Source organism: Martes martes, assembly GCF_963455335.1.
Source record: "Martes martes genome assembly, chromosome: 1".
NCBI lineage: Eukaryota > Metazoa > Chordata > Mammalia > Carnivora > Mustelidae > Martes > Martes martes.
The window spans coordinates 81226268-81298356 of NC_137888.1; the positions used below are offsets into that span (position 1 = coordinate 81226268).

General features: G+C 40.8%; 2 long non-coding RNA genes across 2 annotated transcripts; one reads left to right on the forward strand and one right to left on the reverse strand.

The window, feature by feature from the left end:
- Window positions 1–24481: 24481 nt before the first annotated feature.
- On the reverse strand, window positions 24482–57214 carry LOC308347813. Its single transcript, XR_013967281.1, has 7 exons — window positions 57076–57214; window positions 56807–56896; window positions 54943–55079; window positions 47044–47133; window positions 39020–39094; window positions 35917–35974; window positions 24482–25048 (listed from the first exon to the last, which is right to left on the reverse strand). It is a non-coding gene; the product is annotated as an uncharacterized lncRNA (long non-coding RNA).
- Window positions 34133–37105, forward strand: LOC308347807. The gene is made up of 3 exons (XR_013967280.1): window positions 34133–34456; window positions 35566–35673; window positions 36423–37105. It is a non-coding gene; the product is annotated as an uncharacterized lncRNA (long non-coding RNA).
- Window positions 57215–72089: the final 14875 nt, after the last annotated feature.

A 72089-nucleotide genomic window follows, 5' to 3' on the forward strand; every position in this document is an offset into this window, starting at 1 on the left:
CTGTTAGCTCTAACAGATTCATGGGAGACCAAAGCAAGCCTCCCCCGTCCTAGCCTAGATGGGCATTTCTAGGGTTCATACATTAATCTCCAAGAGTCTTGGAACACATAACCTCAAAGGAGGTCATCGAGCAGACTTGAACAAGATGGAGGGCCAAAGATGGGGTCAGTATTGTCAACACCCCTCACATATCAACTAATCCTAATTAAGGAAATATCTCCCTTTTTATAAGGAGAGGAAACAAGTCTTTTGAAAAATTCCAGAGATCCTCTGGAAATTAGTCTTTTTGACCTAAATGTAACTTTGATATTTAGAATTTGATTTTAGGGAGTTTGTTAAAAAAAAAATCTCAGAAGGTTTTGGACCCCTGACCAAATAGGACCACAGATCATTATGAAACAATAGTTAATTGTCTACTTGAGCAAAGTGTAAATAAAAAATGTCAAAGGCAAAACAAAGGGTCGCATGGTTGTAAGCAAAACTTAGCTCTCTTAATAACCCAGAAGACTCTGTTTATGTGAGTCAGCAAAGACCTCTTGATAAAAATAACATGAAGTACAGGAAATTATTTTGATAAAGCACAGAACCTTTGCTTTCCATGTAGATTATTTTAAAAGGTAAAGAAAAGCATTCACAATATCTTTTCAACAGCAGACCAATAGTCCAAGAAAACTTTGTCCTTTTAACACATTAGAGGTAAGTGTTATTACATTTTTGGTCCTAAGGCTTAATTTTAAAACCCTTATAAGAACAATTCAGTATTTTGCCAACTTGACCATATATAAAATTTCTTTCTCGAGATTCCTTTTCCATAAGCCTTCAACAATTTTCTGTATCTATTTAGGTTTCATCCTGTATTTCTCTTATTCTAGAATAATCATTTTACTTGAGGACAAAATCATCCCCCCCAACACCCAATGTCTTTTATATCTTTTCTTATCAAAACAAAACAAACCCACACTCTTTTTTCCTTACTTATTTTTCATATAGTCATTTTCTTTCATTCTTACAGAATTTTTGTGGGGGAAAAACCCTTTTGCTGACAATTTTATCTTTATTAGTTTAAATGTTATTTTCTCAATTTTGAAAACTTCTAAAGCTTTTCTAAAAAGAATTGTAAGGCAGTTGTCACAAAATAATTCCAGATTCACTCTTAGAAGATAGTTCAATTGCTTATGCAGTACATTTAATAAATAAAAACTCCTCTGCAATATCGCTAAACCAAACCAGACTTTTTGGACGTGACAGTACAAGGTTTACTCAGGTCTGTGGGCTCATCCTGACCTATCTCTGCTACACTGGGGCAGACAGAATAGGCAGGGGCAACAGTATCCCCTCATTATTGAAGAAGAGGGTTACGCTAAGTAAGGAGAATAAAGATTTGAAAAACAACTTCTAAACTGAAGGCAGAATTATCAATACCTGGGAAGCCCCCACCAGAATTAACAGCTTTGTAAGTAGTTATAAGAAATGGAGGAAGTTCTTTCAAATAGATTGCTGCCTGGCAATGAACAGTGATCACAGCTTGATCTTAAGGAGTTCTCACTGTGTATGTACTAAACAGAAAAAGTGGTTGTTCTTCTCCTGGCCTTTTCAGTTGGCTGCACAGAGCTTTTTGGTGCACAATTTACTGTGATATAAGAGCTGTGGCTTTCAAACATGCTGGGTCATTCTACGGTAAGAAGATATTTTATGGGCCAGAATGTACCTCTCTATTTAACCATATAAACAGTTGAAATAAAACTTTACTAGAAATGGGAAAGACATGTCAGTTTATTATATGCCATGCATTACTCTCATGCATTTTATGAAATTATTTGTTTCATTTATATATAAATAATCTGTAATAAATCCATTTGTAAGTCATAGATAAAATTGAAGATCTGTATATTCCATTTATATAGATAAAGATAATACACATATTTTCTACTTAAATGTTAATCACAATTCATCTGTGGTTTGTGACCATAGTTTGGGGGAAGAAAAAAAGTAAATCCTCCCATAGTAGGAGTTTCCATAGGAATTTCAGTATTTCTCATCTTCCAAAGAATGGCCTACGTAATTGCCTCTATCCTTTCAGCATTAATGCACACAGTTTGCGCAGAATTAATTTACACTTATCACTCGAACTGTTCTGTCATTTTTGGGGGGTTTCATACCATATTCTTAGCTCTTCTTTCATTTAAAAAAAATTTTGTAATCTTTGCTGTGAAATCTAGGATACAGGCAATTGTGAACTATCTGTATTAGCATCCTGTAGTAAGTAGTTTAACAAACTTACAAATACATTTGAAATTATTTTTCATTGTGGCATAAAACATGTTTATTAATAGAGCCAAATATTTTCTATTTCTCTGTAAAAACCTAAAAGTCAAAGTAGATAATCTTCTGTTTAGCATTTAATGTTTATCTTATTTGGAAATGATTTAGATATTTAACTAATACCCATTTTTCAATTTAATTTAACATAAATTTTGATCTTAATTATATCTATAAATATAAATAAATATTTGCTTTGAACACTTATTCTTTTCTTTCTTTTTTTTTTAAAGACTTTATTTATTTGAGAGAGAGCAGAAGGTCAGAGGGAGAAGAAGGCTCCCCACAGAGCTGGGATCCAGATGTGGGACTTGATCCTGGAACTCCCTTTGGGACCATGACCAGAGTCAAAAGCAGTGGCCTAAACAACTGAGCCATCCAGGTTCCCATTAACACTTATTCTTGCATTAGACCTTAAACAGCTATCCATAATCACTTCTCAGCCTTTTGGCTAAGATCAAGTGTAAACAGCTTACCATAATCATAGGTTATTTCTCTTGTTGATAAGATGAGATGAGCTATTTGATTGGTAAACCCACGTAGAACATTATATTTTACGCTATGACTCTGAAGATATGCCTTATCATCAAACCAAAAAACTTAAACTAGCATTTAGCATTCTCACATCATATGAACTTGAAAAATATGTTTCCAAATTTCTGAGAGCTTATTTGACCTCTATAAACGCTTAATTTTCCTTAAGCCAATTAAATAGAGCTCTTTTCAAATTATTCTTAAAAATACCTTCTGGAGGTAGAAAGATATCACATATCTATAACACATGTTACATAGACATACATTCCACTTAGATATACAGAGATTTTATAGCATTTGTTTAGAAATTTTAGCCACACTTCAGGGAAAAAACTCAAGAGAAAATATAGTTGCCCTTGAACAATGCAGGTTGGAACTACAAGTTCACGTATATGCACTTTTTCTTTTTATGGATAAATATATATAGTACAGCACTGCAAATGTTTTTTTTTTTTTTTAAGGAATTGATTGACATTTTTTGTTTAGTTTTTTTTTTTGTAAGAATACAATACTTAGTACACATAACATACAAAATATGTGTCAACTACTTAGTGTTATCGGTAAGGTCAACAGTAGGGTATTAGCTTTTGGGGAAGTCAAAGTTTATATCTGGATTTTTGACTGCATGGCAGGGAGTGGCATCCCTAACCCCTGCCCAGTTCAAGGCTCAACTGTAATGGCATCCAAACTGTGCAGATGTTTACTAAAGACAGTTTTTAGTTGTCAGTTCTAAGGATCCTTTCAGAACTGTTTTTCAAGTCCTTTTGTCTTTAGAAGATTCTGCATATCAATCAACAAATGCATGCCTTCATCTCGCAGAGATTTGTAATCCTCTCTTTTAAGGGTGCCCTTAAGGTGGACTTATCTAAAACAACGTTTTGCCAGAATGGCCATTACAATTCAAATTGTATAAAAGCTCACCTATGTTTCTTTTCTTTTCTTTTTTTTTTCTTAACATTTATTTACTTATTTGAGAGAGTGTGAACCCATGAGTGGGGGAGTTGCAGAGGGAGAGGGAGAGAAGCAGACTCTCCCTTGAGCTTGGAGCCTGGTGGGGCTGGATCTCAGGACTCTGAGATTATGACCTGAGCCCAAATCAAGAGTCCGATGCTTAACCAACTGAGCTACCCAGGTACCCTTCGCCTGTTTTTCAAGAAACACACAAGGTGTTGGTTCAAAGGGACCAGGTAGAGCCTATCTTGCCTTGGGATTCCTTAAGATGTCCTTATGGGGCCCTGTTTTCCAACAGCTATTCTAAAATACCAGGAATCATGTGTTTTCCAACCTTTTGAACAGGATGGGTGACTTACCAGGAAGCTTCAAAGACCAAAAACAAAACGAGTACTCACTGGGAAGGGTGATGCCTTCATAAAAACAAAAAGAGATCCTAAATAAGCCCAGAGAGCTCACAATAAAAAGTGGATTTCAATATCCAGGAAAGATACACCCTCAAACTCCAGGGTCAGCAAGAAAGCAATTAGCTCAATGGGTTTTGTGGGTACTGGCACCTGTTTGTCACCAACCTCTGAGTTGTGGGGGGTCTTCTCTGGAGACTTCTTCTTTGACACCATTTAATGTCAACCTTAAAATAGCCAGTTGTTTTACCAACAAAATGAGTTTCTCCAGGAATAGCAAAGGAATTGCAATTTGGGACAAGCAAACTATGGCAAACCAATGGTGAGTCCAAAGAGATAAAAGGAAGGTCAGCTTTTATTAAGTTTTGGGAGAAATGTGGGGAGGGTTGTTTTGAACAAAAGTTCATTTAAGAAGAATAACTTGAGGTTGTGACAATTTCTCACTGGCTGCAAGCAATGGTTAGTTCTTGTTGCTGGGGCTGAATGGGATCTTCTTTTTCTTAAAAGCAGGTGATGAAATTACTGTGAAGATGTCTTACATTGTCTTGTCAAGGTAAGAATACTCTTCCTTCTGCTGGTTATGCAGGCTGCAAGGAGTGGTGAGTGTGTGAGCGCTCCCCCTTCCAGGGCTTGCTTCCTTGCTTCCTTCCTTCCTTCCTTCAGAGAGAGGGAGAGAGAGCGAGTGCATGAGTGAGAGAACATATAGGAGGAGCAGGGGAGGACTGGGGGAGAATGAGAAACAGACTCTCCACTGAGCAGGGAGCCTGATGTAGGACTTGATCCCAGGACTCTGGGATCACAATCTGGGCCAAAGACAGACGCTTAACAGACTGAGCCATCCAGACACTCCCTGACTCCATTTTAAATGAGGTTTCCTTTATTCATTTTCACAGGGAAAAGGTATATGAGGACCCACAAGCCCTAGCCTACCCAATGGACAGTAACCCCTTTGAAGGCAGAGATAGATGACTGGACAGCCTTGGCAAGGCAGGGCTGGGAGGGCTGGCCAGGGTATCCTCTAATAAGAGACTCCTGGGAGACCCGTTTTCTGGGAAAGCTCTGGACTCCACAGGCAGCAAGTTCAAATGGCAAGGGACTGTCTCCACTTTGCAGTTACTGCCCCAGGGTGATGTTTGCGGGTGGTAACTTCCACACTGAACCTATGCAGGTATTTGGGGTCAAGATGCAGCTACCCTGGCCTGCTGGGCCCTGGCTTCTGGAGGCTGGCTGAAGGGCTTCTAACTCCAGGTGCCTTGACAGCACAGTTCAGGGGAGCTGGGAATCTGGAACTTGGCGAGAGTCAGGAAAGGCTGGGTTAGAAGAATGGGCTACTGGAGGTTCAAGGCATCTGCCTAAATCCAAGTCCTAACGTCCACAAATGCACATGTGGGGTCAAGGCCAGGCTACCACGAAACACGCCGCCTCAGCATATTGAGAATTTTGAGTTAAAGTTAAATTGAGTTAAAAATACCTAGTGCAAGTATAATACCCAGACTTCACTTTGTCTCTACAAAGTAAAAAATAAGTCTCCTGTGTAAAATGTACCTTCCTTTTACCTCGTGTTAAAGAGACATCAGTATCACCAGAGATCTGGAATTCAGAGTTAAGAAGTCTGGGTAAACTCCTTGTTACTTTTACCAATTTTACTACCCCAGCTCAAATTCTGTTATATTTGCAAGCTTCAGTTTTAAAGAAATTCTAAGTTTTCTTTGTACTATCAACTCATCACTGATGTGTTATTTCTATGTCTAAGAAAAGTCTCGTAGCTGCCCACCTTGGTGGTTTCCTTGGATCTCAATGTTAATATCAGGCCTCTCTGTGCACAGAATTAAACTTTGTTTTTCTCCTGTTAATCTGTGTCTTGTCAATTTAAATCTTAGATCACCCAGAAGAATCTTCAAGGGTAGGGTAGAGCATACTTTTCCTCCTCAACAGCTGGCAGAGTTGGCAGGATACACACTAACTGGCAGGACACTGCTGCAGCTGAGAGATGATGGGACAGCTGACAAAAGCTGGCAGAAGGTAAGAATTCTCACCACCACCTTACCTCCTGGATCTCTGCCTGCACAGGCTAAATTTAGATGAGCAGGAGAAAATATTTGTGGAAATAGTTCCTTGGCTTTAAGGACTCTGGTGACGTTGGTAGAGTTCATTTGGCTTGAGAGATCCATTTCCAGTGAGAGATGGCCACGGTTTCTCATTGTCCTTGTCTTTTGTCATTTGTCATAAAAAGAATTACCACAGAAAATAACACAGGCAAAAGTCCAATCAGCCTGCTGTTTGAATTGGCCTCACAGACTGGTGAGTCCACAAGTATCATCGTACCTGTGTCTGTTTAGACAAACTTTGCCATGGTGCTCTGTGTAAAAGCTGGAGGAGGTCTTCCTTTTGTCTTGTTTTATGTCCTAAGAGCTTTGGTTTGTGACTAGTGAGAATATTACCTCTGGTCTCCACCATCCAAAAGATGTAAATACCAGAGTGCATTTTTGTGGTCTGTGAAGTTATGCAGGGTTCTGAGACTCAGTTACAAGCAATACTCATTGTCTGGCCATGACAGCAATCAGGGGAGTGTGTTCTAAGAAGTCCCAACCCATAAAGGACACTGGTCAACATAACCTCCATTAGTGCTGGAAAAATCTCATTACAGTAGTGTCTGCCCTATGTTGCAGATTAGTGGGTGCATGACTAGAGATGTCTCACATTTTCGTAGGAGACTGAACACACTGTTTTCTCCGCACCATCTTTACTGCCTGTGCAATGAAGGCCTTTGCTGTGTTAGACTATTTTGGGGAGTAAAATTCTGGGTTATGGGGGATGCATCATTTATTCCCTCTGTAGGGATGTGTCAATGGTCTGAGCCTGGAAAGTTGCCTCCGTGTCTTCCCATAAAAGTGCTTACTGGTTTGAGTTACTGTCGAGATTAATAAGATCCTATTCATTGCCAGATGATGGATGCTTTATATTGGCTATATTTGGAAGAAAAAAAATTCTGTAGAGGAAACTTCCAGTTGTCTTATTCATATAATGGTTAGCATTTGGGACTCTGTTGAAGATATGAATTAAAAAAAATAGACTGGTGACAAAAATTAATGTTTAGGGGCACCTGGGTGGCTCAGTGGGTTAAGCCGCTGCCTTCAGCTCAGGTCATGATCCCAGAGTCCTGGGATCGAGCCCCGCATCGGGCTTTCTGCTCAGCGGGGAGCCTGCTTTCCTTCCGCTCTCTGCCTGCCTCTCTGCCTACTTGTGATCTCTGTCTGTCAGATAAATAAATAAAAAAAACAATTAATGTTTATATTAATATAAATTCCCCTTCTCAGACTCTGGCCCCATTTGCCTATTCTAATTTCCCTTTCCTAACAAGTTGTACAGAGAGCACTCTGACCTAATCTCTAAGTTCAAAGTATATAGGTTATTCATGTAAATGCTGGAAAGCATGGAATAAATTTAACAAAAGCAACCATGACTGGCTTTGCTCCTACTTTAAAGGGCTCTGTAATTTAAAAAAAAAAAATTTTTTTTTTTTTTTTTTTTTTTTTGCTTATGTAGAGCCACATGTAAGTGAAATCATATGGTGTTAGTCTTTCACTGTGAGATTTACTTCACTTGGCAGAAGAGCCTCTTGACCAATCACGTCATCATTAGTGTTAAGATCTTATTCTCTTTTGTGGCAGAGTAATATGCCATTGTAAATATATACCACATCTTCCTATCTATTCCTCTATCGATGGATTCTTAAATTGCTTCCATATCTTGGATATTGCAAAAGAAAATGAAGTGGCAATAAACTTAGGAGTGTGTATATCTTCTTGAAGTTGTCTTTTCCATCCCTATGAGTAAATACCCAAGAGTGGAATCCCTAGATGCTGGGGTATGTATTTTCTCACTGTGCAGAGTCACCATAGTCTTTTCCACTGCCCTTGCACCAATTTACATATCTGCCAGGAGAGAACAGGGGTTCCCTTGTGGATATCATTGCAAACACTTTCTATTTGTTGTATGTTTGATCCTATCCTGTGTGCTTGGTGTGAGGTGGTTTTTCATGGGGTTTCCTAGCGGGTCCTCTTAATGATCTCTAATGTTGAACATCTCTTCCTAGGTCTGTTGGCTAGCTGAATCTCTCCCTTGGGGAGGAAAAAAAAAGAACACTAGGTCCAATTATTCACAAAGTATTTGGGGGTTTTTTGGTGTTGGGTTGTATTAGCATGTCCTACAGTTTGGATATTAATCTCCTATGGTGTGTATCAGTTGCAAAGCACTTCTGCCATTCAGCAGGGTACCTTTCATTTCATTGATGTTTCCCTTTGTTGGGCAAAAGCTTTTCATGCCAGTGTGCTCTGCACCCGTTTATGTTTGTTTTGTTTTTCTCTTGCTTGGGGAAACCTATCTAGAAAACTGCTCTGGCCATGTGTAAGAGATTACTGCCTACCTCTACTTGAGCAAGTTTGATGGTTTCGGGGGTCACCTTGGGGTCTCCTTTCCACTTTAGGTTTGTTCTTGCACATGGTGTAAGAATATTGTCCACTGTCCTTTTGCACGCAGCTGTCCAGCTGCAACATAATGAACATGCTGTCTTTTCTCCCTTGTCTATTCTTGTCAATTTTGTCCTAGACTAATGGACAATATAATGGTGGGTTTATTTCTGGGTTCCCTAGGTGGTTCCATATATCCATCTGTCCCCTTGTTTGTGCCAGGACCATACTCTTCTGGTTATATACAGATTTTGAGCATATCAGGAAATCAGGGATGTGATAGCTCCCACTCTGTTTGTCTTCCTCAAGATTGCTTTGGCTCTTTGGGGTCTTTGGTGATTTTATACTCATTTTAGAATTACTTATTGTAGTTCTGTGGAAAACATGATTGCTCTTTTAATAGGGATCACATTAAGTCTGTCGATTGCTTTGGGTGGAGCAGACATTTTGACACTATTGATTCTTCCACCATGGGTGTTCTCTCTCTGTTGATTTGTGCTATCTTCAATTCCTTTCATCTGTGTTTTATGGTTTTCAGAGTAGAGTTCTTTCCCTTTCGTGGTTACATTTCTGCCTTTTTTGATGTTTTTGGTTTTTTGGGTTCTAATGTAAATGGGATTGTTTTCTTTCTCTCTTTCTTACTTCCTTATCCTTAGGTAGAAACTCAGTGAATTTGTGGGTATTAATTTTATATTCTGCATTTTTACTGAATTCATGTATCAGTTTAAAGAGTTCTTTGGTAAAGTCTTTAGATTTTCTGTATTTGATATCATGTCTTTTTAAGTATGACTCTACTCACTTTTACTTCCTATGGCTTTTCTTTTTCTTGTCTGATTGCCATTGCCAGAACTTCCAGCAATCTGCTGAGAAGAAAATAGATCAGTGTGAACATCATTGTCCATTTCTGATTATTTTAGATCTTTTCTGCTGAGGGCAATATCAGGTGTGGTTTTGCATATGTTTCCTTCAGAATGGTGAAGTATGTTTCTTCTAAACTTACTCTGTTTAGAGTTTTTATCACAAACAAGTATTGAATTTTGTTAAATGTTTTTTTTTTTTTTGCATCAGTTGTAGTGATCCTGTATATTTTATCCTTACCCTTTTATGTTTTGTATCACATTGAATGCTTTGCAATATTGTACTCTCTTTGCATCTCTTTAATAAATCCCCTTTGTTCTTTTTAATGGTTCTTTCAGTGTATTGTCGAGTTTGTTCTGGTGTGGATTTTTCCATCTCTGTTCATCAGGGATATTGGTCTGAAGTTTTCTGTTTCTGTATAGAAATAGAAATAGAAAACTCTGTGTGTGTGTGTGTGTGTGTGTGTGTGTGTGTGTATGTTTTGTTTTTTGGGGGGGGGGTTGGTCTTTGTAGACAAAATCTTGGTCAAATTTTGGTCAAGGTGATTTTGATCTCTAGAGTGATTCCAGAATTTGTCCTTGGGCTTCTATGTTATATACTGATTTAAAAGTTAGGTATTGTGCTTCTGGGTGGCTCAGTCAGTTAAGTGACTCCCTTCAGCTCAGGTCATGATGCTGGTGTCCCAGGACTGTAGTCCCACATTGGGCTCCTTGCTCAGTGGGGAGTCCTCTTCTCTCTTTGACCCTCCCCCCACCTACACTCTCTCTCTCACTCTCTACCAAATAAATAAAATCTTAAATGAAGTTAGGTATTAAAATTCAGGTATTTTAAATTTTAATTTAATGTTTTGTTTGCCTTATAGTAATTTTACTTAAAAAAATTTTTTTACATCATTAGTTTTTGACATAATGTTCAATGATTCATTAGTTGCGTATAACACCCAGTGTTTTTATTCGCATTTGGTTAGCATTAATGTTAAATTAGCTTCAAGTGAGGAACATACTGATGTAACAGCTCTTGACATTACACAGTGTTCACAAGTGCATCTCTCATCTGTTATCACAGAATGCTATTTCAGTACCATTGACTATATTGCCTATGCTATACTTTAGTTTTCATGACTTTTTATATCATAATGAAAGTTTTAACCTCACATTTTCTTCACCCATTTTTCCCTTCTCACTATCCTCATCTCAGTCCATCATCAGTTTTTTCTTTGTGTTTATGGATTTCCTTCTGTTTGTTTGCTTTCTTGTTCATTTTTTTGATGTTGAGTTTCCATGTATAAGTAAAACCACATGGTATTAGTCTTTGATTTATTTCACTTAACATAATACCCTATAGTTCCATCTGTGTCACAAATGGGACATTCTCATTCTCTTTTATGGCTGAGTTACATTCCTGTGTGTGTGTATGTGTGTGTATTTATGTACGTGTGTGTATATATATATATATATATATATATATATATATATACACACACATATACACATAAAACATCTTCCTTATCCATTTATTTATGGATGGACACTTACATCACTTCCATATGTTATCTATTGTAAATAATGTGGCAATAAACATAGACATGCCTAAATCTTTTGGAATGTGTATTTTTGTTTTCTTTGTGTAAATACCTAGGAGTGGAGTTGCTAAAATATGCTATTTCTCTTTTTAATGTTTTGGGGGAACCACCATACATTTTTCACAGGGTTTTATAATGTACACTCCTATCAAGTGTGCATGAGGCTTCCCTTTTTACACATCCTGGCTAGCACTTGTTATTGCTTCTTGATCCTAGCTAGTGTGACTGGTATGGGATTATACCTGATTCTGGTTTCACTTTGCATTCCCTTGATGATTAGTGATGTTGAACATCTTTGCATTTGCATGTTTCTGTTGGCCAGTTGGATGAGTTCTTTGGAATAATGCCTACTCAGGTCTTCAGCCCATTTTTTAATCGAAGTGTTTGGTTTTTTGTGTTGAGTTGTATACTTTCTTTACAGATTTTGAATATTAAGCTTCTCTGAGAAATCATCTGCAAATATATTTTGCCATTCAGTAGGTTGCCTTTTGGATTGTTGATGGTATCATTTGCTGTGTAAAGGGATTTTTGTTTTGTTTTTTTGGAGCATACTCCCAGTAGTGTTTGTTTGTTTTTCTCTTATTTCTTCTGCCTAAAGAGGCATATGTAGAAAAATGCAGCTAAGGCTAATGGCCATGGATTACTATCCATGTTTTCTTTTAGGAGTTTAATGACTCCAGGTCTCATCTTTAGGCCTTTAATCCATTTTGTGCTTATATTTGTTTATGATATTAAAAAATGTTTCCATTTGATTCATTTGCATATAGCTGTCTAGTCTTCCTTGTGCAGTTTATTGAGGAGACTGTCTTTCCCATTGACTATTCATGCCTCCTTTGTTGTAGGTTAATTGATCTTAGAGTTGTGGGTTTATTTCTGCGCTTCCTCTCCTGTTCCATTGCTTCATGTGTCTGTGTTCCTATACCGCACTCTTCTGATGGCTATACATTTGTCATAGATTTTGGAAAACAGTGATTGTGTTACTTCCAGCTTTGTTTTGGCTCTTTAGAGTGTTTGGCAATTTCCATACACATTTGTAATTCATTTATTCCAGTTCTTTGAAAAATACTATTATAATTTTAATGGAGATTACATTGAATCCATAGTTTGCTTTTTGTAGTGCAGAATTTTAAAATTATTAGTACTTGTCAACTAGGGGTATGTTATATCTATTTCCATTATTTGTGCTCTCTTTAATTTCTTTCATCAGTGTTTTTATAGTTTTCAGAGTAGAAACCTTTGTGGTTAAGTTCATTTCTAGGTATTTTTGTCTTTTTGGAGCAGCTGTTAATTTTTGTGTGTGTGCAATTTCTGTCTCTCCTACTTTGTTCTCAGTGTATTTTGAAACACAACGGACTTATGCATATTAATTTTGTATCCTACAACTTTACTTATGCATCTGTTCATTCTCATAGTTTTTTGGTGGAGTCTTTAGTGTTATTTTTATATAATATTTTTATATAAAATTTTAATATAATTTTTATATAAATTATATATAATTTTATATAAAATTTTAATATAATTTATATATGTATATATACATAAATATATATGTATATACATATACACATAAATATATAAATAAATATATATAAATTGTGTATATATATAAAAATTATATACAAATTATATAAAAAATTATATAAAAATTATGATATTATGCTTAGTTGTGTGCTTTTCTTATATGGCCTTTATTATGTTATGTTTCTCTATACCCACTATTTTGAGAATTTTTATCTTGAACAAATGTTGAATTTTGTCAAATATTTTTGTGCATCTTGTGAGATGATCATATGGTTTTTATCCTTGCTTTTGTGTTAATGTGTTGTATTAGATTGATTAATTTGGAATATTGAATCTTTTTTATGTCCTGGTAATAAATGCCATTTGATCATTGTGAATCATTTCCTTAATATGATTTGGAATTCAGTTTGGTAATAATAATTATTTGGTAATATATTTGCATCTGTGGTCATTAAGGGCATTAACCTGATGTTCTCTTTCTACTGTGCATTTGTCTTGTTTAGGTATTAGAGCGATGCTCACCTTGCAGAATGAATTCAAAACTTTGCTTCCTCTTTTTTTATTTTTTTAATTTTTTAAATTTTTTTACTAACTTGATGAAAGTATGCATTAACTCTTCTTCACATGTTGGGAAAATTCACCGGTGAAATCATCTCTCCTGGACTTTTGCTTCTGGGAGGTTTTTTGTTTTTGTTTTTTCTCTACTGATTGTATTTCCTTCTTTGTAATTTGTTAAATTTTCTATTTCTTCCCAGTTTAGTTTTGGAAGATTTGTGTGTTTCTAGATATTTATCTATTTATTCTAAGTTGTCAATATTGCTGAGATTTAATTTTTCATATTTTCTTACAAATCCTTTCCTTCCCTCCATCCCTTCCCTCTGTCCTTCCTTCTTTCCTTGTGATTCCTGTTAAAGATTTATCAATTTTATCTTTTCAAACAGCTCCCCTTTTTATCAAACTTTTGTTTTTTTAAGTGTCTTTTTGTTTCTGCTCTAGTTTTTATTGTTTTCTTCTGTTAGGTGCATGGTTCAATTCTTTTGAGATTTTTCTGTTTCTTGAAGAAGGCTTGAATTGCTATTAACTTTCCCCTTAGAACTACTTTTGAGGATGCCTGGGTGGCTCAGTTGGTTGGGTGTCTGCCTTCAGCTCAGGTCATGATCCCGGGGTCCTGGGATCAAGTCCTGCATTGGGCTCCTTGATCAGCATGAAGCCTGCTTCTCCCTGTCTGCCGCTCCCCCTGTTTGTGCTCTCTCTCTCTCTCTCTGACAAAAAAATACATAAAATCTTAAGGAAAAAAAAAGAAAAAAAAGCAAGGGTGCCTGGCTGGAAGAGTCAGTCTATTAAGCCTCTGCCTTCAGCTCAGGTCATGATCTCAGGGTCCTGGGATCGAGTCCTACATCGGGCTCCCTGCTCAGCAGGGAGTCTGCTTCTCCCTCTCCTTCTGCCTGCTGTGCTCCCTGCTTGTACTCTCTTTCTCCTTGTGTCAAATAAATAAATACAATCTTTTAAAAAATAAAAATGGGTGCCTGGGTGGCTCAGTGGGTTAAGCCTCTGCCTTCAGCTCAGGTCATGATCTCAGGGTCCTGGGATCGAGTCCCGCATCGGGCTCTCTGCTTGGCAGGGGGCTTGCTTCCTCCTCTCTCTCTCTCTCTGCCTGCCTCTCTGCCTACTTGTGATCTCTCTCTGTCAAAAAAAACCAAGTTTTGCTTTGTTGAAAATATTTGTATCATTTTGTTTCCATTTTCATTAGTTTCCATGTAACTTTTAATTTCTTCTTTTGATTTCTTCATTGACCCATTTTTTTAAGTATCATGTTTAACCTACATGTGTTAGTATTTTATGTAGTTTTCTTGTAATTCATTTGTAGTCATACTGCTATCATCAAAAAAGATGCTTGATAGGATTTCAGTCTTCTTAAATTTTTGAGGCTTGTTTGTGGCCTAATATGTCATCTATGCTGGGGAATGTATCATGTGCACTTGAAAAAAATGTGTAATCTCTTGTATTTGGATGGAATGTTCTGAATATACCTGTTAACTCTTTGTAGTATAATGTGTTTTTCCGAGCCATTGTTGGCTTAATTTTCTGTTGGATTTTCTGTCTGGATGATCTATCCTTTGTTGAGTGTTAAAATCCCCTACTGTTATTATATTACTGTCAGTTTCTCCCACTATGTCTTTTAATATTGCTTTAAGTTTTCAGGTGCTTTTATGTTGGCTACATATATATTTATAATTTTTATGTTCTCTTTTATTGATCATTTTATCATTATGCAATGCCCTTCTTTGTCTTTTGCTACAGTCTGTTTTAATGTCTATTTTGTCCAATGAAATATTTTGTCCAATCCAATCTAGTATTGTTACCCTAGATTTTTTCCCTTCCATTTGCATGAAATATTGTTTTCAGTGCCTTCACCTTCAGACTGTATGGGTTTTCAGGTTTGAAGTGATTCCCTTGTAGATAGCATATAGGTGGGTCTTTTTTTTTTTTAAATCCATTCAGTTACCTTATTTCTTTTGATTGGAACATTTAGTCCATTTATTTTTAATGTAATTATGGATATGTATGTACTTATTATCATTTTGGTAATTATTTTGTGAATGTTTTGTAGTTTTTTTCTGTTCCTTTTCTTGCTCTTCTTTTTGTGGTTTGATGGCTTTAGTGTTTTGCTTTGATTCCTTTCTTTTTATTTTTTTTATGTATCTATTCTAGGCTTTTGATTTGTAGTTACCATAAATAACATTTCATGTATATGGCAGTCTATATTAAGTTGATGTTGCTTAAGTTCAAACACAAAAAAAAGCACTGAATTTTTACTACCCCTCAACGTTTAATGTAAATGAGGTCATATTTTACATCCTTTTATTTTGTGTACCCCTTGTCTAATTTTAGTACATCTAATTGATTTTACTACTTTTGTTTTAACCTTCATACTGGCTTTATAACTAATTAATCTACCACCTTTACTATATGTTTGTTTTTACTAGTGATTTTTTTTTCTTTCATAATTCTCATTCTTCTATTATGGCCCTTTCTTTCCATTTTAAGAATTCCTTTAACGTTTCTTATAAGCCTTGTTTAGTGGTGATGAATGCCTTTAACTTTTGTTTGTCTGAGAAACACCTCATCTTTCCTTCAATTCTGAATGATAACCTTGCAGGGATACAGTATTCTTATTTGCAGTTTGTTTTTATTTTGTTTTGTTTTGTTTTCCTTTCAGCACTTTGAATATATTATGCCACTCCTTTCTGGCCTACAAAGGCCAGAAAATAGGTTATGGGTTTTCAGTTGTATCACTTGTATGTTAATGTTTGCTTTTCTCTTGCTGTTTTTTTTTTTTTTTTTTTTAAAGATTTTTGTTTATTTATTTGACAGAGAGAGAGAGAGAGATCACAAGTAGGCAGAGAGGCAGGCAGAGAGAGAGGGGGAAGCAGGCTCCCCGCCGAGCAGAGAGCCTGATGCGGGACTCGATCCTAGGACCCTAAGATCATGACCTGAGCCGAAGGCAGAGGCCTAACCCATTGAGCCACCCAGGTGCCCCTCTCTTGCTGTTTTTAAGATTCTCTTGTTGTCATTAATTTTTGACATTTTAATTATGCATCTTGCTGTGGACTTCCTTGGGTTCATCTTGTTTGGGACTTTCTCTGTTTCCTGGGTCTGGATGTCTGTTTCCTTTACCAGATTAGGAAAATTTTCAGTTAAGATTTTCTCTTTCTTTCTTTCCTTTTCTTTTCTTTCTTTCTTCCTTCCTTCCTTCCTTAAGATTTTATATATTTATTTGACAGAGACACAGTGAGAGAAGGAACACAAGCAGGGGGAGTGGGAGAGGAAGAAGCAGGCTTCCCGCTGAGCAGGGAGCCCCATGCAGGGCTTGATTCCAGGAACCTGGGATGGCCTGAGCCAAAGGCAGATGCTTAGGTGACTGAGCCACCCAGGTGTTACAGTTATGATTTCTTCAAATAAATTTTCTGCCCACTTCTCTCTTCTCCTTTCGGGATCTCTATAACATGAGTGCTGTTATGCTTGATGATGTTAACAGAGGTCCCTCAACCTAGTTTCATTTACTATAATTTTTCTTTATGCTGTTCATCTTGGTTGTTTCCATAATCATCTTCCAGATTAATGATCCATTCTTCTGCATCTTCTAATCTGTGGTTGATTCTCTCTAGTTAAATTTTATTTCATTTATTCTTTAGCTCTAACTGGTCATTTTAAAATATTTTTTATCTCTTTGAAGTTCTCAGAGCTCAGCCACTCTTTTTTTTTTTTAAGATTTTATTTTATTTATTTGACAGACAGAGCTCACAAGTAGGCAGAAAAGCAGGCAGAGAGAGCGGAAGAAGCAGGCTCCCCGCTGAGCAGAGACCCTGGGATCATGACCTGAGCCAAGGCAGAGGCTTTAGCCCACTGAGCCACCCAGGCACCCCCATCCACTCTTTTCTCAAGTCCAGTGAGTATCTTTATGAACAGGACTTTAATCTATCAGGCCTATTGATTATCTCCATTTTGTTTTGCTCTTTTTCTGCAGTATTGTTTTGTTCTTTCTTTGGGAGATCTTTGTTTTCTCCTTTCCTCTGTGTTTGTTCATATGTATTAGGTACATCAGCTATGTCTCCTGGTCTTGACAGTCATGAGCACGTGTAGAACAGGTTCTGTGGTGCCCTGTAGTGCAGTTCCCCGGTCACCAGAATCAGGCGCCCCAAGGGTATTCCGTGTATGGACTGCCTGCACCCTTTTCTGTGGCTGTGCTGTGATTGCTGTAGACGTGCTAGTGGGTGGGGCTTGGCTGCAGCCCAGCTTGCTGTAATGACCCAATTTCTTTACTCCAGGTGCTGGGGCAGGGTTTGCTCCCTGTGCTGATGAGAAGCCCAGCTGCAGTCCCTGTGGGATTGCTGGTGGGTGGGGCTGGTACTCAGCCTGTCTGTAATTAGCCTCTATAACAGCTGCAGATAGATCAGTGAACAGGGCTTCATCCCTGCACAGCCAACAAAGAGCCCCAGCTGCTGGAACTGCAAGTGTGCTGGTATGTGGGGTTATCTCTTCTGCCTCAGAGCAGAATCCCTTTGAAGGGGCCCCTCATCCCAGCCAGAGCTACCTGCCAGGTGTGGCCTTTGGAGAGGTGTATTTTCTAGCGCCTCACAGAATGTTTACTTGAGACTTTCAGTTGGTTGGTATATGTTCCCAGAGAGTGGGAACTCCATAGGGTAAAGCCCAATCAGGTGAAACTTGGGGTTCAGTGGTGTTTCAGTCCACAGTGCTGCTACTGCAAGCTCTCCTGGGTGTAGGCACTCTAGTTTATATTCAGAGTCCTCATTAGCTGGTATCAATGTTTAAACATTCTGACAGCATTTTTCAAAGAAATAAAGGCTGTGTCTTGAGTCTCTATCCATCTAAACTCCCTGCTCTTCCTCTTTATTTCATAAATGTGTTTCAATATTATCCTCATAGGTGGTATGGCATGTAGCCAATATCCAAATAGTTCCTATCAGTTTGAGCTGCTTCTTTTGTGGTAGGAGTTGATACACAATCTATATTGTTCATGACTGGGTGTGGTATTTTTATGCCTTCAGAGAACCACATTTTGCCTAGAACTTTTACTGTAGCCTGGGGTCTTTGGACCTCACCTGGGTCAGTTTTCCATTTTCTGAGTGGAAGGGATTCAGTTCACTCTATTTTGGCCCTGGTTATCACCGTAAATAAGGATGCCCTCAATCTATAGGAAATACTGGTTTTTGTGTGTGTTTTCATCAAAGTTCTGGATGTCTTGTGTTGGAAGGTTGTGCTAAGGTATCCTTGTGGCAGCCCAGCAAACTGATCTCCTCTGCCTTCCCATAGAAATGCAGTCATGGGTTGGCTCTCCTCATCCATTGGGATAGCCAAGAACGTGCCACCTAAGTCTCTCACCATGTCGTAGTGTCTGGATCCAGTGTGCTATTGGTTATGATAGTGCCTATATCCCGGAGTGTTCCCTGAGTTTGGGGAGAGTGTTTCAGGCCCCATCATCTAATGTGAAATGATATGGCCTGTCTGGCTTTTGAAAAAGTCCAGACTGGGTTAGTATGTAGTAGGCACATGAATTTGTTCCCCTCAGAGTTCCTGAAGGTTTTCCTGATTTTGAGTATGTTCTGTTACATAGAGTATGACCTATTACATCCATGCCAGGAATGTTTTCTGTATTGGGAAACTGTAAGTCATAGTCACAGTATGGTAGTCTATGTAGTATTTTTATTTACAAAGGGTTTATAGTGATAAGGCCAACATAACCTATGCAGCACTGCCTCCATGGGCCAGGAGGGCTCAGCGGTGTGTTCTACTGTAGTTACGGGTGTCTCATCTAGTAACGGGATTAGGTTTTATAAAGGGGTTGGTATTGACAGTAAATGAGTTAATGGGTCTATGCTCTAAAAAATTGGCTGTTTCCATTTCTCTGACACTGTTGTGGTTTCTGGGGGTGTCTATTGGTTTCTCTCTTTATAATTTTGTTTAAGTGGGGTGGTCTAAATGGTTTATATGGCCAAAAGGCCCTTGAAGATTTAGGTCTATATAGTCTTCTTTGATGGGGTCTGTTTATGTTTGGTGTAGACCTGTTTTGCTTCTATAGTGAGTGTTAAAGATAAAGCTTTTATCTTGACCGAGTTCCTCAGCGGTTTTTATCAAGTCAATCAGTTCCCAGTGTTTCTGGCACCTGCAAATACTGTAAACAATGCTTTCTTGCCTGCGGGGGTGCGACTTTTAGGATGACTTTCTAAATTTGTTCTCCTGCTCCTGCATGGAGTGGTGAGGGTGTCTGTCTTCTATTATAAATCATAGTCAATAGCCCTATTTCATTATTGTCTTAGCTTCCCATGCTGTTTCCCAAAGAAAGGTTGAAAGAAAAATATATTACATATGGGCCATTGTAATCTTTAGGTGGCTGCTACCCAGCCAAAAAAAATCCCTGTAAATTGGTAATATATTCTTCAAATGCTTGAGGGTTTTGATTAAATTTAGCATCAGCAGCAATGGGCCCAAGCTGCACGATCTCTGTAAGGATCAGGTTTTGTCTTCCTTTGGACCCTAACTTTCATAGTCACCGGATTTCTGGGTCCAGATCTGTTTGTCGAAATTCCATCTTAGTTTTTGTCATTTCTTACCTGTTACATTCTCTCCTTTCCATCACTCTGGTGATGAAAAATACCATTTGTTGTAGTTTTGTCTATTTTCCCAGACCTAGCCTCTAGTAAGTTAGTTACCAGGGTGCAAAGGGTTAAAGTATTCATTGTCCTTAAGGTGTGGGTTGGTGCTCTTAGGAACAAAAGGATCTGGGTTTCTTCTTTCTCTTGGAATTACTGTTTGTCCTAGTACTTTTCTGTCTATTGACATGTTACTTTGGGATTCTAATAAGTTCACTTATTATAATATAATAATAATTATATTATTATAATAATATATAATATTATATATAATAATATAATTATAATTTTTTTATTGTTTTTTTAAAATACAGGCTATAACTCACTTCATTGGTGATCAGGCCAACATCTGGAGTTTCCTTAACTATAAGTTTTGTCTGAATTAAGTCTTCAGTAGGTCTCCCCAGATCCTCAGAAGATAATATATAATCCATTGTACTCCTACACCACCTCTTGGGCAATTTTGGTAGAGTTAGTGAGGCACATTTGCTACTGCCTTCTTATATTTCTGTTTAGTGTTCAATGACATTTTATTATACAGAGACTTCATAGAGCATTCCAAGTGGTTTATAATATGGTAAAGCAATATTAGTTGTTGTGGCCAGTATTAGTATACAAACTGTAACAGTTCCATAAATTTTGTCTATTCAAAGGCTGTTTGTAATTTCAGTAGAATGCCATAGGTGGTAAACAGGGTATTAAAAGTTCATCAGTCCAGTTTGGGCCATACCGTAGTTCGATCAACTATACATGTAGTGTAATTTGTCAACCTGTATTTCAAATTTGGCACAGAGTAGGATCTGGCCTAGAGTACCAACCATTGTTAATTATTATCTTGGGGAGTGGGTTGCCAATTCTGTTGTTTTGGTAGGCTAACTGATGCTCAGAGACCGAGTTTGTCTTTCCCAACAATTTATTTAACACAGGTTCAGTCTGGAATTTCGCAAGCTAAAAGCAAGTAAGATAATGTCTTTCAACAAGCCAATGAGGAAATTACAGACTGCAAGCCAACGATAGATGAATCAAACTACCATTCCAGGCAAGGCGAGATGAAAGGAATAAAGTCCAATTTAATTGAGATGTACCTTTACAGGAGATGGTACTTAGGAGAGGTGGCTTAGTCAATTGAGAGCTATGTCCAGTGGTCAGGGGACAAGAAAATGTCCCCTGTAGCTAGTGCACGGTACTAGGGAACACCGGTGCTGATGGTGATGGGCAAGCTCTGCATGGTTGTCAACACTGCTGGCAAAAGGGTTGCCCTTACTTTTACAAGAGGTGATTGTCCCAAGGTCTTCAGAGAGCTATTTAAGATTGGCAAAGTGAAGCCATGCCCAGACTGAATGCTCTGGGTTAGCCCTCACACACTCTTAGTAGTTACAGTCTGCGTGTCTCCTTGCCATAATTGCTTCTTCAGCTATGAAGGGGGCCCCTCAGCAGCTGAGCTACTAGTTCTCAGAATGGATAAGATCATTCCTGACCAACTTAACTTCATTCTTATATGAAAATAACTCTACTTTGAAAAACATTTTTTTTCTTTTTCATAAACAAGTACACTTAAAATTAGATCAGACTAATAAACAACACAGGCAAACGTGGAGGGATCTGGACTGTCTTACCAGAATGGGTCTAGTCTGGCTGGCTAGGGTGTCCTCCACTAAGACATACCCGAGAGTCTTGATTGCTGGGAAGCTGAGGACCCCACTGGCACCCAGTTCAAACAGGACTGCCACCAGCTTAAAGTCGCTGCCACAGAAAGATTTTCAGGAGTAGGTTTCCTTTGCTCTGGAGGCTATGCTAGTGGTTGGGGACTAGCGTAGCTCTACAGTCCTGGAGGGCCTCGGCTCTTCTAGCCTGGCTGAGCAGGTGTGTACTGGGCATGCACTAGTCATGCATGTCCAGGAAGCCAGGGGCCTGTAACTGGACGATGTCAGCAGAATACAGGTCTCAAGAGTGGGCTCTTAGGGGTCCATAGCTTCTGCCTAATTCCAAGCCCTTCCTTAAACAAATGAGCATAATAACCTTGAAGGCAATCACTGAAGAAAACTGTACTGCCTTCTGGAACAGAGCCAATAATCAAGGCTCCCAGGTGTTTCTTATTAGAGGATTCCTCATCAGTGTCCCAGGCCCCACCCCGGTAAGGGAGTCCAGTGTCTTCTGACATACACATTTTGTATGTTAAATCTTGGATTGAAGTAGATTCCGTGTACCCCTAAGCCTGTGCCCCAGCCTCTTTTGACACTTGTTCTTTAACAGGTCTCTGGCTACCCCGAGCTTTGCACCCAGCATACACCCTGGGGCAGCCGAGGACCTCCAGGCTTATAAGCTCAGGTTGTTTGAAACCACCTGCATAGACTCCAGGGCCACGAGAACTCACCCCCACCTCCCCGGCCCGGACCATATCTTTCTGAAGCAACGTTTTTAAACTGGTGACAGTCCCCATTTGGAGAGGCTGCCTGTTGGGGTTCCAGGATTACCAGTACGGAAGGCTCTGAGGTGTCTCTCAGTGGAGAGTATCTAGGCCAGCACGCCCAGTGCAGTCATAGCAAGGCAGTCCGTAGTCCTACCGCTTTACCTTCAGGAAGGTCATGCCCATTTGTGTAGGTTAGGGCTTGGAATTAGAGGAGTTAACAGGCCAACAGGCCCACTCCTGTGACCTGGGCTGTCCCAACACTTGCTCTGTATACAGTTGGTCCCTGGTCTCCTTGAGCTGCGTGGCCAATGCATGTGGTATGTGCCTGTCAGTTGGCTTTGGGCAGCTGCACCCTCCAGGGCTAGGGAGTTTTGGCCATTCCCGTGAGCCTGCATAGCCTCCAGGATGGGACGCCAACCCCTTGAAAACCTTTCTGAGGCAGTAGCTTTAACCTGGTGATAGTCAATCCCCATTTGGTCTAGCTGCCTAATAAGAGTCCCAGGTTTACCAGGATAGGGGCCCCAGGGAATGCTGCACCCCCAATTTTCCACAATAGCATATTCGTTATTTTGAATTAAAGTTACTTAAGAAATGGGGTAGTAAGTAGTCTCCTGTGTGAAATAAATCCCCTGTGTGAAAGGTACCATTCCTGCACTAGGAGGTAGAGAACTTTTTTTTTCTTTTAAGATTTTATTTATTTACTTGTCAGAGAGAACAAGAGAGTGAGCACAAGCAGGGAGGACAGCAGACAGAGGCAGAAGCAGGCTCCCCACTGAGCAGGCAGCCCGATGTGGGATTCAATTTCAGGACCTTGGGATCATGATGTGAGCTGAAGGCAGACACTCAACCCTCTGAGTCATCCAGGCATCCAAGAGCTCTTTTTCTTTTCCAGCAGCTTATGTAGTGAGCAAGATCAACTTCCCTGGCTGGACATTGCTCATTGATGAGCTTTCCGGGTCTCTGTCTGCAGAGTCCAGTGGAGTGAGAGCCCTTTTCTAAATTTATATTTATATTTATAAATTTTTTAAAATTTATATTAGGTCTTTCTTTAGGCATCACGATTCTGGTAAATTTGGTGGAGTACTCTTCATTTAACTGATCTATTTCGTCCCAGATACGGTCACTTTTTCTTTGTCTCCATCTTTTATATTGATCTAAAAAGGAACTACCATAGGGAAAGAATGCAGGGGTAGGCCTTTATAAGCCTATTGTTGAAGACAGCTGAACAGACTGATGAGTTACTGGCTCTCATCTGACTGACATCTGTTTAGATGAACTTTGCTTTGAGTCCTCTATGTTAAGACAAAAGAAAAGGGTTTTTTCCTTTCGCATTTTTAATGTCCTGAGAACTTGGCTTTGTGACGAGTGAGAAACATTCTCTCTGGTCACTGCCATCTGGAGGGTTCCCTCACCGTGGTGTATCGTGGTGGTCAAATGGATGGTTTCCGAGGCACGAGGTTACAAGCAGCACTCTCCTGGTCCAGCTGTGCTCAGGGGAGTTTCTCAAAAGAGGTCCCAGCACATAAGGGAACTTTGTGGTCCCAACTTCATTGCTCCAGTGGTGTCTGCCTGGTGTCACGGATCAGTGAGTCTGTGACTGGAGGCATCTCGCATATTTATGGGAGACTAGACTTACACTAGCCTAGCCTTACAACCCATGCAATGAGGGCTTTTGCTGTCTTATTTTTGGGGAGAAAGCTTTTTGGATCATTAGGGCTGATCATCTTTGTCCTCTCCAGAAACACCTCTTGTGTTCATGGTCTAAGCCTGGAAAGTTTCCACTGGGTCTTGCTGTAAAAAGTCTTATTTGGGAAAGGTATGTTTTGTGGTGGGTGTTGTGTATTATATAAGACTGAGGAATCACAGACCTGTACCCCTGAAACAAATAACATATGTTCATAACAATAAGAAAGAAAGAAAGCTTATTTGAGTTGCTATTGAGATTTAAGATTCTACTCATGAATGGCCAAATGATGGATCCTTTAAATTAGCTATATTTGGGATGCCAGGGTGGCTCAGTGGGTTAAGCCTCTGCCTTCGACTCAGGTCATGATCTCAGGGTCCTGGGATCGAGCCCCGCATTGGGCTCTCTGCTTAGTGGGGAGCCTGCTTCCCCTCTCTCTCTGCCTGCCTCCCTACCTACTTATGATCTCTCTGTCAAATAAATAAATAAAAATCTTAAAAAAATTAGCTATATTTGAAGGAAAAAATCTTTATGGAGAGTTGTTTTTTTTTTTTTTTAAGATTTTATTTGTTTATTTGAAAGAGTAAGAGAGAGAGAGAGAGCACACAGGCATGTGTGCACACCTATGCATGGGGGAGGAGCAAGGGAGAGGAAGAAGTAGGCTCCCTGCTGAGCAGGAAGCCCCAGTGTAGGACTTGATCCCAGGACTGGGATCATGACCTGAGCTGAAGGCAGACACTTAACTGACTGAGCCACCCAGGCACCCTTCTTTATGAAGAGTTCTTAATTGTCTTATTGTAACCAAACTTAAGTTCATGTGCAGGACATCCATCAAAGTTGATCACTGAGGCATTGAGCATGTGGCAACAATTTATTTGAAAGGTTGCCAAATGAGGATATGGGAGAAAAGCTTCAAATTCCTCTCTCTGAGAGGGAGACTCAGGGATTTTTTTTTTTTTTTTTAAAGGCAGGCAGAAAAGAGTCTGGGTAAACAGGAGAGGAGCTATGCTACTCAAAATCAGATAAAAGAAGTAACCAATTCAGGGAGGTTTAATTCCATTTTGTTGTGCTCAAAGAGGAGGTCAGTGGTCCTGACTGGCTCTGGCTGGCTTCGTGATGAAAACTTGAGTTCCTGCAGAAACAACTAAATTAACAGTTAGTTGTCTTGGCATCAGGCAAGCATATTGTCTTATAGCAACATGGGGGCAGATGGCATTCCAAGAACAAACAGATCTTTGCCTGGTTAACTCCTTGCTTACCAGTTTTATTATTAGTATAATGGCTAGCCTTGGGGACTTTCTTGACAAGAAGGAAAAACAGAAATTAGTTAGACTTAAGACAAAAATTAACGTCCATATCCAAAGTAAATCCTCCTTCTCAAAATCTGGCTCCCCACCAACTGTTTTAACTTGTGTTCGTATCCTACACAAATCAGTCTGGCCTAATCTATAGGCCCCCAATACACAGGTTACTCCTGTAAATCCTTAAAAGCCAGGAAGAAAATTTAGGAGAGGCTGTTCTTTACACTTTTTCCTATTTTTCAGGGCTCTTTAATCAGGCTCTGTCAGCTTCAGACATTTTTATGCAATGTCTTTTGCAGATGTTATCCTATACCCCTCACTGAAAAAAAAAAAAAAAAAAAACTGTCCCCTGAACAGCAACAGATCTTTAAAATTATAAGACCCCTTACCTCCACTTTAAGAAGATCCTACCAAATTTAGAGAGAAATTAGATTACTAACCTTCACAACCCCTCCCTCACAAAGGAAACGGATAACCAAAATTTCTCCTTGGCCCTCCTACATTAATCAGCTAAAGGCCAATATTCAGGGGCTGATCCAAGCCGAGACTGAATTTTATACTCAGAAAGAAGGCTTTTGTTAAAATGCTTTATATAGACTTTACAAACGCATACATCTTTTGATTCCAACTTTAGTTAAAAATTTCCCAGATATAAAGTAGCAAACTAAATTAGAAAAGTGGGTCAGTCCATTGATTTTCAGGATGTAATCCAGTTCTTTGGGGAAATCAGAAAGAATGACTTTGTCTTGCAAAGCCTTACAAACCAGAAATGTTACTCTAGAAACCATTCAAAGCCTACCTGTCTTTACCAATCCCCAAAGCTTGCCTATTCGCTTCAAATGTTTCTAGATATTATAGAAGACCATGATATAGGACTAAAATTAACCTGTACTTTGGGGGAAAAATACATAACAAATACCCAAAACTCTTGGGACAAAAATTACAAATTGCTTTCTCTTAAGTTTTTATTTTTTTTAGTTCTTAAAATTTTAAATGCTTTTAAAACTTAAAATTCTTTTAATTCTTTAAGTTTTTATTTTAATTCCAGCTAACATACAGTGTGAGTTTCAGGAGTATAGTATAGTGATTCAGTACTTCCTTATATCACCCAGTGCTCATCTACAAGTGCCCTCCTTAATCCCCATCACCTGCTTAACCCAGGCCCCCTCACCTCCCTTCCAGTACCATCTCTTTGTTCTCTATAGTTAAGTCTTTCTTGACTTGTCTCTCCTCTTTTCACTTTGCTTGTTTTATTTCTTAAATTCCACATATGAGTGAAATCATATGGTATTTGACTGACTTATTTCCCTTGGCATTATACTCTAGCTCCCTCTATGTTGTTGTAAATGGCCAGATTTCATTCTTTTTTATGACTAATATTCCAATCCTTTTTCTCCACATCCTTGCCAAAACCTATTGTTTATGTTAGCCATTCTGACAGGTGTGAGGTGAGATCTCACTGTAGTTCTGATTTGCATTTCCCTAGTAGTGAGTGATATTGAGCATCTGTTTATGTATTGGTTTGCCATCTGGAGGTTTTCTTTGGAGAAGTGTCTGTTTATGGCTTCTGCCCATTTTTTCATTGCATTGTTTGTTTTTTTGGTGTTGAGTTGTATAAGTTCTTTATATATTGTGGATACTAAGCCTTTATCAGATATGTCATTTGCAAATATCTTCTCCCATTCAGTAGGCTATCCCCTAATTTTTGTTGATTGTTTCTTTTGCTGTGCAGAAGCTTTTTATTTTGATGTAGTCCCAGTAGTTTATTTTTGCTTTTGTTTCCCTCACCTCATGAGACCTATCTAGAAAGACACTGTTATGGCTGATGACAAAGATATTACTGCCTGTGCTCTCTTCTAGGATTTTTATGATTTCAGGTCTCACTTGTAGGTCCTTAATCCATTGTGAGTTTATTTTTGTATATGGTGTAAGAAAGTGGTCCAATTTCATTCTTTTGCATATAGCTGTCCAGTTTTCCCAGCATCATTTGTTGAAGAGGCTGTCTTTTTCCCCTTGCACATTCTTGCCTCTTTTATCAAAGATTAATTAACCATATAATTTTGGCTTTATTTCTGGGGTTTCTATTCTGTTCTATTGATCTGTGTGTCTATTTTTATGCCAGTACCAGAGTGTTTTAATCACTACAGCTTTGTAATATAACTTGAATTCTAGAATTCTGAATTTCCAGTTTTGTTTTTCTTTTTCAGGACAGTTTTAGCAACTTGGGGTCTTTCGTGGTCCCATACAAATTTTGGGATTATTTGTTCTAGTTCTATGAAAAATGCTGTTGGTATTTTGATAAGGATTAGATCAAATCTGTAGATTGTTTTGGGTAGTATGGACATATTAATAATATTTTTTCAGAACATGAGCATGGAAGATCTTTCCATTTGTTTGTGTTGTCTCTAATTTCTTTCATCAGTGTCTTATAGTTTTTACAGTACAGGTCTTTTACCCTTTTGTTTAAGTTTATTCCTAGGTAGGTATGTATGTATGTGTGTGTATGTATGTATGTGTGTGTGTACTGGTGCAATTGTAAATGGAATTATTTTCTTAATTTCTTCTGCTCATTCATGATTGGCTTGTAGAAATGCAACAGATTTCTGCACATTGATTTTGCATCCTGCAAACTTACTGAATTCATTTATCAGTTCTAGTAGTTTTTTGGTGGAGTCTTTAGGGTTTTCTATATATAATACCATGTCATTTGCAAATATGAAAGTTTTACTTCTTCCTTACTAATTTGATGCCTTTTATACCTTCCTCTTGTCTGATTGCTGTGGTTAGGATTTGCAGGACTATGTTAAATAAAAATGATGAAAGTGGACATTCTTTTCTTGATCCTGATCTTAGAGGAAAAGCTCTCAGTGTTTCACCATTGAGAATGATGTTTGCTGTGAGTTTTTCATAGATAGCCCTTATTATTTTGAGGCATTTTCACTCTAAAACTACTTTGTTAAGAGTTTTTTTTTTTAATGGATGGATGTTGTGCCTTGTCAAATGCATTCTCTGCATTTATTGAAATGATCAATATCATTTCTTATCCTTCCTCTTCTTAACATGATGTACCACATTGATCAATTTGCAAATACTGAACTACCTTGCAGCCCAGGAATAAATTTCACTTGATCAGGTAAATGATTTTTTTTTAATGTATTATTGGATTTGGTTTGCTAATATTTTGTTGAGGATTTTCCATATATGTTCATCAGAGATATTAGCCTGTAGTTTTCTTTTTTTGTAGTGTCTTTATTCGGTTTTGAATTTGGAAGCTTCCCCTTCCTCTTCTATATTCTGGAAGAGTTTGATTATCTTCTTTCAATGTTTGGTAGAATTTGGTGTTTGGTAGAATTCACCTATGAAGCCACCTCATCCTGGAATTTTGTTTGAAGCCACCTCATCCTGGAATTTTGTTTATTGGGAATTTTTGGATTACTGATTTAATTTCATTGCTAGTAATCAGTCTGTTCAAATGCTCTATTTCTTCCTCATTCAGTTTAGGGAGGTTATGTGTTTCTAGGAATTTGTTTCTTCTAGGATGTCCAATTTATTAGCATATCATTTTCCATAACATTCTCTCATATTCCTTTGTATTTCTGAGGTTTTTTTTTTTTTCCCCTTTTTGATTTTGAGTCCTCTCTCTTTTTCTCTCTTTTTTATGAGTGTGGGTAAAGGTTTATCAATTTTGTTGATCTTTTCAAAGAACTAGCTTTTGGATTCATTGATCTTTCGTATTGTTTTTTAAATCTCTATTTCATTATTATTTTTTCATTATTTTTTTCATATTTTTTCTTTATTTCATTTTTCATTATTTTTTTTTTAATTCATTATTTTTTTTTCATTATTATTTCCTTCCTTCTGCTAGTTTTAGGCTTTGTTTTTTCCTCTTTTTCTAGCTTCTTTAGGTATAAAGTTGGGTTGTTTGAGATTTTTTCTTGTTTCTTGAGCTAGGCCTTTATTGCTATGAACTCCCCTCTTAGAATACCTTTTAATGCATCCCAAAGATTTTGGACCATTGTGTCTTCATGTTCATTTGCTTTCATGTCTTTTTCTTTCTTTTCTTTTCTTTTTTAAGATTTTTTAAAAGATTTTATTTATTTTTGCAAGGGAGAGAGAACATGAGTGGTAGGGAGGGGCAGAGGGAAAAGCAGACTCCCCACTGAGCAGGGAGCCCAATTCCGGGCTTGATCCCAGGACCCTGGGATCATGACCTGAGCCAAAAGCAGGCAGTTAACTGACTGAGCCACCCAGGCACCTATGTTTTTTATTTCTTATTTGTTTCTTCATTGACCCATCTGTTGTTTAGTAGCATGTTATTTAATCTCCATGTATTTGTGCTTTTTCTAGATTTTTTTTTCTCATGGCTGCTTTCTAGTTTCATAGCATTGTGGTTAGAAAAGATGAATGTTGTGATTTCAATCTTTTCAAATTTCTTGAGATTTGTTTTGTGACTTACTGTGATCTATTCTGGAGAATTTTCCATGTTCACTTGAAAAGCATGTGGATTTTGCTCTGTTGTTGTGGAATGTTCTGCATATATTTGTTTAATCCATTGGGAAATGTGTCATTCAAAGCAACTGTTCCCTTGTTGATTTTCTGTCTAGGTGATCTGTCCATTGATGTGTGTGTTAAAACCCACCAGTATTTTTACATTACTATTGATTTCTTCCTTTATGTTTGTTATTAGCTGCTTTATGTATTTGGGTGCTTCCATGTTGCATACATAAATATTTACAATTGTTATTACCCCACCCCCCACTTTGGGGAAGATTTTATTTGTTTTAGAGAGAAGGGGGAGGCAAAGAGAGAATCCTCAAGCAGACTCCCCACTGAACACAGAGCCTTGATCCCAGGACCCTGAGATCATGACTAGAGCCAAAAATCTCAAGAGTCAGCCACCTAACTGACTGAGCCATCCAGGCACTCCTAAAATTGTTATACCTTCTTGTTGAAATGTTTACGATTGGGGCGCCTGGATGGCTCAGTGGGTTAAAGCCTCTGCTTTCAGTTCAGGTCGTGATCCCAGGGTCCTGGGATCGAGCCCCGCATCGGGCTCTCTGCTCGGCAGGGAGCCTGCTTCCCCCTCTCTCTCTCTGCCTGCCTCTCTGCCTACTTGTAATCTTTCTCTCTCTGTCAAATAAATAAAAATAAAAAAAAATCTTAAAAAAAAATGTTTACGATTATGTAATGTACTTCTTTGTCTCTTATTACTAGTCTTTGTTTTAAAGTCTATTTTGTTTGATATAAGTATTATTACCCCAGCTTTCTTTTCACTTCCATTTGCATGATAAATGTTTTCCATCCCTTCCCTTCCAGTCTGGGTGTGTCTTTAGGTCTGAAATGAGTCTCTTACAGGTGGCATATAGAGGGGTCTTGCTATTTTATCCATTTGTCAGCCTATTTTTTTGATTAGGTAGTTTAGTCCATTTATATTCAAAGTAATTATCAATAAGTTGTCATTTTCATACTTGTTTTATGGTTGTTTTTGTAGTTTTCTCTGTTCATTTCTTGCTATCTTGTGGTTTGATGGCTTTCTTTAGTGATATACAAAAACTAAAAAGAAAGAAATCCAAGCATATCTCCGACAGGCTATCACTGATCTCTGGTTTGATTTGTGGCTTGCCATTAGGTTTATATATAATATCCTATGTGTATGGCTGTCTATATTAAATTGATTGTTTGAACTGAAGTTTAAACTCATTCTAAAAGCACTAAATTTTTATTCCCTCCACCCCACATTTTAGATATGTTTTCATACTTTACATCCTTTTATTTATGAATGTCTTAACTGATTTTCCTAGATATACTTGATTTTACTGCTGTTGTGCTTTAATCTCCATACTGGTTTTTACAAGGGATTAATAGGCTATTTTTATCATGTTTATATATACCTGTGAAAACTTTCCCTTTCCTACTTTTCTTATTTCTGCTTATGTTCTTTCCTTTCCAAAGAATCCTCTTTAACATTTCTTGTAGGGCTGGTTTAGGTTTAGTGTTCATGCATTTCTTTCTTTCTTTTTTTTTTTTTTTTGGTTTGGGGTGGGGACCTGCGGTACTCCTTTTCTCTCTTTAAAGTCTTAACGATAGCTTTGTTGGGTAGAGTATTATTGGCTGCAGATTTTCCCTTTCAGCACTTTGAATATATCATGCCAAAAATCATCTGATAGTCTTGTGGGGTTTCCCTTGTATGTAACTATTTTCTCTTGCTACTGTTTTTTTTTTAATAAAGATTTTATTCATTTATGAGAGAGTGAGCAGGGGCATGAGCAGGGGGAGAGGGAGAAGCAACAGCAGATTCCCTGCTGAGCAGGGACACTGATGCAGGGCTCGATCCTGGGATCCCAAGATCATGACCCGAGCCCAAGGCAGACACTTAACCAATTGAGCCACCCAGGAGCCCCTCTTGATACTTTTAAAATTTATCAATTTTTTTTTTGGTCATTTTAACTATTATGTGTCTTGGTGTAGACCTCCTTGGGTTGATTTTGTTGGGGGCTTTCTGTGTATTTCTGGATCTGGATGTTTTCCTTCCCAGATGAGGAACGTTTTCAGCTATTATTTCTTAAATTTTCTCCCCACTTTCTCTTTCCTTTTCTGCAATCCCTATAATGTGAATATTACTATACTTGATGGTGTTACTGTATTCCCTTAACCCATTCTCATTTTCTAATATCTTTTTTCTTTTTCCCATTCCATTTAGTTGTTTTCCATTACTCTGGCCTCCAGGTCACTGATCCATTCTTTTGCTTCCTCTAGTCCACTATTTATTCCAGATAGTGTATTTCTAATTTCACTTATTGAGTTCATCTGAGTGGTTCTTTTTAATATTTTCTGAGATCCTCCACTCTTTTCTCAAGCCCAGTGGGTATCTATGACCATTACTATGAATTCTCTATCTGCATATGGCTTCACTCCATTTCGTTAAGTTAAGTTCTCTTGCTGTGAGTTTGTCCTGTGGCCTTATGGAGAAGAATTCCTATGGTGCCATGCAATGTGATGTCTCCTGGTCAGCAGAACCTAATGTTTCAGGGTTCTCTGTTATGTGTATTATGTGTACCTTGCTGTTGTGGTTGAGATGCATTTGACTTCAGTGCAGTTGTCTGCAATGGCTCTTTGATTATTATGGGCAGGGTTTGGGTCCCTGTGTTATTAAGGCGCCAGTCTGGGACCACCATGGGCTCGAGTTGGGATAGACCAGATGCCTGCCCTCAGCTCATTTACCACAACTGTGGCTGCATTGAACTGCAGGGTGCTCTCCCAGGATTGTCCCCTGAGAGGCTTTTGTTGGCAGGCATGACCTGTGGTTGGGACCAGATGTCTGCCCCAAGCCCACTGCTGGGGCTGCAAACTAGCATGTGTCATTATTTTCCACTTGGCATCAGTCCTAGGCATCAGTCACTTGGGAATGGTACTGGCCCCTCTCAGGGCTGTTTGTATACTACCATGCTTATGGTGCCACATTGGATGGACTCTTGCCTAGTGGGGCGGGTTGGATCAGATGGGATAGTCTACAGGAAAACACAATGGTGGGATGCACAGTGTAGGCAAAGTTTGCACCCATCTGCTTGTGGGAAGAGCCCTGCTGAGGGAAAATGCCTAGAGCATTTTGGAGGAACTCCTATCCAGTGTGGCTGGTTGAATGGGGGTAAATTCATGAATCTCCTATGAATTTAGGAGAAAGTGGCCATGAGGTTTGGCCTTGTCCCCATAGATGTCCATGTCTCTAGGCATTCTTGATGTGGCTTCTTGTCTAAGATTAACTATGAAAAGTCTGTTCTATCAGTCCTTGTGTGGTTTTCTGGGGGTATTTACAGTGATGTGGGTGTAATCTCCGTGTATCCAGGGGATGATGTAAGCCAAAGATCCTCTTACTCTGACATCTTGCCCGGGAGTTTGATTAGGTTATAGAATTTTTCTACAACCAAAAAAAAAAAAAAAAAACTTGAAAGACTGGTTGATTTGATATCTTGTGAAGTTTTTGTGGGTAATCTAAAAGTTTGTAGATCTACAAACTTATAAAATAGTTTCTCCACAAAGTCTTTTTGGTAGCCTGAAACCTTAAAGTTTTGTTAAGTAATGAATTCATCTAGATATTCAATGAATTAACTTATTTCCCAGTAAGAGAATAATAAAACATTAATTACTGACCATATGTTAATCTATTCTTTTGGCTTCCCTATCACAAACTTGAGTCTCTAGTAAATAGCCTTTTTTTTGAAAAAACTTTTATTGGGAGATTATTATAAAGAAGCACATATTTCTAGAAATGTATGAATACTTTCATAATTTGCCAGTCTAAAGATGCACTAGGTAAGTGTAACAGTTTACAATTGCTTATGACTTATTTTTCACTATAAAGTTTCTAAGGATTAAAAATTCTAATATGTGTGGTTTAGAACTACTAAAAGTAATAAAGGGAACCTCTCCATCTGCAAGAAAAGTAGAACATGTGTTTTTGATAGAGATCTTGAACTGAGACCATATAAAGAGGAAAAAACAAAAAATCTGTATGTGAAAAAGTCTTAAAACATTTGTGAACAACAAATCTTTAAAATGAATTTTAACGTATGGTCATGCTGGATAAGATTAAAATGATTTATATAAATTTTAATATAAAAAGCTAGTACAAAATTTTAAAAATTCATTTTTTCTCTGTTAAAAGACCAACATTTTCTTAAATGATTATTCTGCTTTTAATTATAAACAAAGGTTCCACTTGAATGCAATTGTGAGGGCCTGTATGAGAGCCTGGTTAGCCAGAGGAACTTACTTGCAAACCCCGGATATAGGGCGGGCCAGGCCAGATGGAGACATCCAATCAGTGGGGCGCACATATATTTACTGTGGTGAGTTGAAATCTCATTGGTCACCTGTGTGTGAGCAGGGCTCAACCACCTCTATAAAAGTTAGTCTGTGAGGCTGGGGGTGGGGGGAGTAGTAGGAGGAGTTAGAACAGCCCTTAGAGTAGCTGTTGGGAGCCGTTAGGGTAGTCGTAGGAGTAATAGTCATTGGGAGTGGCCTCGCTGCCCCCAGCCAGGGCCTGCCACGAACAGAAGCTGGAGCGGCCTCGACAGCGTGTGGCCTCAGGGTGGCGAGCGGCCTCGCCGGATCGGCGTCATCCAGGGAGCGGCCTCATCCGGAGCAGCATCATGGGGAGCAGAGTCTGTGTCCTCAGGGTCGTCGCCTCTTTGTCGTTGGGAGTGGCCTTGTCCGGGGAGCGGCCTCGTGGGGGTCGTCTTCGTGGCCTCTTCGTAAGAGACGGCCCCTACCAGTCGGTTTGATTTTTGATGCTTGGCGCGAAATAAAGCTTTGCTTGACTTTCGCTTTGCATCAGTCTCCTTCCTTTGATCACGGACCCTAACAGTAATCAATCTAGAAAAAGTCTGTTTTATCTTCATCAAGTCTTTGATTACTTAGAAAAACTATTTAAGTATCTGTATTTGCCTGTGAAGTCTTTGCCACTTTAGTTAAATGGATAATTAAGTATTGTTTTATAATGATCTGTGATCCTGTTTAATGAAAAGTCTTAATTCTAAAATGGAGTGTTTTTGAGTTTGAAATTTCCCAGAGGATCTCTGGAAGATTTTATTTATTTGATAGAGTGAGAAGCAGGTTTCCACGGAGCAGGGAGCCTGTACCGGGCTTGATCCCAGGACCCTGTGATTATGACCTGAGCTGAAGGCAGATGCTTAACCAACTCAGCCACCCAGGCACCCCGCCCTGGAAGATTTCAAAGCTTTGTTCTCCTCATAAAAGAAAGATGTTAATTATGTTTATTTGGCATGTTAAATTACATGGGAATCGCTGTCAAATAAGTGATGCTAAACCTTCTTAGATTATATATCCATAAATATAATTAGAATAAGTGTTCTAGAAATTATATTAAACTCCTAGAAATCTAATATGTCTGGGTATATTATATAATAGATAATTCTATGTTATACAATCCTAGTTATTATCCTAAAGTGCTGAGCATCACAGAAATAACCCAATTGTAATCAGATCTTTTCTGATTACCATTTCTAAGTCTTTTTATCACTTTTGTCACTTACAGATATTGTTTTACCTTGATGCTTTTGCAAAAGTGCTTCATATTCAAGGAGATTCAGGAAAAGAGTGATGAATCTCTAGACTACAGGCCTCTAATAAGTTAAGATCATACCACTGAACTAACTGAGTGTAAGAATTTAGAGAACTCTAATGAAGAGAAATTTATAGCTTCGTAAAACTAATAAGATCAAGATCAACAGAAGTTAATTACAAATGGGACTGAATAAATGGAGAATTATAATTTTTCTGAATTTTTGTTTGAAAAGTATTTAAAATACTTTTTGCTTTTTAAATTTTTTTTTCTTTCCAGATGTAGGAAAACCTTTCCTCAGCAATTTGGTAAATTATACCTTTGTAAGCAAAACTGAAACATTTATCTTCTGCCTACCTGATTCCCCCCAGGACTTGGAAACTCTCAGTGAGTAGTCTTACATACTCATGGAAATATATTTATGTTCAACTATAATCTGTCTTCCTTAGGACATAGTTGGGAACACTGGTTTTATTACTAAGGTTTTGATTGGAATGTCATATTTAAGAGAGATCTGGATAGGCTCAGATCAGACAGCTTTAAGGAACTAAGGTTAACTTTATGGAGCCAACAACATGCTTTGAAAATATCAGTGTGATACCTTGCTGACAGGGTTTTCAACATCCTTACCAGGTTAAGTAAAGAAGACCACTTTCAGGTGCAGGAACCTCAGGATATTTTGGGGACCCTGATAAGAAAGGAAGTAACTCAAGTCAGTAGGTATTGCAGGCAAAGCATGATGGCCTTATTTCTTAGGCTCAAGAGGCTATTAAAAATTCAGTCTCTGCTACCTTATGAAAAGTTCCAGCAAAGCAGATTTAAAAGAGCCTACATGATCACTCACTATTCTCCTTACGCTTATGCATGTAATCAAACTCACCGAAACAAACTGTCTTACTCTGGTTATAATTGATAGATATGGGAGTAATTATAGAGAGAAAAATTGTCTTAACTGAAACTCTGTGAACTTTTAGATATTAGATTCTGGTTTTGTTTTCTTCCTGTAAACTAGATCCTGATTTCTTCTAGTTTCCTCAAACATCTGGTTACATCTTTCCAAAGTAACATTTCTGATAATCTCTCCCATTCTTTTGACTTGAAATCATTGAAAAATAAAATTGCCCTTTTTTTTGAAGCACTGAAAACTGAATATGAATGACTTCATGGGACCAGAGAAATCACAACAGTTTATGTATGGATAACCTATGAGTAACCACACGGCAACCAGTACAAAGATCACCAGAGGCATGTAAACTGCAAACCAGAAAAATCTGATTGTGACTCCTTGGCTTCACTCTATCTAAGGGTGCTTTGAAACGGACATTTAGAAATCTTCTCAAGTGGCTACTCTCCGAACTGAGAAACTGATTTATGATTTGCTCCAATTATTAACCAGTATTTTCCTTTTCTCTCTATGGAAATGATGTATTTAATACTTGATTACTTGAACCACAGGCCTGTTTGTAGGGTTCCTAGGCTTCTGTACCTGCCAAGGCTCCCAGATGTCTCTTAGTAACAGGTCCTTCAGCCAGTTCATTCAGTTTAGCTCTGGTAAGGCAGGCCACGTGGAACACAATAGACCCATTAACCCAGTTACAGTCAATACCAACCCCTTTATAAAACCTGATCCCATTACAAGATGAGTCACTGATAACTACAGTAGAACACACCCCTGAGCCCTCCTAGCCCATGGAGACAGTGGTGCATAGGTTATGTTGGCCCTATCACTAGAAACCCCATTATAATAAAAATACTACATAGACTACCATGTTGTTAGAGAGTTCATAACAATGATACAAGGCTAGTCCACTAATCCACAAAAAAAAAAAAAAAAAAAAAAAAAACTTAAAGGGACCAATGGAAGCATTAGGAGGAAAATTAAACCCAGTTACATGGATATGCAGATTCCTAACAAGAGATGACAGACTACCCATGGAGGTTAAATGACTTAAGTTTCCCAATACAGAAAACATTCCTGGCATGGATGTAATAGATCATACTCTATGTAACAAAACATACTCAAAATCAGGAAAACCTTCAGAACTCTGAGGGGAACAAATTCATGTGCCTTCTACATACTGTTAAAAAGCCAGACAGGCCATATCGTTTCACATTAGATAATGGGGCCTGAAACACTCTCCCCAATCTCAGGGAACACTCCGGGATATAGGAATTATCATAACCAATAGCACACTGGATCCAGACACTATGACATGGTGAGAGACTTAGGTGGCACGTTCTTGGCTATCCCAATGGATGAGGAGAGCTAACCCATGACTGCATTTCCATGGGAAGGCAGAGGAGATCAGTTTGGTGGGCTGCCACAGGGATACCTTAGCAGTCCAGGAATGGTCCACAACCTTCCAACACGAGACACAAAACACAAAAACCGTATTTCCTATAGATTGAGGGCATCCTTATTTATGGTGATAACCAGGGCAAAAATAGAGTGAACTGAATCCCTTTCACTCAGAAAATGGAAAACTAACCCAGGTGAGGTCCAAAGACCCCAGGCTACCTAAAAGTTCTAGGCAAAATGTGGTCCTCTGAAGGCATAAAAATACCACACCCAGTCATGAACAATATAGATTGTGTATCAGCTCCTACCACAAAAGAAGCAGCTCAAACTGATAGGAACTATGGATATTGGCTACATGCCATACCACCTATGGGGCTAATATTGAAACACATTTATGAAATAAAGAGTAAGAGCAGGGAGTTTAGATGAATAGAGACTCAAGACACAACCTTTATTTCTTTGAAAAATGATGTCAGAATGTTTAAACATTGACACCAGCTAATGAGGACTCTAAATATAAACTAGAGTGCCTACACCCAGGAGAGTTTGCAGCAGCAGCACTGTGGACTGAAACACCACCGAACCCCCCGTTTCATCTGATTGGGCTTTACCCTGTGGAGTTCCCACTGTCTGAGAATATATACCAACCAATTGAAAGTCTCATCTAAACATTCTGTGAGGCCCTATGAAATACAGAACCACTGGCAGAAAATAAACCAATTATACTTAAACTCCAACCACCTTCTGGGGTAGGTAAAATAGACCCCTGACAAATAGATGACAAGTAGTCATGAGCATAGCATCCTAAGATAAAAATAGTACATATCGGAGTGGAGCATGCAGATGAAATGTTGACCTCTGTATTAACTGAAAAGAATGTCAACAATGCCAATAGTGGACGTGCTGGGTTTCAAGGCATCAGCTGGAGCACCCTGGTCCACAGCAATCAATGATGTATGGTGGATCAGGCTCCCTGCCATCATTCAGAGTATGCTGGCAGTCTGTGACCTTCAGAACTAAGAATGGTCTATCAAAATCAGGCTGAAGGTAATCAGGACAATAGACTGAATAAGTTGCCATAAAATTGGTAACTGAGCAGTCTGTTAAGGAAAATCATAATGATGTATATGTGTGTGTGTGTGTATATATGTGTGTATATATATATATGTGTGTGTGTGTGTATAAATACATATTTGGACCCAAGGCCAGTAGTAAATGAATAGCTCTTTGGTCAGGTCATGGCAGGAAAATGGGAAATAGGATATAAGAACATATGGGGTAAGGATATATGGCAGAAAATAGCTGTGGATGACATCTCTATAGTGATTACAGAGGTCTCTGCACATCAGAAGGACAACTCTGAAGTAACAAATTTTAATAACCAGGTAGCATATCTAAACAAGAAGGACAATGAAACATAAAACACAGACTCACAGATGTATCAACTGAGAGGATCACTGCATGGGCACATCACCAAATAGTCATGCTGGCATACATGGCACGAGAATGCTGTTGGAGAAAAGAAACATGTATATAACTACGGAGTAGCCTCAGTTTGAAATTAGGAAATGTGAGAAATATCAACATTTTGAAGCTTATTCATTCATTCCTTATTACATTAATGAGTCATCTGCGTAAGATCAAAGATAATCTTTCCAAATGACACAAAGTATGAAAAAAATGACACAAAGTAATTACATGGCCTAAATCAGAGAATAAACTATTTGCATGGCCACTGAGGGCACATAGGAAGATGATTACCCTATCTTTGCAGGAGAAATGATCAAAAATTCAATCTAAGCCTTAGAAATCTGGATTGCTTGCTCTGGTTTTCCAGCCATCATAAAATCAGATCAGGGCACCTACTTCACAAGAAAGCTAATACGAGAATGGGCTAAGAAACAAGACATAATATGGAACTTCCTCTTACCCTATAACCCAACCACCTCTGGATCAATTGAGAGGTGTCATGGCTTCCTTAAGCAAAAGCTTAAATTACTTACTAACAATCCAGAATAGGAAAGCTTAGACTATAACAATCTAAGAGGCACAGATCTAGAATGGGTAGAAAAACTTCCAGTGAGTTAATATTGCAGGCACCGACAGAGATAGGAATTAGCATTAACAACACTCCAGAATCTCAATTAGAAGTATTAACTAAAAAACATAAAAACATATGGTACTGGGGACCTACCACCTGCCATAATGACACCTACTCGGTGACCAAAGGAAAAGGCATATTACAGCAAAATAAAGACCATAATATGCCTCTGCAAAAGTTTGGCCATGTAGAACACCATTCTATATTTTATCAAAACCAGAAATATTTAGCATAATATAATGATGAGCGATTATGCTTGCACGAAGATGGTCAATAATGACCAAGACAACAATAGATTTCCTTAGATGGCAAGAACAACAAAAAAGAATTACAAATTTGTACGACACTACATTTTGCAATCATGACTCTCCTATGCATCTCTAACCCTATAAATACTAAAGAGGCCAGTGTAGCACGCTGCCTGCTGTCGATCCTCTTTTGCCTATTGTTCAGGACAGTCACCCCAGAAGGTACCACTTTGGCATAAACCTCTTATTTTGTTCTGAAGGCACTTGAGATCATGTGAGCTCAAGAGAAACTTTTGTCCCTCCCTTAACCACCCAGAAGAATCTAAATTGGTGCTCTTTCCTAGAATAAGGGTTAGTAACAGAAGCAAATTTTATCTGAGTGCCCCATCTGCATGGAAGGGCGAACATCTAATGACCAAACACCCACACTTCATACTGCCCTGTGAAGTGTATTCCTTTCCTCTGAAATCCCGGACTCCTGCCCTCTTCTCCTCAGTTCTGAATGACATATATACTCCATTGTGCTGGTCTTTGGAATTTCCATGTCTATGTGGATTCCCATATGTACACTATTGGATTCTATTTTCTCCTGGTAATCTGTCTTATGTCAATTTGTTTCTTAGTCCAGCTAGAAGGACTTTTGAGGGGCCAGGAATTCTTGCTCTGTGACACTCACTTTGTATACCATACTCAGTAAAGCTATGGATACTTCTCTGATATCTCCAGCAATAGCACTGTTCCAAAATGGAACGTCTGCTCCAGATACGCCTCAAGTCTATGACATCCTCTTCCTCCCCCATGGATTGCCATTTTGGCCACCTTATTATGACTAAGGACTTAACTGCATCACTAGCATCACCAGGCTCAGCCTTTCCTCCCCTCCCTTCACTGTCAGCACCATCTACTTAATGGGAAAACTTCAATCGGGAGAAACAAAATACTAAGAAAAGCTGATGAGGCACTTCAATATCTACAAGAATCAGTGAGGATCCTGATCAACACTTCCTACAATGTTGACATTGACTTGGATTGTAAAGATTGACGTGGATTACTGATTGTCTCGTGGTAATACAACACAGCATATAAGCCAAGTCTCGTTAGTACAGACTTCTACTTTTCCCTTACCTTACTGAATTGACTGCAACATTGGATACATGGCAGAGACTCTGAAAGTGGCCCCAATTTAATTCCTGATTTACTTTGTGTGGCAGTGGTTTATTCTAAAAGAGTAGCAGTTGAATATACTGAATGGGCTATTATATTTTTAAATACGAATAGGCCAAAAAAGATCATTTACAACAATCTCAACTTACACTGTTTAATCCATTGTCACCTATTAGAAAATTAGCAATAGATCCATGGGCACTGTTTCCAGACTTTGAAAAAAGAGCCAACTTGTAAGGTACATAGAGGCTATATAGGGAACTTAGCATATAACATATCATTATCCTTGGTGGTACACCAGCAGGCTTCTATCTTACACTGCAGATTTCTACTCCAAGAACATGGGAACCCATGTTAATAAGACCTCTCATGGTCATACTGGAACTGACATAATTGCCTATTCCCTGAAATTTTATATTCAGGACTTTCAACCAGATGCAGATCCCCAAATTGTCCTCAGTTTTGTGCATCTTTGTTACTGTGCGATTTACAACTATTACAACTATGCCAACAACAGGTTCACTAAAAGGAAAGAAACCTTTACAGTTCCTTATTGGACTGGCAAGAAGTTTGCCTGAGGAACAACAGTAGCTGCTTTTTCTCAATTCCAAATTGATCAAATGCCAGCTTTGTCCTGGTTGGGCACATAACTGGATAAAATTAGCAATATATTAAAGAACAAATTTTACACAGAAATATAGCAATGGAAATTTGACATAAAGCAGAAAATGCTAAAACTAACATAAAACTAAAAAGGACATAAAAGATTTTTTTTTTTTTTAAAGATTATTTATCAGAGTGAGTGAGAGAGAACATGAGCTGGGGAGGGGGAGAGAGAGCAAGAGAAGCAGGCTCCCTGCTGAGCAGGGACACCTCCCCCCCACCCCACCTGGAGGCAGGGCTCAATCCCAGGACCCTGGAATCATGACCTGCGCCAAAGGCAGACTCTTAATTGGCTGAGCCACCCAGGTGTACCGAGAGATGTTTCTTTGAATGTACATTGTGAATTGTCACCATTAAGATTGGTTGCTATGTGGAATATTCTTAGAACGGCTACAGTCTTGGGGCAAGAGTGGTCACCTGAGATAACAGACAACCCAACCAGAAGTAAAGCAGATACCATACATTCTAGGAGCTGTGCTTCAAGGGGAGACTGTGAAAACACAATATTGGCTCTCAAAGGAGGAAGGGGACATTGGGGTACTACAGTTTTGTGGCTTCTCGATATCAAAATGTCCAGAAAGCCACCTTATGATAGCAGGAAAACATGTACTGGATATGCTGGTGGAATGGATCCAAAATAACTTCATTAGTGTGAGACATTTGGACGTATGTGTAGTACAAGTACCGAGAACTATGGCCTAGGATGCCTCCTCAGCTAGTTACGTATAATATGGAAAACTGGACCAGGATAGTGTGCTCTAAGCCAAACCTCACCCTCACCTACTGGGAGTCCAGGGAAAAATACAGGACACAACACAATACCATGTATAAAAACAGAACAGGTAATAAATGTGACAACAGAAGGAAAAATATTATTTGAGGCCAAGAGAAGAGAAAAGGCCCATAAAAATAACTGGAGAAATCGTTCACATTGAACCTCTTAAAATAAATGTAAATCATGCATTAGAAAACTTAAGTAAAGGAACACGGGCAAGATGGGACTAATACAGTGAAAATAATTTTGCAGAACTGGAAACAGAACAAACACATGCTTTCCCTAGAATAATCCTAGCCTTAAATTCTGATGTTGTGCAGTCAGATATGTGCCTAATGGGGCCATGTACACGTGTACTTCCTGGAGCTTGGTAAAAATGATCTTTCCTTGGAAATGTCATTGTCAAAAAAGTTAAACTGCCCATTTAAGAAACTTATCTTTTGGTTGTTTGGAGATTGGATATGGTAAAGGGTTCCTTGTTAGGCTTATATTGTCATAATTAGAAATATGGTTGCTTAGGGCACCTGAGTGGCTCAGTTGGTTGGGTGACTGCCTTCGGCTTGGGTCATTGTCCTGGGATCAAGTCCTACATGGAGCTCCCCCTTCTCTGAGGGGAGCCTGCTTCTCCCTCTGCCTTCCACTCCCCCTTCTTGTGTTCTCTGTTGAATAAAAAAAAAAAAGGAATATGGTTGCTAAAACTGGTCATTAAACTGTGGTGTAAATGCATCTGTGTCAAAGGAAAAATACTCCCCAAATATGTTTTTTTTATGATTGAGAATGTCGAGTCACAAGGTGGATGGATATTTTTGTGAACTTAGATTTGCATAGGACATTAGGCCCTGAGCATAAATAAGCATGTGAGTGATTTGGAATCACTGGATGGATTACTGTATATTGGCTTGATTTGATTTCAAGTCCCCTAGTTTGGCTACACAATTGCAAAATGTGCATCTAGAACTGGTGAATATGTAAATTACACCTCAATTAAACTAAAAATAAAAGAAATATTACAAGATTACAAGAAATCAAGATTGTTACTGTACTGGCATATCATTTCATAAGAAATAAATGAACAATTATAGGAATACCATCATAAGAAAAAAAAAATCCCCTAGTTTATGACAAGGACTAGAAACAGTTGTTTTTAGAAGTAAAGTTGTTTTGACAGAACAATGAAGAAAGTTGTGTCAGGATGGCATCATCTCCTCTGTTCCCACCCTTAAGAACTTGGTACCTCAGCTGCTGAGGGGCCCCATGGGGGGGCTTCAGAATAAAAACATAAGAAGCAGCAACTACGGCAAGGGGACGTTTAGACTGTAACTGAGAGTGCGTGAGGACTATCCTGAGTGTTCCGTCTGGGCAAGGCTACGCTTTGCTGATCTAAACAGCTCTCTGAAGACCTTAGAGCAATTAGCTCCTCCTGAGATAACAGAACTCTTACCAACAGCGACAAAAGCTACACGGAGGCAAGAAGGTCATCGTGTGGTCATCACCAGTGGCCTTGATCTCTAGCGATGTGCTCTATCAGCAGAGGCCTCTTACTTTTGCACTGGGTGCTGGCATGTCTGCCCTTGGTTGGTTAAGCGCTCTCTTCCAGTTCCTCTAAAGGTACGCCTCAGTTTATTTACTTACTTAAAAGATTTTATTTATTCATGAGTGAGGGAGAAGCAGGCTCTCCACTGAGCAATGAGCCCAACGTGGGGCTTGATCCCTGGACTCTGGGATCGTGACCTGGGCTGAAGGCAGACACTTAATGGACTGAGCCACCCAGGTGCCCTACACCTCAATTCACCTCAATTTAAATTGGACTTTATTCATCTCACCTTGCCTGGAACAATAATGTCATTCATCTAACGCTGGGCCAGAGTAGGTTATGAATTTACTGGCTACCAGAAGACATTATACTGTGCGCTATTGGCTTGTGAAATTTGTAGTGGACCCATGTTAAATACACTGTGCAAAGACAAGTTCAGTCTGTGAGCATTATTTGTCTCCCACCACAAAACAGCCTTCAGTGGGAGTATGTGCATTTGTGTGGTTAGGGCTTAGAACTTAGGCAGAGGCAAGGTACCACCAAGAGCCTACTCCTGTGACCCAGTCTTGCCTGACACTGCCCAGTCCCCAAATTCTGACTCCCCTGACCTGGCTCCTAGCAGGGGCAGTCTGCACGCTATCCACCATGCTTGGCAGCCGGAGCCTCCCAGGCCTTGGAGTCAGGGCTCATCCCCAACCACTGGCATTGCCCCCCGTCCCCAACAACAGCTCCCAGGCATCCACCGAAATCACCAAAAGTCAGTTGCCATTGTATTTACGGTTAGTTGGGGTCTCAAGCTTCTGCATCTGTCCAGGCTCCCAGGTATATCTTACTGGAAGCTATGTCCAGCCCATTCACCCAATAAAGCCCTGGGAGGGCAGGCCAGATTCCTCTTGCTCTGCCTTCAAGTGGAATGTGTGCATTTGTGTAGGCCAGGGCTTAGAATTGGGTGGATTCCAGGTACCCCCCAAAACCCCCTCCTGTGACCCAGCCTCATCTGACATTGTCCTATTCTAGGTCCCTGGCCTCCCTGACCTGCACCTCACAAGCATGGGCAGTCCATACCCTGTCAGCTGACCCCTAGCCTCAGTGCCCTACAGACCCGCAGAGCTCAGGCAGTACCAGACCACCTACCTAGCTTCCAGGATGGGGAGCCCACACACTGAAATCATTCTAAGGAGGCAGCCTTAAACTGGTGACTGTCAATCCTCATTTGGATGGAGTCTGGGCTTCTCCAGCCAACAAGGCTCAGGAGTTGTTAGTGGAGAAGACCCTAGCCAGCCCTCCCTGCCCCACCCTGGCAAGGCAGTCCAGATTTCTCCAGTTCCGCTTTGGCAGGAATATGTGCACTTGTGCAGATTAAGCCCTAGAAGTAGAAGGATGCCAGGTACATCCAACAGCGTACTCCTGTGAACTAGCCTTGCACAACATTGCCCGGTTCTAGGCCAGGGGCTACCTCGACCTGTGCTGGCCTATGCATGTGCCGTCCACTCAGTGTCTGCCACCCTTGGGCTGCTGGGGCACACCTGTCCTGTGAAGCTCCTGCTGTGCCCCAACTTTCTGAAAGACCTCAGGGTGGACAGAGCCCTCCCTTCAAAAGTATTTCTGAGGCAGCAGCTTTAAACTTGTGATAGGAAGTCCCCATTTGGACCATCTGATGAGGTCTAGAACTTCTCCAGGAACGAAGGCATCCAGGGTGGTATGTGTTATTCGAGAAAACCGCAGCCAGTATTCCCAGCCCTGCTCTGTCAAGGCAGTCCAGATTCTTCAAGCTACACCTTCATGGGGTATACACACGTTTGTTTTGGTAAGGGCTTAGAAGTAGGCAGAAACCTTATTTCTCCAACAGGCCCCTCCCATGAGTAGACCTCTCAAAAAATGTGTCCTGTCCCAGAATCCTGGCTACCCTGACCTGCATCACCCAAACACGTGCAGACAATGCCTGGTGAGGTGGCCTTGTGCAGCTAGGCTCTTGTGGGCTGTGGAACCCAGGCCACCAGCAGCCCCCTGCATAGATGTCAGGCTCAAAGTATTTTCAAATGGCGTCAAGATAGGCTGTGGATGACAAATTTTTCTGCTTTGTTGTTTGAATGTCTCTGGTGATTTTTTGAGTGGCCCATAGAGTAATAGGCACAAAGATTGTCTATTATGAGTTATTGTGATTTCTCTGAAGGTTGTATCAAGTCATCTATATTCAGTTTGCAGGGTCTCAGGAAAAAGGTCAGCTTTGGTTCTCAATGACTCCAAGTCAAAAGGATGGGGAAAATACTAGAAATGTTAGTTTGGAGTGTTGTAGCCAGACATTAGAGGAAATTAGAATTCAGAATCTAGTTTAGTTTACAGGTAGAAAACAAAATCTCAAAGATAATCAATGGACCTAAAATCTAATAAACACGAAAGTATTACTGACATAATTTTTCTTTCTAAAGTCACCCTCATTTTCAAAGTTAGCCAAATTAAGACTAATTTGCTTATAAACTTACTTTTAACAATTAATAATTACATTAATAATCATTATTAATTATATGATTATATAATAATTACAATGATTATAATTATTAATTAATGATTAATGATTAATGATTCTTTACATAAGGACACCAAAACAGACACCAAAAATAGAGATGGATCCTACAAGCTCTTCTGTGCTAGAACTTTTCATTAGGATCTGCAGATTGAACTTTAACAGCCTCTTAAGGCAAAGAGGCCAAGCCAAGTGCTTGTCATCAGACTTCACTTGCAATACCCACAGATTAGGGTTACTTCCTCTTTTCCCAAAGTCCCCAAAATATCCTAGGTTTTTGCACCTCTCAGGAAGTGACCTTCTTTACATACCTGGTAAGGCTGCTGGGAACCCAGTAAGCAATGATTCAGGCTGATATTTCCAAGGGGTCTTATTGGTTCCATAAAGCCAACCACAGTTCCTTAAATTTACACAAATAAATATATTGCCATGAAAATATAAATACTCACTGAGTTTCCAAATTCTGAAGGGATTAGGTAGGGAGAAGTGTTTGAATTCTGCTTGCAAAGGTGTAAATCAGCCTAAGAGAAAGTTTAAATCTGGAAAAACAAAACATTAAAAATGTCAGCAACGTTTCGAACCAGAAGTTGTATAAGTTATAGTCCTCCTCAGTTTATTCAGCCCCATGTAATTAATTTTTTGGCTTGAATGTGGGGTTTTAATTAAATCTGGAAATTTTTTTAACCAGTTCAGTTTTATGATCTTAAGGTTATCAAAAATCTGTATTCTAGAGATTTTTAGGAATTTTATACAATTTCTACAACACTTGTTTTAACAACATACATCTACACAAACGTAATCAAAGCGGGTTTACCATTAGATATTTGATAATGTGTCCCATGTAATTTAATAAACCAAAGAAGCCTATTTAGTTTCATACCTCTTTTCTGAGGACAGATTTGTTTCATGGACCCTCCCAAAAAATTCAGTTAGTCTGTGATCAGTAGACTTCATTTTAGAATTTGATTTGGGGAAGTTTGTCAAAACATATCAAAAGATGTGGGAGAGTGGGGGAAGATGGCTAAGTAGGAAGATCCTGAGCTCACCTTGTGCCATGGACACACTGAGGCAGCAACTGCATCTACTACAGCTAACTCTGAAAATGACCCAAAAACGGGCAGAGAGGATCTTCTCCAGCAAGGGAAGAGAGGACCACATCAGAAAGAGTAAGAGGGGTAAAGACATGACCAGGAACCAAAACCCAGCAGGACTAAGCACAAATGGGAGAGACAGCCCAAGCACAGAGGAGTGAGGATATGAGAGGCCACACTGGGCATCCCCACCCCCTGGGGCCTGCCCTGGCAAGAGCACTCCCTATAATTTCTGGCTTGGAAAATCTATGGGGCTAACTCCAGGAGCTTTAAAAATCAGTGGTGCTTAATTCTGGGAGAGGTGGAGGATGACAAGAAACCCAGTCCCTCCCCTTAAAGAACCAGGACAATAAATAACTCGGCCTGAGACAGCAACAAAGTAGCAGTTTTTGAAAAGTGCCTGGGGTATATATGAGGGAGACTCATTCATTCATCTTAGAACATGTGCCGGAGGGGCAGGAACTATAGTAGATTTCTCTGGGAACAAGGGTGTGGGTGGGTGCCATTTTTCTTGCCCTCCTTCAGCCTAGGTAGCTGGGCTCCTACAAGAGCCAGTTCTAACACCCTGCCCCACTTCAGCATTCCCCTGCAGCTCTGCCCCACCCAATCCATCTGTTTTGGTAGACACCCTTCCAAAGTGGCTTCTGCCCTGCCCTGCCCCACCTGCCAAGGCAACACTGGCTGGGGCCAGCAACCCTTTAAAGGGACTCCTGCCCTCAGGAAAAGGGGAGATAACCACACCTACCCTTACACCCACAAATCCCACAGATTAGCTGGCCTCGGGGGAAGCAAGAGGCGCCCGTTGGTGCACCTGCAAGGATCACAGAGGCTAACTGCACACAGCTAGGCTGAATGCCAGCCCCACCTGCCGGCAATCCCACAGGGGCTGCAGCTGGGCCTCTCATCAGCACAGGGAGCAAACCCCGCCCCAGCACCTGGAGTAAAGAAATTGGGTCATTACAGCAAGCTGGGCTGCAGCCAAGCCCCACCCACTAGCACGTCTACAGCAATCACAGCACAGCCACACAAAAGGGTGCAGGCAGTCCATACAGGGAATACCCTTGGGGCACCTGATTCTGGTGACCAGAGGAACTGCACCACAGAACCTGTTCTACACGTGCTCATGACTGTCAAGACCAGGAGACATAGCTGATCTACCTAATACATATGAACAAAGAGAGAAAAGAGGAAACAAAGATCTCCCAAATGAAAGAACAAAACAATATTGCAGAAAAAGAGCAAAACAAAATGGAGATGAAAAATATGCCTGATAAAGAGATTAAAGTCATGTTCATAAAGATACTCACTGGACTTGAGAAGAGTGAATGAACTCAGAGAGAATGTCAATTAAGAGATAAAAAAGATATATTTAAAAATGAGTTAGAGCTGAAGAATAACTGAAAAAATATAAATAAAAATCTAAAAATTGAACAGTTTAGATTATGCAGAAGAATGGATCATTAATCTGGAAGACAGGGTAATGGAAAACAAGCAAGCTGAACAGTAAAAAGAAAAACAGTAAATAATAAATGAGAACAGGCTTAGGGACTTTTGCTGTATCATCAAGCATGATAATATTCACATTATGGGGATCCCAGAAGGAAAAGAATGAGAGAGGCAGGCAAAAAACTTATTTGAAGAAATAATACTGGAAAACCTTCCTAATCTGGGGAAGGAAACAAATATCCAGCTCCAGGAAGGAGAAAAAGCCCGCAAGAAGATAAACCCGGGGAGGTCCACACCAAGACATATAGTAACTAAAATGGCAAAAATTACTGATGAGAAAATTGTAAAAGCAGCAAGAGGAAAGCAAATAGTAACATACAAGTGAAAACACAGGTGGCTATTTTTCACCAGAATCTTTGTAGGCCTGAAGGGAGGGGGCAGGGTATGTTCAAAATACTGAAAGGAAGAAACCTACAATCAAGAATACTCTATCCAGCAAGTGTGTCATTCAGAAATAGGGAGAGATAAAAAGTTTCCCAGACAAACAAAAGTTAAAGGAGTTCATCACCACTCTACCAGCCTTACAAGAAATGTTAAGGGGAACTCTTTAAGTAGAGAGAAAAGCCCATATGAAAAAAAAAATTTCAATTGCCATTTGCAACAGCTGGAATAGTTCTGGAAGGTATAATGCTACGTGAAATAAGACAGCAGAGAAAGACTAATACCACAGGATTTCACTAATATGTGGAACCTTAAAAAACAAAAGAAATGAACAAACAAAATCAAATCCATAAAACCGAAGAACAAACTGGTGGAGGCCAGAGGGGAAGGGAGTGGGAGATACAGGCTTCTAGTTGTGTCACAGACACTGAAGGTACAACATAGAGAATGAAGTCAATGGTACCATCATAGTGACAGATGGTGACAGCTATAACCATGCTGAGTGTCACATAACATACGGTTATTGATCACTCTGTTGTGCTCCTGAAACTCATACAATGTTGTATGTCAAGTACATCAATAATAAAAACATGTATCAAAAAGTCTGAAAATTTGTTTAAATAGCCTCACAGACCAGTATGGAACCATACGTAATTACCTTTCCAAAGTGACAAGAAAATATCTCAGAAGCAAAAACAGAAGGTTGTATAGTTGTGAGCAAAACTTAGCTTTTAGTAAGAAAAGCATTCCTTGATCATTACACACCTGATGATAAAGCTATGCAGCATAGGAAATTATTTTGATAAAACATAGCATCCTTATTTTCTAGGCAGATCCCTTTAAAAGGTAAAAAACAAGTTTTATAATCTCTTATCAAAAGCAGATCAATCATTCAAGAACATGTCATCCTTTTCACAAAGAGAAACCCAAATTTGAGTTTTGCACACGTGTACTTTTAACATGAAAACTCATTTAACTTTATTCCAGTCTTATTCAGTGCTGACCACATGTACAATTCCTTTAAGATTCATTGTGATAAACCTTTTACAACTTAATTTTTTTTATTCAGATTTTGTCTTATTTTCTTTTTTATCCTTCTTTAGGACAAAATTACTTTCCTCTCCCTCAACAAAAAGGCATTTGTCTTCCTCATACTTTCTTTTACCAAAAGCATATATCCTGCTTTTCCTGCATATGGACATGGTTCCCTTATTATGTCTAGCAGCTTAAACTATATATATTACTTACTACTCAACTCTTAGAAACCTTAATTCCTCTTGAAAATCAAGTGGCAAGCTAATATGAAATGTTACAGCAACTTTTTTTTTTTTTTTAGTTTGGCAAACTTATGAATATTTTTGTAATTTCTAGAAACACATACTTCTTCATAGGACAATCTCTCAGCAAAGCACAAAATATATTACTCTGTAACAGGGAAGTCAAAAGTAGACAAACCTATGTTTAGTAATTAATGTTTTATTATGTTATTTGGAAATGATGTGGATATTCAATAAATTCAACTTAAAATTTTACTAAATTGATGAGTTAAGATTTCAGATTACCAAAAAGTTTTGCAAGTCTTTTTTTTTTAAAGATACCATTAAATATCATTGTTGCTAAAAAGTTTATAAACGGAGTGCCTGGGTGGCTCAGTGGGTTAAGCTTCTGCCTTTGACTCGGGTCATGATCTCAGCATCCTGGGATTGAGCCCTGCATCAGGGCTCTCTGCTCAGCCGGGAGCCTGCTTCCCCCTCTCTCTGCCTGCCTCTCTGCTTACTTGTGATCTCTCTCTCTCTGTCAAATAAATAAATAAAATCTTTTTTTTTTTAAGTTTATAAACTCTTATTCTACTTACCTAATAATTTGTTCCCAAGAATTATGTTTAGATTATCCAAAGAAACTTCAGGAGATAGTAAACAAAATCAGTTATCAGTTCTCTCCCTCTGTACCCCACCCCCCACCAAAAATAAGTAAATCTTAAAAATATATATACCTACAAGCATTTGAAAGGACAAGGCACACTTTGGGGATTGGTAAAATAGGTGGGCTTTGACTTGTTTCCATAGTTATATTTCTGGTTTTGTAGAGATTTGCAAGACAAAGACAGTTATTTTTAATTCCTGCAAAGAACTGCATTATAACCTAAATATCAAGGGACTGACCACCTTTTTAAACTTGCTTCTTTATATCAGGGAGATTTTTTAACTAAAACGGGAAATATGCCTTAGTAAAGTCTGTACAAAGCATCTTAACAAAAGCCTTCTGATATAAAATTCAACCATGGTTTCTATTAGTCCCTGAACGCTGACTTTCCACTGATTGTTTGCGAGAGGGCCGTGGAACATTTTGGCCATCAGTTTTCTCTGTGAAGAAGGGTATAGTGAATGGCCGCTCATCTTTCTAGTTCTTCCCTAAATTTGGTAGGAACTTCTGAAAATGGAGGTAAAGGTAAATTATTTTATAATTTAAAATATCTGCTGCTGTTCAGGGGACACAAATTGTGTTTATGTGTCTGTCTTGGGGAGGGTGTGGGGGGTTGTGTCCTAGGATACACCTACAAAAGACATTGCATAGAAATGCCTGAAGCGGGGCGCCTGGGTGGCTCAGTGGATTAAACCCTCTGCCTTCGGCTCAGGTCATGATCCCAGGGTCCTGGGATCGAACCCCGTATCGGGCTCTCTGCTCAGTGGGGACCCTGCTTCCCCCTCTCTCTCTGCTTGCCTCTCTGTCTACTTGTGATCTCTGTCAAATAAAATAAATAAAATTAAAAAAAAAAAAAAAAAAGAAATGCCTGAAGCTGCCAGAGCATGATGACAGAGCCCTGGAAAGTAGGAGCAAAACAAGTTTTACTGCCAGTCTTTGGTGACTTTTAAAAAATTCATTCCCTGCCTTTCAGCATTTATTTAAGTAACCAGTGTTAAAATTAATAAAGGGAAACCTCAGAGTGCAACTAAGAGGTCTGAAGAGAAGAGCTCTCACATTCTACCACTCCCGGTCATCAGTTGCAGAACCAACAGAAGAGACTAAACCTTGCTCAGGGATAGGACTTTACACTTCAAGCAGGAGGAAGGAAGGCTTCCTCCTTCCCCCCAGCAACAGCCCAGCAAACAAGAGACAGTCACAACTCAGCCAATGAAAAGCCATTATACTTCCAGCACCAAGTTTACTCCAGTGGACTTTTTGTTTTCAACAGCCATCCCAATTCCCCACTTTGCTCTATAAAAGATCATTCTTTTCCTTTGTTTCAAGGACTTGCCATATGCTTGCCCCAGGTTGGAATTTTTTGCTACTCCCAATAAACCCATCTTTTGATGGTAAAATAACTGGCAATTTAATTTTTATTTAAAAAAATTTTTTTGTGATTTATTTTTAAGGTTCACACCTGCATACTTCAAACCTTGAGATTAGACCACAGTGTTCTCTATAATCTTGTCGGGAAAGGAAAATTAAAATAGGCAAATGGGGCCAGATTCTGAGAAGGGGAATTTACATTGGATCTGGACATTCATTTTTGTCTTAAGTCTAATTTTTGTTTTTTTCTTTCTTTTTTTAAAGTCTTTTTAAGAGAGTCCCAAAAGCTAACCACTATACTAATAATTAAGAACACTCTATATATTTTTTCATTAAAATATAATTTAAAGGCTCCATCATCTGGCAATGATAAGTAGAATCTTATTTTTTTTTTTAAGATTTTATTTATTTGACAGAGATCACAAGTAGGCAGAGAGGCAGGCAGAGGGGGGTGGGGGGAAAGCAGGCTCCCTGCCGAGCAGAAAGCCCGATGTAGGGCTCCATCTCGGGACTCTGGGATCATGACCTGTGCTGAAGGCAGAGGCTTAACCCATTGAGCCACCCGGGCACCCCAAGTAGGATCTTATTAATCTCAACAGTGACTCAACCAATAATCCTTTTTATGGGAAGACACAGAAGCAACTTTCCAGGCTTAGACCATTGACCCAAGAGGCATGCCTGGAGAGGGAAAAAATAATGCAACCCCATTACCCAAAATTTTACTCGCCAAAATAGTCTAAGACAGCAAAGGCCTTCATTGCACAGGCAGCAAAGATAGTGTAGAGAAAACGGTAACTTCAAGTCTCCCAGAAAAATGTGAGATACTGTTGGGGCCAATTCCACGTTAAAACCTGGTAAACCGGGGCGCCTGGGTGGCTCAGTGGGTTAAGCCGCTGCCTTCGGCTCAGGTCATGATCCCAGGGTCCTGGGATCGAGCCCCATATCGGGATCTCTGCTCAGCAGGGAGCCTACTTCCCTCTCTCTCTCTGTCTGCCTCTCTGCCTACTTGTGATCTCTGTCCGTCAAATAAATAAATAAAATCTTAAAAAAAAAAAAAGAGTAAAGTTCTAAAAAAAAAAAAAAAAAAAAAAAACCTGGTAAACCCCTAGAGCCTGCCTGGGCCTACTTAGCCATAGTGACTCCATGTTGCCTAGGTAGACATTTTGTTGTTTAATAAATGCCTCAGCAGTTACTGATATCAGTTCCAGGTAACTGTTGCTAAAACACATACCTAAAACAAGGCCATTTTATTGTTTAATAAATGCCTCAGCAGTTACTAGTATTGGTTCCAGGTAACCGTTACTAAAACACACAGATAGGAGACATCCAATCAGCCAAAGCCACATACGTAGAGGTCTGCGGTTGCGCCCTATAAAACTAATCTATAAGACCAAAGCGGGGTCGCTCTCTTCGGAGGCGGCCCTGGCCGGTCAGTCTGACTTCTAATGCTTGGCATAGAATAAAGCTTTACATAACTTTCACTTTGTCTCAGCCTTGTTCCCCTGGCCGGTCAGACTAACTTCTAATGTTTGGCATAGAATAAGGCTTTGCATAACTTTCACTTTGTCTCAGTCTCGTTCCTTTGATAACGGACCCAACAATACCTTCTCACAAATCTGTGACATGGGGCAGGCACTCCTGTAATGACACTTTTCCAGAACTAACAAAGGTTAAGATGACAAGTGTCCTTTATCAGCTGGGACCTCTTAGAACACACTCCCTTGTGACCTGGCATGAGCAGACAATGAGAATACTGATTGTAACTCTGAGTCTCAGAACACCACTCTATTTGACAGGACACCAAGGTGCACCCTGATAAGCGAACACTTTTTGGGGTGGAGACCAGAGACCATATTCTCACTGGTCACAAAGGCAAGTTCTTAGGACATAAAAAAGACAAAAGGAAAAACTATGGCCATCTCTGGATGGAAATGGATCTCTAAGCCAAGAGAACTCTACTAACGTCACCAGAGTCCTTAAAGCCAAGAAACCAGTTTCACAAATATTTCCTCCTGCTCATCTAAATTTAGCCCGTGCAGGCAGAGATCCAGGAGGTGATGTGGTGGTGAGGATTCTTACCTTCTGCCAGCTTTTGTCAGCTGTCCCATCATCTCTCAGCTGCAGCAGTGTCCTGCCAGTTAGCGTGTATCCTGCCAACTCTGCCAGCTGTTGAGGAGGAAAAGTATGCTCTACCCTTGAAGATTCTTCCAGGTGATCTAAGAATTAAATTGACAAGACCCAGATTAAAAAGAGAAAAACAAAGTTTAATTCTGTGCACATAGAGGCCTGATATTAACACTGAGATCCAAGGAAACCACCAAGGTGGGCAGCTACGAGACTTTTCTTAGACATAGAAATAACACATCAGTGATGAGTTGATAGTACAAAGAAAACTTAGAATTTCTTTAAAACTGAAGCTTGCAAATATAACAGAATTTGAGCTGGGGTAGTAAAATTGGTAAAAGTAACAAGGAGTTTACCCAGACTTCTTAACTCTGAATTCCAGATCTCTGGTGATACTGATGTCTCTTTACCACCTGGTAAAGGGAACGTACATTTTACATGGGAGACTTATTTTTTGCTTTGTAGAGACAAAGTGAAGTCTGGGTATTATACTTGTGCTGGGTATTTTATAAGGAACTTTAACTCAAAATTCTCAATATGCTGAGGCGGTGTGTTTTGTGGTAGCCTGGCCTTGACCCCACATGTGCATTTGTGGACGTTAGGACTTGGATTTAGGCAGATGCCTTGAACCTCCAGTAGCCCATTCCTCTAACCCAGCCTCTCCTGACTCTCGCCAAGTTCCAGATTCCCAGCTCCCCTGAACTGTGCTGTCAAGGCACCTGGAGTTGGAAGCCCTTCAGCCAGTCTCCAGAAGCCAGGGCCCAGCAGGCCAGGGTAGCTGCATCTTGACCCCAAATACCTGCATAGGTTCAGTGTAGAAGTTACCACCCGCAAACATCACCCTGGGGCAGTAACTGCAAAGTGGAGACAGTCCCTTGCCATTTGAACTTGCTGCCTGTGGGGTCCAGAGCTTTCCCAGAAAATGGGTCTCCCAGGAGTCTCTTATTAGAGGATACCCTGGCCAGCCCTCCCAGCCCTGCCTCGCCAAGGCTGTCCAAGTCACCTAGAGCTCTGCCTTGAAAGAGGTTATTGCCTATTGTGTAGGCTAGGGCTTTGTGGGTCCTCATATAACTTTCCCCGTGAAAATGAGTAAACGAAACTTCATTTAAAATGGAGACGGAGGGGCACCTGGGTGGCTCAGTGGGTTGGAGCCTCTGCCTTCGGCTCGGGTCATGATCCCAGGATCCTGGGATCGGGCCCCGCATCGGGCTCTCTGCTCAGCGGGGAGCCTGCTTCCTCCCTTCTCTCTCTGCCTGTCTCTCTGCCTACTTGTGATCTCTCTGTCAGATAGATAGATGGAATCTTTGAAAAAAAATAAAAAATAAAATAAAATGGAGACGGGGTGGGGGGGGTGGCACCTGGGTGGCTCAGTGGGTTAAAGCCTCTGCCTTCGGCTCGGGTCATGATCCCAGGGTCCTGGGATCAAGCCCCGCATCGGGCTCTCTGCTCAGCGGGGAGCCTGCTTCCTCCTCTCTCTGCTTGTCTCTCTGCCTACTTGTGATCTCTGTCTGTCAAATAAATAAAAGAAAAATCTTAAAAAAAAAAAAATGGAGACAGGGTGTGCCTGGGTGGCTCAGTCTGTTAAGCATCTGCCTTTGGCCCAGGTCATGATCCCAGAGTCCTGGGATCGAGTTCTACATCCAGCTCCCTGCTCAGCAGAGAGTCTGTTTCTCATTCTCCCCCTGTCCCTCCCCCCTGCTCATGCGTGTTCTGTCTCTCTCTCATGCACTCTGTCTCCCCGCCCCCTCTCAAATAAATAAAATCAAGATAAATAAATGGAGTCAGGAAGCTCTGGAAGAGGGAGCGCTCACGCACTTACCACTCCTTGCAGCCTGCATAACCAGCAGAAGAAGGAACTGAATTCTTATCTTGACAATATAAGACATCTTCATAGGAATTTTATCACCTGCTTTTAAGAAAAAGAAGATCCCTTTCAGCCCCAGCAACAAGAACTAACCATTGCTTGCAGTCAGTGAGAAATTGTCACAACCTCAAGTTCTTATTCTTCTTCAATGAACTTTTGTTCAAAACAACTTTTCTCCTAAAACTTAATAAAAGCTGACCTTCCTTCTGACTCTTTGGACTCACCAATGGTTTGCCATAGTTTGCTTGTCTCAAATTGCAATTCCTCTGCTATTCCTGGAGAAACTCATTTTGCTGGTAAAACAACTGGCTTTGAGTCCCTTTTGGGTTTTGCGCTCTGCTCTCTTTGTATTGTGAGCTCTCTGGGTTTATTTGGGATTGGTTTTTGTTTTAATGAAGGCATCACCCTTCCTGGTGAGGATGCTTTTTTTTGTTGTTGTTTGAAGCTTCCTGGTAGGTTACTCATTGTATTCAAAAGGGAGGAAAACACATGATTCACAGTGTTTTTGAATTGTTCAAAAATAAGGCCTCTCCCAGTTAAGACATCTTAGGGAATCCAAAGGCAAGTTAGCTTCCACCTGATTCTTTAATCAGCATCTTTTGCCTTTCTTGAAAAATGCATAAACTTTTGAAGAATTTGGAATTGTAATGGCCATCTTCTCAAAACTTTTAGATAAATCCACCTTAAGGAGCCCCCTTAAAAGAGAGGATTACAAACCTCAGGACAATGAAATGCATTCTTTGATGTGCAGAATCTTCTAAAGACAAATTTAAAAGTTCTGAATGGATCCTTACAGCATGCAAATAAATAAAAACTTTAATAAAAGATTTTGGCTATCTCAGCAAGAGATGTTAACTTAGTCCACTTGCACAATTTGGATCTCATTAAGGTGAACCCTTGAATAAAGCAGGGGTTAGGGACACCAACCCCACACAGTCAAAAAGCCATGTATGATATTTGACTCCCCCCAAACTACTAATAGCCTACTGTTGATGATGCAGGAAAGATGTTGGGGTTTGGAGCCCAAGGCCAAGAAAGAATTCTTGAGACATCTTTCGTGCAAAAGGTGGTTTTATTAAAGGAAGGGGACAGGACCCGGGGCGGAAAGAACTGCACTGGGGTCATGAAGAGTGACTGATTATATACTCTCAAGTTGGGAGGGGGTTGGGGATAGTTTTGTTTCTAAGGAATTTTGGAAGCAAGATTTCTAGGACCTTGAGGGGTTAGCTGTTACAAGGAAAAGGTCATTTATTACTATCTAATAAAACCTGAGTCATGAGACCCTTCAGATGTACATCAGTGGGTCGTATGCTTGGGGGATGATTGCCAACATGTACCTTGGGGGATAGAGATAAAGGACATTTCCAAAGTAACTTTTATATGTTAAAGTAGACTCAGAGAATCCTGGGGATTGGGCTAAGATTGTCTTTTGCCCTTAGCAAAGTTTTAAAGGCAGCTGAGTTCCTAGAAGAATGTCACTCGTCCTGATCAAGGACATGTCAGTGGGTTTTAAGTAGAAAGGAAAGTTAATTTTTCTTCTGCCTTTGTTTCCCACATCACTGACAATAAGCCTGTTGGGTCCAAGGTCAAAGGAGCGAGACTGATACAAAGCGAAGGTCAAGCAAAGTTTTATTTCATGCCAAGCATCGAGAATCAAACCAACCGGCCAGGGCCGTCTCTTGCAAAAAGGCGACCCTTCTCTGCCTTACATACTAGCTTTTAAGGGCAAAGGCCATGTGGTTGGGCCTGGCCACACACAGGTGGTCAATGAGATTGTAACACACAGAGAAAGCTGCACAGTCATGCTAGGTCACACATAAGTGACCAATTGAATTACAATTTACCCTAGTAGATATTTAAACCAGCCTATCACTTTGGTAAGAATTGGCGCCCAAAAGGCGGGACCCACACTTGTTGGTAGCTAGGGAGACAGTATGCGCCCCCACTGATTGGATACCTCCACCTGGCCTGACCCACCCTTGTAATTGGGCTTTGTTATCTGGGACTGGTTTCTGGGACTTGTTTTTAAGTAATTCCCCTGGGGGGAAAGGGGGGGCAGGGTCAGTTTAAGTTTTACTGCATAAATAACAAAATCACTGTTTAACCAGATGGAATTGCTCTGGCTAAATAGGCCCTTACAAGCCTTACCAATAACATAAGCAGTCAATTAACAAATTTTGTATGTTATATGTGTTATATACTGTATTCTTACAAAAAGTCAGAGAAAAGAAAACATCATTACATAAATCATGAGGAAGAGAAAAAACATTTACAGGAGCACCTGGGTGGCCCAGTCGGTTAAGCATCTCCCTTCAGCTTCTGTAATGATTCCAGGGTCCTGAGATCAAGCCCTGAGTTGGGCTCCCTGCTCAGCGGGAAGCCTGCTTCTCCCTCTCCCTACTGCTCCCCCTGCTTGTGCACTCTGTCAAGTAAGTAAAATCTTAAAAAAAAAAAGGAAAGAACAAAAGAAAGAAAAGAAAAAAGAAAAAAAAAAAGAAAATACACTTACAGTACTGATGAGAGTGCAGAAGGCCAGCTGAAGACAAAGCGTAAGTGGACACCTTACAACTCCCCCGCCCCTTCTGGTGGACCCTTCTGGGTGGGTTCAGTGAGACAATCTTCCAAGAAACTCCCAACTATCTTAATGCCTTGCTAGATGGGGAGAAAACAACCTTAACTAGACAGGGGTAAGCCCTCCCTTATCTCATAGGTGCTCCTTAGCGTATGAAAGTTCTTTTTGAAAGCCTTCTTTTTTTCCTTATCTCCCCCAATCCTACAGTATGTAATCAATTGCTCCTCACAACACCAGGGCAGCTCTTGCTGCCCCGGGTTCCCTCCTGTGCTTTAATAAAACCACCTTTTTGCACCAAAGAGGTCTCAAGAATTCTTTCTTGGCCCTGGGCTCTGGACCTACCCAGGGAACCTCACCTATATTCCGAAACCACATCAGTACTATATTGTGTTTATTGGGGGAAAAAAAATCCACATGTAAGGGACCCTGCACAGTTCCAACCCACATTGTTCAAGGTCAACTTTATTTTCTCTAGAGTTTCCTACCTGCAACAGGATTAAATTTCTAAACAAAAGCTACACTATATCTGAATCTATAGCTTATATATGTCTATCTGTAACATACATGTTACAGATAGGGGATATTTTTCTACCTCCAGATGGTATTACCAAAGTTAATTAGTAAAGACCTTGATTTAATTGGCATCAAGAAAACAAAGCATTTATATAAATCAAATATACTTTCAGAAACACACAAACTAACTCAAATGTTTTCCAAGTTCATATGATCTCAGCTAGTCTCTGATAAATTGGCAGTTTAAGTTTATTGCTTTAACTTTTTTTTTTTTTTAAGATTTTAATTTATTTATATGAGAGAGAGCACAAGCCAGGGGAAAGGCAGCTAGAGAAGCAGGTTTCTCACTGAGCAGGGAGCTGGATGAGAGGCTTGATCCCAGGACCCTGAGGTCCTGACCTGAGCCAAAGGCTTAATGACTGAGCCACCCAGGCACCACCTATTGATTTAATGTTTAAAAAAGGCATGTCTTGGGGCATGGGTGGCTCAGTGGGTTAAAGCCTCTGCCTTCGGCTCAGGTCATGATCTCAGGGTCCGGGGATCAAGCCCCACATCAGGCTCTCTGCTCAGTGGGGAGCCTGCTTCCTCCTCTCTCTCTCTGCCTGCCTCTCTGCCTACTAGTGATCTCTGTCTGTCAAATAAATAAATAAAATATTTTAAAAAAAGGCATGTCTTCAGAGTTCTCAGCATTAAATATAACGCAGATAAACAACTTTTTTTCTGAGTCTACTAATCAGATAGCCCAGACTATCTTTATATTACAAAATTTGTGGGGTTCCTAGGTAGCTCAGTTTGTTAAGGGTCTGCTTTCAGCTCAGGTCATGATCTCGGGGTCCTGGGATGGAGGCCCACGTCAGGCTTCCTGCTCACCAGACAGCCTGCTTCTCCCTCTCCCTGTCACTCTGCCTACTTGTGCTTTATCTCTGTGTCAAGTTAAAAAAAAAAAAGAAAAATCCAAAATTTGTCAACTTCTTGTTTTTCAAACTATAGTCGTAGGCCATTGATGAATTGTGGTTAACATTTATATAAAGAGAAAGTATATGTATTGTCAATGTCTACACAGATAGATACCTTCTATTTTATCTAGCATTTATAAATGGATTCACTATAGATTATATATATATAAACAAAGTAATTTCATAAATCCTATAAAATGCAAAAGAGTAACACATGGTATATACTAGAAATAGGAAATAATGTTTATTAAACTTATTTCAGTTACTTATACATACACATACACACACATATGTACCACACCATAAAGCACCCTTTCTTACTGTAGAATGATCCAGCATGTTTGAAAGCCACTGCTGTTATATCACAGTAAATTGTGCACCAAAAAGGTCTGTGCAGCCAACTGAAAAGGCCAGTAGAACCACCTTTTCTGTTTTGTACATACACAGTGAGAACTCCTTAAGATCAAGCTGTGATCACTGTTCATTGCCAGGCAGCAATCTATTTGAAAGAACTTCCTCCATTTCTTATAACTACTTACAAAGCTGTTAACTCTGGTGGGGGTTCCCAGGTATTGATAATTCTGCCTTCAGTTTAGAAGTTGTTTTTCAACTCTCTATTCTCCCTATTTAGAGTAACTCTCTTCTTCAATAATGAGGGGATACTGTTGCCCATACCTGTTCTGTCCTCCCCAGTGTAGCAGAGATAGGTCAGGATGAGCCCACAGACCTGAGTAAACCTCGTACTGTCACTTCCAAAAGGTGCATGATTTAGCGATATTATAGGAGTTTATATTCATTAAATGTACTGCATAAGCAATTGCACTATCTTCTAAAAGTGAATCTGGAATTATTTTGTGACAACTGCCTTACATTTCTTTTTAGAAATGCTTTAGAAGTTTTTGAAATTGAGAAAATAATATCTAAACTAATAAAGATAAAATTGTCAGCAAAAAGGCTTTTTCCCTACAAAATACTGTAAGAATGAAAGAAAAGGACTACATGAAAAATATGTAAGGGAAATAGAATGTGGTGAGGTTTTTTTGGCGGTGGGGAGATAAGGAAATATATGAGGAACATGGTTGTTTGTTTTGGTAAAGGAAAAAAAAATGTCCTCAAGTAAAATGATTGTTCTGGAATAAGGAAAAACAAGTGAAATCTAAATAGATACAGAAAATTGTTGAAGTTTCATGGAAAAGAAATTTTATGTATGGTTAAGCTGGCTGAAAATTGAATTGTTATTATAAGGAGTTTAAAACTGACCTTTAATACCAATAATGTGCTTTTGTAAAAACTCTCCTACACGTTAAAGGGCAAAGTTTTCTTGGACCTTTGGTCTGCTTTTGAAAAGCTAGTGTGAATGATTTTCTTTGTCTTTTAAAGGAACCTACTTGGAGAACAAATATTTTATGTTTTCTCAGAATAATTTCCTGTACTTTATACTTTTATCATCAAGTAAACGGAGTCTTCTGGAGATTAAGAAAGCTAAGTTTTGCTTACAACCACATGACCCTTTGCACTTTTTTTTTTTTGAAGACTTTATTTGAGAGAAAGAGAACAGGGGAAGAGTGAGAGCCAATACCCAGGAGCCGGAGATCATGACCGATCGGAAGGCAGATGCTTATCAACCTGAGCCACCCAGGTGTCCCGACCTTTGTATCTGCCCTTGACATCCTTGATTGTTGCTTTGTTTGAGTAGAAAATTAACTGTTGTTTCATAATGATATGTGATCCTGTTTGGTCAAGTGTCCAAAACCTATTTTTGCTTACAAATTTCCAAAAACCAAATTCTAAATAGTCTTTTTGACCTAAAAGTAACTGATAAATTTCAAAGGGTCTCTGACACTTTTCAAAAGATTTGTTCCCTTTCCTTATAAAAAGGGAGAGGTTTTACTAATTAGGATTAGTTGATATGTTAAGTTACATGGGAAGCATTGTGAAATGCAAAGTAGTACCATGCTTTGTGTTGTATTTGTATGGTATGGGTATACATTATAAGTGTTCTAGGAATTACCAAAAAAATCCCTAAAATTCTGTTATGTTCTTGTATAATGTTATCAGTCATAATTCTAATTACTATCTTGAGATGTTGTGTGTCACAGAAATAACCAATTTCCTTGTCAAATACCCCATAATGAACTCTCACCAGCTCTCTAACCATTGGTATTTTAATGTCTTTTGTCATTTATGCCCAGTTATTAAGTGTTTCTTCAAAGACATTCATGAGAAAGACTTTGACAAGTACTCTAGAACACAGGATTGATAAACTGAAGATCATACACTGAACAGAAGAATTTCTAAAACTTTTCATAGAAAACTGGTTGCTTTAATGTTGTTTTCCAGACTTCAAAAACTGCCTTTTCGCCTCTCTAAGCTATCCACAATTTATAGCAATTTGGTAAAATGTCCAATTTTAGTATATGTGCTGCCAAAGTGAGCACACAATTTGGTAAAGTGTATATTTACGCCGAAGGTTGAAGCATTTATCTTTTTTCCCCTGATCCCTCTAGAATTCTGAAACTCTTAAATATTTTTATTTTTCATGACAATGTACATTTTTTGCCTAAGTTCAGTAAGAACCTGTTTTCCTTGCAACAAAACCCTCAATGCATCTAGCCCCTGCTTCTTTGACCCATGGCTGGTAAGAGATTTTTCCCAAATACTGTAATGGCCTAATTGCTTCTATTAAAATATCCATGCTTGTGGTAGAGCATTTTTTTAAAAATTGTGTTATGCTAGTCACCATACAGTACATCATTAGTTTTTGATGTTGTGTTCCATGATTCATTGTTTGTATATGACACCCAGCACTTCTTTTCCATGGAGTGCTCTCAGGAGATGAAGACCTTAAACATCACACCTTTGCAACCTGGGGACTTCACCTATTGGCAAAGACATCTCTACAAAGACTCTCTTCCTCCCCTTTGGAAAGATCCCATCAAGTACTGTTAACCAACCTTGAACAGCCAAACACCAAGGAAAAGACACTTGGATTCATGCGTTACATCTGAAGAAAGCACCAAACCCATTCTGGACCTGAATACCTACTGGTGACCTGAAAGTAAAGATTTCTAGGAATTGAAGCAAGTGACAGCTGAAGAAGACAGCTTTGTCTATAATAGAAATACCTTTCTCCTGCTGCTGCTTTTTACTCTGCCCCCCCGCCAAGCCATCCCCCGCCACAGGCGCTGTCTTCTCTTGGAGAGGTCACAGTCTTTCCCGCGTTTCTTAGGGTCTTACAAATGTGGTAAACCTCTCTGACTGCTGGATCTGTCATCAGAGACCCTGTTCTGCTCTCAATGTCAGAGACCACTTGATCTTACTTATAACTAATTTCTCTTTAGTCCCAAATACAAGAGCTGATTTTACCCACAAGCCTATGGCCAGTACCCACGTAGTTAGGTTGTTAAGACCTGGTGTTTCTCTTGTTTCAACCTTTCCCCAGTCAGAACTGTGCTAACTAAACATTTCCACATTCGTCAATTGCACAAGGCTTGCCCCCCTCCATTTATTTTTCCTTTTCTAAATATGATCTGCTCCCCTACAGCCTAAGAAAATGCAACGGAGTTTATACCTTTTTGTGAGGTTTTTCGAGAAGACCTCTTTAAAAGGGATCACCTCTCACAGAATGTCATCCCAACTCTTCTGACCCTTGGCTTCCAAAGGTCAGTCAGGAAATTCCAGCTAATGAATCTGTCAATAACCAGACCTTTGCTGCATCCTCTATGTGGCACTTGGGTTTATTTTTGTTTGCAATGGACAGTGTTTCCCAGGGAAACACAAATGTTTAGATAGCTGGTGAATTGGAGGTCAATATGTGTTGGGGCATTTAGCGGTCCCCTGGCAACATCTATAACAAATCAGAAGCCTCCCACTAGTCCACCCCATTGAGCCTCCCTGTCTGCCATAAACAGGATCTTCCAGGAGGCACACATGATTCTGCATGTGTGCCTTTCTCTCACCCACAGATCCGAGTACATGCCAATGGATGCATGATCAGAAAGCTCTTCCTAAATTTAGGAGACCTAGCTGACTCCACAACTGAAGCCATAACAACGATCACTTAACTCACCAGTTAAAGTAATTTTGCATAATTGCATAGCACTTGATTATTTACTTGCTCAACAAGGTGTTAGGCAATAGCAAGGACCCCTTGCGCTTGGATCAATTCCCCTGGGCAACAGAAACCCAGTTGCATAAAATTAGAGAATAAGCACATTGGTTCCAACAAATTCCACCTAATGATCTGTGGTCCTTTACTTAGCTGGTTACCTCTATGGTTTGGGGCCCTTGGTTTTGATTATAGAAATGAGAGTCATTATATTGTTCTTTGTCTTATTCTGTATAATCAATTTTAAACTTTGTACCTATGGCTTGTCCAGTCTCTGATTGAGTGATGCACCAAGTCGGGTGAAGCTGGCTCAGTTTTTTGAGACGACCTCCGGTGCTTACACCCTGGAGAAGACACAGACTTTAGGTGGAAGATGCCTGAAAGTTCTCCCTTGTCTCCTTGTTACTTAGTGTGGCCTTGATGGTTTCCAATCAGTGCACTTTTCCTCCAACAGAGGACGGGACAACCAGGAAACGTTGTTCCTGGCACTGGGGGACAAAACCACTACATGCAGAGAACCTGACTCTTGACCAGCAATGCTTTCAGGAAAAGATCTGAATCAAGAGAGGGAAATATGCAAGCGAGTAAAGGAAACCTCATTGAAAACAGGGGCAGGAAGCCCTGAAAGGGGAAGTTCTCAAGTACATACCACTCCTGTCAGCCAGCATAATCAGCAGGAGGAAGAGAATTCTTATCTTGACAAGAGAGGACACTTTCAGAGAATAATTTTATCTCAACGAAAGAGAGAGATCTCTCCTTGCCCCAGCATACCACACTAACCACAGCTTGCAGTCAATGAGAAACCCATCACAACCTCAGACTCTTGTTCTTCTCCAGTGAGCTCCTGTTCAAAACAACCCTCCCCATTTCCTCCTAAAACCCAACAAAAGCAGGCCTTTCCTGTGTTATCTTCAGTCTTGCCTGTGGTTTGCCATAATTTGCTTGGCCTGAATTTCAATTCCTCTGTTATTTCCAAATAAACTTATTTTTCTGGTAAAAGAACTGGCTATTTTTAAAGTGTGACATCCTCCAAGAGCCAGTCCTCTGAGCAGCCGCTTAAAACCAGTGCCCTTTTCCAGGTCCCTGGCTATCCTGAAGTGTGCTGACATCACATGAGGCGGTCTGTACCTCATCAGCGGGCTTGGGGCAGTGGAGGCCCAGCTCCAAACACCTGCATCGGCTCAGGGTGGAAGGGGCCTGCCCATGAAAGACACCCTGAAGCAGGAGCTGCAAATTGGCCATCACTAGTCCAGGTTTAGACTTGCCCCCCTAAAGGGTTCCGGGCTTCAGCAACCTGACTCCCAGGTCCTGAGCTAGATGATATATACCCTAGTTCGCCTGCCTAGCTCTGCCTTCCATTATCCTCCAGCTCCGTCGTCCTGCAGAATATGCACATTTGTGTCCCAAAGATCCTACTTCCATGACACAGCCTATCCCTGCACTTGCCCTGTTCCAGGTTCCGGGTTTCCCGAAGCTGTGCAGTTCACGCATGTGCAGGACACACCCTGTCGGCAAGCCTCGGGAGCTGGGTCCCTCTAGCGCTGTGGACAGCGGGCTGATGCCTATCCACCTCGTGGCGTCCTGGGTGAAGGACCCCACCGTCTCAAAATCTTTCTCAGATGACAGCTCAAAATGGTAAGAGTCTGCACTTGGACCAGCTGCCTGACGGGGTCCTGGACTTCTCCGGCAGCCGCGGTTCCTACTATCCTTCTTTCTGAAGGACACCGTGGCCAGCCTGCCAGCCCCAGCCTCAAAGGGAAGTCCTGATTGCTCCACCTTTGCCTTCAGAATGAACACATTTGTGGAGGTTAGGGCTCGGAATTAGGCAGATGCCCTGGGTCCCCAAGAGTCTTCTCTTGAGAGCTGGCCTCTCCTGACCCTTACCTACCCCAGGTTCCTGGCCACCCTGGACTGCGCTGTGGGGGCAGGAGCAACTCCCATCCGCAACTGGTCTGAGGCAGCTGGGAGCCACCAAGTTGACATGCCTGGGGCTTGACCCCCAACACCTGCACACGTGGAGGGGCTCACTTTCAGAAATCACCGAAGGCAGCAGCAGCAAAGTGACCAATAACAGCCCCTATTTGGACATGTTGAGTGGTTTGGGGCTTCTCCAGCCACTAGGGCTCCCAGGAATCTTAAAAAAAAAAAAAAAAAAAAGGGAGTGAGAATGTGAGAGAGAGAGAGTGGGGGACCGAGGAGGACAGGGAGACTCATAAGCAGGCTTCACCCCCAGCACAGAGTCCAGCCCCCCCCCCGGGGGGGGGGGCTTGATCTCACAACCTGAGACCATGACCTAAGCCAAAATCAAGAGTCTGACGCTTAATTGACTGTGCCGCCCCACCCCAAGCGCCCTCCAGGAATCCCTTATTACATAGTACCCCGGCCAGCTCTCCTGGCCCTGTCCTGCAAGGCAGTTCAGTAAGCTAGAGCTCTGTGTTCAGGGGGGATACTGTCCTTTGGGTAGGTTCAGGCTTTCTAAGATGCATACAACTTGTCCCCAAGTGCCACTTTTCTGACCCAGCCTAGCAAGACCGGCCCAGATGCCTGCTAGCCTGAAAGGCACTCTGTGATCACACACCAGGCATTCCGTTTATCAGGTCTGAGGCAGCCAGGGCCATCCACAGGGGTGGAGTTGGGACCAGGCTCCATACCCACATGGGCTACAGTGTGGAAAGGGGCCCACTCCTGATAAGTCAGCCTGAGGTGGCAGCTCCTAATGGGTATCATGCAGTCTCCATGTGGGCAGCTACCTCATGGAGTCCTGGGCATCTCCAGGAACCAAGACTCCCAGATGTCTTCGAATGGAGGGTACTCTGTCCTTCTGACTGAGACCCTTGCTGTGAAAGCAGTTTGACACGCCATTGTTGGGCAGCACCCTGCCCTGGCTCCCTGGGGACCCTGGCCTGCACTGCACGAGCCTGCACCATGCACACCTTCCCAGCAGGCCTTTGGCTGAGAGGCCCAGCAACCTTGTGGAACTTTGTCCTGTCCCCCCACCATCACTGCAGAGCCTCCAGGGTGGAGGAAGCCTACCCACTGAAAACCTTTGTGAGTGGGCAGCACTGAACAGGAGATGGTCAGTCCGTGTATTGCCTAGACGCTTGCTGAGACCCAGGCTCTTCCTGCAATCAAGGCTCCCAGGTGTCTCTTAGTAGAGGCTACTTTGGTCAGCCCATTGGGCCCCAGCCGGACAAGGCGGTCCAGCTTTGCCTTCCAGGGTGGGGGGCATATGCACACTGGTGGAGGTTAACGCTTGGAAAAGGCCCATGCCGGAGTACCCAAACTAGCATGCTCCTGAGACCCACCTGGCCCTATACTGCCCTGTTCCAGGTCTTTGCTACCTAAGCAGCTTGCACGTAACTGCAGGTAACCCGTCAGCTACACTTGGGCAGCTGGGGCCTTCTAGGTCTGTGGAGCCTGGGCCTATCCCAACCACCCTCACTGCCTGTAAGAAGGAGGAAGCCCACCCAGGGAAACGGCTCCATGGCAGCGACCGAACCGGGCCATCCCCAGGCTTGCTTACCGTCTGCCAGAGCTCCCAGTGACTGCAGCAGTCTGGGCTCACCCTGTGTCTGTTACTGGAGGAGATCTCCGCTCACCCTCCTCACCCGGCCCTGGGCTAAGGCAGTCCCAATTCTTCCGGCCCCACATTCAGGAGCCATTTGTGTATTCAGGCAGATGTCAGGTACTCCCTGTAGCCCCCTTCCGAAACCCAATCTCTCCCAAGATTGCTGCATTCCAGGTCCCTGGGCACCCTGACCTGCGTGGCTCAGGCAAACACAGTTTACATCCTGTCACCCAGCCATGAGCTGCAGGAGTCCCTCCAGATCTGCAGAACTCCCGCTGCCTGACTGGCCTCAGCATGGAGAGAGCCCTTTCCTAAAGCTCCCTGAGGCGGCAGCTTTTCACCGGCACCAGTCAATTCCCATTTAGCCTGGGTGCCTGATGGGTTCCAGGTGTCAGCCATCCAAACCAGCTGTCTTTTATGGGAAGGGACCCGGTGATCCCACCCAGGCTGGGCCTTGTTCAGGGCAGTCCAGGTTCCCCCAGCCCCACCATCAGGGGGGATTATGTGCATTTTTATCTGTTAAGGCTTTTAGTTACGAAGATGCCAAGCACTTCCAATAACCCTTCTCTGGGTTGACCTCGCTAACCTTCTCTGACCTGACCTCTCCCAATGCTTGCCCTGGACCAGGTCCCTGGATGCCCTGACCTGTGTGTTCTCAGCAGGCACCACATGCACCTTGGTGGCCATCTTCGGGCAGCCAGGGTCCTCCAGATCTGTGGGGCTAGGGCCAGCCCAAACCACCTTCTATAGCCTCAAGGGCAAATGAAACCTGCCTCCTGAAACTCACAATAAAATGGTCACTAAAATGCATGACAGTCAGTTCCCATGTGCACTGGCTGCCTGATGGGGTCCTGGGCTCTGGGGCAAGCCAGGCCCCCACATGTCTGTTACTAAAGGGCGCCCTACCCTGGTGAGGCAGTGCACTTTTGTTCCTACTCTGCCTCTGTCAGAAGAACGTGCAACTCTTGATCTTGGGCTCCCAAGTTTGAGCCCCACACCGGGAGTAGAAGTTACTTGAAACAAACTTCAAATATGTGCCATGTTGTAGGTCAAGACTTGAAACGAGGTAGATGACGGTAAAAGATGAAACAGAGTTACTTAGGTCAAGGAGTTTTAAAGTGGAGTTTGGCAGCCATTAAGAAGATGAGCCTTATGAATGTTACTGTGGGACCATGAATTTTTTTTTTTTTTTTAAGATTTTCTTTGAGAGAGAAAGAGAGTAAGAACGAGTGAGCGAGCACAAGCAGGGGGAGCGGCAGAGAGAAAGGGAAGAGCAGACTCCCCTCTCAGCAGAGAACCCGATGTGGGACTCAATCCCAGGACCTCGGGATGATGCCCTGAGCCGAACTGAGACACTTAACCGACTGAGCCATCCAGGTGCGCCGAGACCATGAACCTTTTTTGAACTGGACCAAACTGCACATATTCCAAGGACTCAGCCTGGACACTTGGCACCTTACCACAGTAAGAGACTTTGCTTAGTGATAGCCTTAGCAACCTATTATGTTCAGTCAAGACACCATCATTGGATTCAGGGCCCACCCTAATCCAGTAATCTTGGTTTATTTTATCTGCGAAGACCCTATTTTCAAATAAGGTCATATTCTGAGGCTCTGCGTAGACTGGGAGAGACACAATTCAACACGGCAGGGAGCATTACTGATTTTTCCTTTCTCCTCAGGATCCAGTACGGCTCAGCGTGGCTCAGTTCGCCAGGCCATTGGCTCTGGGGCCCCAGAGGAGGAAAACCGCTCCACACTTTCTTCCTGAGCTGCTTCACCTACTTCCCTCCTTCAGCTTCCGCATACCTATAGGATGACTCCAAAAATCTCTCCCTCCAGCCTCACTACTCTTCCGAGTACTAGAACTCCTTTTTCCAATGGCTCCTGGATTTTCCAACTTGTCAGCCTGCAGGCATCTCAAATTTAACTTGTGTCTTACTGAAGCTTTTATGTCCCTTTTGTCCGTCTCCTTTATTGGCGTGATTATCTACCTGTCCCCGCCCCCCAAACAAACAAGCAAACCAACCAACCACTGAGAGTCACTCTCAACTGTGGTCTCTCCCAGCGCCCCAGTGTTCCCTCTGGCTCCTTCTCAGAGGGGATTCTGGATCGCCGTCCTCTGCTGTAGTTCACAGGTCCCTATCAGCAGGCATCGGCCTGGATATGGAGACGTTCCTATAGATTATTGTGATCACGGCCTCGCGATCTGCTTAGAAAATCAGAAGAATTGTTTTGACTTTGTTACAGCTTTAGACATTAAGCACATTTTGGCTCAGGAAGTACAGTGAATCATAGATAATTCTGTAGTTGTCAGAATGAACTTGGATGTTGTTTTGATGTTTGGTATTGCTAAACTTGGTCACCCTAGGCAAAATCCTTCTGTGCTCTCTCTCATGTATAAATGTTCCCTTCAACTTCTTGCTCTCACAGAAACCCCGCTGTCCCTGAGGACGCTGCTTTCTGCAACCCACTGCCTGGCTGTTCATAGGCCCCAGATGCCCCTGGGTCTGCAGGTGGGGTGGGTGCCTTTGCTCCTCCTGATTACTTCCAGACTATTTCTTCCCGTCCTCCCCACCTCCATACGCAGTTTTTAGTCGGATTCCATGCCGCCATAATGCAGTAATTTATGGAGTCCTAGGTCCTTCCCCTTCGTTTTTGGAAGAGCTGTATCTCCAGGCTCACTGACACTGTCAGAAGCACCTCCTGATATTGAATATCCAAGTGGATGGTCTTCCAATAGCTGGGGCTCATCATTCCTTGGCTTCTCCTCCAATAATCCCGTCCTCTTCCCTCCCCTTAATAGCTGCTCAGCTCCCATGGGCCCGTGTAACAACACTGGCGGTCACAACACATTTTAGCCATTCTGCAGTCTCACCCTCCCTCTGCCTGGCTTCACAGCCAGCTCCTAGCTGTTCTCTCCCTGTCACATTCTCACTCTTCTCTCTCGCTGGCTTCACTTCGATGATTACTCATTATAACCACTGCCTTGTGTAACTCTCCACTCCCAACCTGAACCACTCAGCATCACACAGCTGCAGAAACACACCACCATGCCAGCTGGGCTTCAGCTAAATGCACAACTCCAGCCCCAAGAGGACCCTTGATTCTGTTGGGCAACCACACAGTTCTCTAGAATGTTCACCCCTTCCTACATACACTCTGGATAACATGGGTACTCTCCTAGATCACTAGTTTTTATACTTTCCTTTTTTTCTTCTAACTTCTGGTACCTCTCTCATCCTTAATCTTTTCCATTTTCTTAAGAAAAGAGAAGCAATCTGAATAGAATGCTATGGCTGTCACCCCACAGCCACTCACCACCCGCATCTGAGGCGATGCTCTGCCTTCCTTTCTGTTTCTGTGGGTGGACTACCTATGCTTGTAGCTGAGGACAGAGCTTCACTTGGGCCCAAGATCAGTAATTATCAACCAGTTAATAATATGATCAACTGGTGGATTATTTTCATCAGTACACAATCTGTACTTTGTCTAATTGAAAAAGAAACAAACCTGTCTTCT